This window comes from Procambarus clarkii, unplaced genomic scaffold (genome assembly GCF_040958095.1).
Source record: "Procambarus clarkii isolate CNS0578487 unplaced genomic scaffold, FALCON_Pclarkii_2.0 HiC_scaffold_644, whole genome shotgun sequence".
NCBI classification, from domain to species: Eukaryota; Metazoa; Arthropoda; class Malacostraca; order Decapoda; family Cambaridae; genus Procambarus; species Procambarus clarkii.
The window spans coordinates 1-72089 of record NW_027189677.1 but is presented as its reverse complement, the minus strand read 5'-3'; the positions used below and the strand labels follow the sequence as shown (position 1 = coordinate 72089).

The 72089-nt window shown below is 37.9% G+C and overlaps 1 protein-coding gene across 1 annotated transcript; it reads right to left on the bottom strand.

The window, feature by feature from the left end:
- Positions 1-24897: 24897 nt before the first annotated feature.
- LOC138361708 (trichohyalin-like) lies at positions 24898-54871 on the bottom strand (the record flags this gene model as incomplete). Its single annotated transcript, XM_069320896.1, has 4 exons — positions 24898-25744; positions 26290-26475; positions 53451-54140; positions 54686-54871. Coding segments are annotated over 4 exons (1909 nt in total), but the record flags the coding sequence as incomplete, so codon positions are not given.
- Positions 54872-72089: the final 17218 nt, after the last annotated feature.

Genomic DNA, 72089 nt, shown 5'->3' with positions numbered 1-72089 from the left:
ACAACTGCACGTATAATTGTAGATAATATTGCAAACATGGGCCGTTACTCGATAGATTCAAGCAGTGAGGGGACCAGCAAAAGGAAACGGAGAAATAGGTCTCGGAGTAGCAGCAGTACTAGTTCCAGAAGTCGTCATCGTCACCATAAAAAGTCACGGACACACAGAAGACGTTCCTCTAGTCGGTCATTAAGCCGTTCGCCCAGCCCTCTGTCAGACAGGCGTTCTCGTTGTCCATCGCTCAGCCCTCTGTCAGACAGGCGTTCTCGTTGTCCATCGCCCAGCCCTCTGTCAGACAGGCGTTCTCGTTGTCCATCGCCCAGCCCTCTGTCAAACAGGCGTTCTCGTTGTCCATCGCCCAGCCCTCTGTCAGACAGGTGTTCTCGTTGTCCATCGCCCAGCCCTCTGTCAGACAGGTGTTCTCGTTGTCCATCGCCCAGCCCTCTGTCAGGCGGGCGTTCTCGTTGTCCATCTCCCAGTCCCTGCCACGCAGGCGTTTTCGTTGTCTATCGCCCAGTCCTCTGCCATGCAGGCGTTCTCGTTGTCTATCGCCCAGTCCTCTGCCATGCAGGCGTTCTTGCTGTTCATCACCTAGTCCTCTGTCACGCAGCCGTTCTCGCTGTCCATCACCCAGTCCTCTGGCACGCAGGCGTTCTCGCTGTTCATCACCCAGTCCTCTGTCAAGCAGGCGTTCTCGTTGTCCATCGCCCAGTCCTCTGCCATGCAGGCGTTCTTGCTGTTCATCACCTAGTCCTCTGTCACGCAGCCGTTCTCGCTGTCCATCACCCAGTCCTCTGGCACGCAGGCGTTCTCGCTGTTCATCACCCAGTCCTCTGTCAAGCAGGTGTTCTCGTTGTCCATCGCCCACTCGGAGGTCCCACTCATCAAGTCGAGATCGAGAGCGCCACAGGCGTCATCGCAGTCCTACTTATTCCCGCTCAAGATCTAGGGACAGATTTAGCCGGAAGCATCAGAGATCCAAGCACAGAGAGCGCAGTTCCAGCTCTGATTCAGATCATAGTGAAAAGTACTCAAAATCATGGTCAGCGAGACGCAGCAGTAGAGCATAAAGGATCAAATAGACAAAGAAAGGAATAAGGAAAAAGAAAAAGTTCTCAGAAAGTCGTCTACAAAGAGACAAGAAATGCCAGTCTCTGAGCATAGAGAGTAGGAGCATATTCACGAGCTGTAGAAGAAATTGGAGATGATGATTTGGTTCAGCAAGCCTTAAAATCCAGCCGTAGTGGGAAAGCTCCCAAGAAACAAGCTGATAGTAAAGATGGAGATGAATCCAACTTTGGGACACTGCTAAGTTGGCTGCAAAGGAATTGCTAGGAAATTTATGCCTTCTAGTGAGGATAGTCTTTCAAGTCCTCACCTGTATCCTCGAGGAAGAGTATCTATGCAGGATTTTCTCACTTCGCCAAAAAGCTTTGGTTGGAGAACCAACATAAATTGACATGGGAGGATGAAGTCTTGTTCTTCAGAGTGCACATATAATTTGTAAAACATTAAGTACTTGTGGAAGCAGTGCAGTTTTCTTGTGTTAAAATGCGACTTGTCCTGTAAATATGAGTTTTACATAGCAAAGAATTTTGTAGGAATGTAGAATGTTTTTTCATTCTACATTCATTTAGAATGTTTTATAAAACTATGTTTAGGTCTATAAATCAGGGATTTAATAAATCAAAGATGTGTTATATTGAAAATGTTCCTTATTGACATGTTCTCATTGCTGTGAAATAAAGGTTAGTAAAATATATCAGTTTGTTTTTAATCCTAAGTATTGATGAGTATATAAGAACATGAATCCATGGGAAAGTTATTGATTTTGTGTCCAACCCCCCCCCCCCCCCCGCCCTTAGTCAATGTGGCCTGGTAGTTATAAGATGATTACGAATACAAAGGCTATCAATGATCTATGACAATTGACATGTACATTTCCTCCTAAAATTATTAAACCTTATTCTACAATACATTACACACAGAAATCACAATTGCGTGATGCATCAAATGAACAAATCCACAAGGTCGATGATTCGAACCTGCGTCCGGGAGCATCCCAGACGCTGCCTCAATCGACTGAAGTACGACATGGTCAAGAGTTGAAACCGAAGTTCTACTGAACTTACTGGATCCTGCAGCTACTCCTCTACATACTGTACTGGATGTATAATCTTTTGGCAACATAAAGCACAGTATTTCTTTTATGCATAAACTGTTTACAAAAAAAATGGTTTATGAGCAACATGGAGATCGGCAATTTGACAACTGTCAGTTTGAAGTATTTTAGCACTAAAGTGAAAAATAGTATTCGTGGCTTTAATGAAAATATTGTATCTTTGCTGTTCAGAGCAGCAATTTCAGTCTAAAAATCTTTTAAGGAATAGAAATGAAAGTTAATGTTACCCCCACACAATACAGTATTGTATAAAACAAAATATATAAGCAAACAGTAAATTCGCAATAATCATTAAAAAAGTCTGCATTTTTTGTTTAAAGAATTCATTTTTATAAAATACTCTACTAGAACTGTCATGAATAGGTTGGTACATGCCTAATAATAAAAATCTTTGGCACATATATGCCTATTCCTCTGTAGCTTAGACCCATGACAAAAAATGTTTAGACCTTTGATTCTTGCCACTCTAAATTAGAATTCTTTTCCAATTGATTACCTTTAATTACATATGAGTCAACAGTTTGAAAAGTAAATATCTTACCGATTTATTTCACTCAAATTGAGCGAAACGACTCGTGTTCCAGGTGACAATATTGGAGACGGCAATTTACAGCATTAAGCATGCTTCCAGTTTTACCTTTACTCGTAATGAGCATAAATATTTCTCATACTTCAGATTCAAAATCTTGTTTGAAATGCTTCATACGAAGCAGTCAATTTATACAGCTCTTTGGAAACAAGAGCTATCTAAAAAACTATCTAAAAGGTTTATTCCAAATGATTTCAATTCAGAGCAAAATGTTCTCTACCATACAGCCTTTTAGATTAAATAATAAAAAAATATATAGAAACTCATAAACGCAGTACATCACCGATGTTACTTGCAAGTGCTTTATTCACCTTCAACATCATAATGACAGTTGAGAGCCATGACCAAAAAGCCGAAGCTCAACCCCCGACAAGTACAACTCTGGGAGCGCACACTGAGAAGAGATCTGGTGTTGCAACACTTGAATAACTGGGACATAATAGTCGACTTCCACGGTCTTCAGGATACGAATCGACTTTGCGAGATGTAGGATTTTACTGGAAGGGAAAAAATATCAAACTTTCCATTCCGTAACTTTGTAGCTTAACGAAGATTAACTGTTTTTCCAATTTGGTCCCAAGTGTTTAAAAGCATTTTATACACAACTAATACACAAGAGGCTAAGTTCATTTTAGTTATGTCTTCACAACAAAAATAATTAAGCCTATGCTAGGCTACAAAAAAATTAGTTTACAAATTCGTGATAAATGAAACTTTAAATTCAAAAAAATCATAATTTTAAAATGAAAATAGGTGCAGAACTAAGAACTCGGCTCAAAAATCATGCTCAGTCAAATTTCCGACATTTAAGATATTAATGAAAACTGCAGGGGGGGGGGTAGGTCATGATATGACCCATTGCTGTTTTCAGTAATTGGCATATTTTCGGTAAAAAAAGTGTAAGTTTGAAAGTAAAAACAGGTGCAGAGAGATAGAATTCGGCTCCAAAATCCCGCTTACGAGTCAAATTTCCGACGTTTTAGATATTTTGAAAACTGCAGGGGGGTTTGGGAAAAAATATGACCCATCACCGTTTTCAGTAATTGGAATATTTTCGGTATAAAAAGTCATAATTTGAAAATGTAAATCAGTGTAGAGAGTCAGAATTCGGCACAAAAATCACGCTCAGGAGTCAATTTTCCGACACTTCAGATATTTTGAAAACTGCGGGAAGGAATGTGCAAAGTATGACCAATCGCCGTTTTCTGTAATTGACATATTTTCGATATAAAAATTCGTAATTTGAAACTGAAATTTGGTGCAGAGTCAGAATTCGGCTGAAAAATTACCCTTTAAATTCAAATTTCTGACATTTCACATAATTTGAAAAGTGCAAGGGGGTTTGGGCATAATATGACCCATCGCAGTTTTCAGAAATTTGCATATTTTCAGTATAAAACGTCGTAATTTGAAAATGAAATATGTGCAGAGAGTCAGAATTCGGCTCAAAAATCACGATTAGGAGTCAAATTTTTGACATTTCAGATATTTTGAATACTGCAGGAGGGTTTGGGCAGAATATGACCCATCGTTGTTTTCAGTAATTGACATATTTTCGGTATAAAAAGTAGTAATTTGAAACTGTAATTTGAGGCAGAGTCAGAATTCGGTTCAAGAATCACGCTCAGGATTCCAATTTCCGACATTTCACATATTTTGAAAACTGCAGGGTAGTTTGTGCAAAATATGACCCATCGTTGTTTTCAGTAATTTGCATATTTTCGGTATTAAAAGTCGAAATTTGAAAATTAAAATAGGTGCAGAGGGTCAAAATTCGCCTCAAAAATCACGATTAGGAGTCAAATTTCCGATATTTCAGATATTTTGAAATTTGTTGGGCGGTTTTGGCAAAATATGACCCATCGCCGTTTTTAGTAATTGGCATATTTTCGGTATAAAAATTCATAATTTGAAAATGAAAATAGGTGCAGATCAGAATTCGGCTCAAAAATCAGCTCACGATTCGAATTTCCAACATTTCAGATATTTTGAAAACTGCAGGGAGGTTTGGCCAAAATATGACCCATCGCCATTTCAGTAATTGACATATGTTCGGTATAAATAGTTCTAATTTGAAACTGAAATTTGGTGTAGAGTCAGAATTCGGCTCAAAAATCACCCTTAGTCAAATTTCCGATACTTCAGATATTTTGAAAACTGCTGGGGGGGGGGCAAAATATGACCCTTTGCCGTTTTCAGTAATTGGCACATTTTCGGTATAAAAAGTCATAATATGAAAATGAAATTAGGTGCAGAGAGTCAGAATTTGGCTCAAATATCACACTCAGGAGTCATATTTCCGACATTTCAAAAATTTTGAAAACTGCAGGGGATTTAGGCAAAATATGACCCATAGCCGTTTTCAGTAATTGGCAAACTTTAGGTATAAAAAGTCGTAATTTAAAAATGAAAATAGGTGCAGCGAGTCAGAAATCGGCTCAAAAATCACGCTCAGGAGTCAAATTTCCGACATTTCAGATAATTTGAAAACAACAGAGACCGTTTGGCCAAAACATAACCCATCGCCCATTTCAGTAATTGGCAAACTTTAGATAAAAAAAGTCGTAATTTGAAAATAAAAATAGGTGCATTGAGTCAGAATTCGGCTCAAAAATCACGCTCAGGAGTCAAATTTCCGACATTTCACTGAGGGGGGGGGGGAAATGTGACCCAATGCTGTTTTCAGTAATTGCCATATTTTCGGTATAAAAAATCGTAATTTGAAAAGGAAATTAGGTGCAGAGAGTCAGAATTCGGCTCAAAGATCACGCCCAGGAGTCATACTTTCGACATTTCAATTATTATGAAAATTGCAGGGGATTTGGGCAAAATAGGACTCATCACCGTTTTCAGTAATTGGCATATTTTCGGTATAAAAAGTCGTAATTTTAAAATGAAAACAGGTGCACAGATTCGGAGCTCGGCTCAAAAATCATGCTCAGGTCTCAAACTTCCGACATTTCAGATATTTTGAAAATTGCAGAGGGGTTTGAATAAAATATGACCCATCGCCGTTTTCGGTAATTAGCATATTTTTGGCATAACAAAATCATAATATGAAAATGAAAATAGGTGCAGAGTCAGAATTCGGCTCAAAAATCACGCTGATGAGTCAAATTGCCAACATTTCAGATATTTTGAAAACTGCAGGGAGGTTTTGGCAAAATATGCCTCTTCGCAGTTGTCATTAATTGGTATATTTTTGGTATAAAAAGTCGTAATTTGAAACTGAAATTTGGTGCAGAGTGAGAATTCGGCCCAAAAATCATGCTCAGAAGTCAAATTTACCGACATTTATCGTATTTTGAAAACTGCAGGGGGGTTTGGACAAAATATGACCCATTGCCATTTTCTGTAGTTGGCATATTTTCGGTATAAAAAGTCTAAATTTAAAAGTGAAAATAGGTGCAGAGAGTCAGAATTCGGCTCAAAAAGACGCTCAGGAGTCAAATTTCCGACATTTCAGGTATTTTGATAATTGCAGGAGGGTTTGGGCAAAATATGATCCCATTATTGTTTACAATAATTTGCTTAATTTCGGTATGAAAATTCGAAATTTGAAAATGAAAATAGGCGCAGAGAGTCAGAGTTCGCCTCAGAAATCACGCTTAGGAGTCAAATTTCCGACATTTCAGATATTTTGACATCTGCAGGGATGTTTGGGCAAAATATGACTCATCGCTATTTTCAGTAATTGGAGAATTTTCGGTATAAAAAGTCGTAATTTTAAAATGAAAATAGGTGCAGAGTTAGAATTCGCCTCAAAAATGGCGCTCAGGATTCAAATTTCTGACATATCGCATATTTTGAAAACGGCCGGGGGGTTTGGGCAAAATATGACCCATCGTTGTTTTCAGTAATTTGCATATTTTCGGTATTAAAACTCGAAATTTGAAAATTAATGTAGGTGCAGAGGGTGAGACTTCGGCTCAAAAATTACGCTTAGGAGTCAAATTTCCGATTTTTCAGATATTTGGAAAACTGCAGGGGATTTGTGCAAAATATGACCCATAGCCGTTTTCAGTAATTGGCATATTTTCGGTATAAAAAGTCGTAATTTTAAAATGAAAATATATGCAGAGAGTCAGAACTCGGCTCAAAAATCATGCCCAGGTCTCAAATTTCCGACATTTCAGATATTTTGAAAACTGGGGGGGGGGGGGGTCTGGGCAAAATATGACCCATCGGCCTTTTCAGTAATTGGCGTATTTTCGGTATAAAAAGTCGTAATTTGAAACTGAAATTTGTTGCACAGTCAGAATTCTGCTCAAAAATCACGCTCAGGATTGAAATTTCCGATATTTCTGGAATTTTGATAACTGCAGTGGGATTTGGGCAAAATATGACCGATCGCAGTTTTCAGTAATTTGCATATTTTCGGTATAAAAAGGCGTAATTTGAAAATGAAAATAGATGCAGACAATCAGAATTCGGCTAAAAAAATCACACTCAGGAGCCAAATATCCGACGTTTGAGATAATTTGAAACTTCAGGGAGGTTTGGGCAAAATAGGACCCATCGCTGTTTTCAGTAATTGGCACATTTTCGATATAAACAGTCTTAATATGAAAATGAAAATAGGTGTAGAGAATCAGAATTTGGCTAAAAAATCACGCTCAGCAGTCAAATTTCCGACATTTCAAATATTTTTAAAAATGCAGAGGGGGGGGGGGGAGGGTGTTAGACAAAATATGACCCATCGCAGTTTTCAGTAATTTGCATATTTTCGGTATAAAAAATCGTAATTTGAAAATGAAATTAGGTGCAGAGAGTCAGAATTCAGATGAAATATAACGCTCAGGAATCATATTTCCGACGTTTGAAATATTTTGAAAACTGCAGGGAATTTGGGCAAAATATGACCCATAGCTGTTTTCAGTAATTGGCATATTTTCAGTATAAAAAGTCGTAATTTTAAAATGAAAATAGGTCCAGACAGTCAGAACTATGCTAAAAAATCACGCTCATGATTTAAATTCCCGACATTTCAGATATTTTGAAAACTGTAGAGGGATTTGTGCAAAATATGACCCATCACTGTTTTCAGTAATTGGCGAATTTTCGGTACAAAAATTCGTAATTTGGAAATGAAAATAGGTGCAGGGAGTCAGAATCGGCTCACAAATCACGCTCAGGGGTAATATTTCCGACATTTCAGGTATTTTGAAAGCTGTAGGGCGGTTGGGCAAAATATTACCAATTGCTGTTTTCAGTAATTGGCACATATTCGGTATAAAAAGTCATAATTTGTAAATGAAAAAAGGTGCAGAGTCAGAATTCGGCTCAAAAATCACGCTGAAAATATAAATTTCTGTCATTTAATATAATTTAAAAACTGCAAGGGGGTTTGGTCAAAATATTACTAATCGCCGATATCAGTAATTGGCATATTTTCGGTATAAAATGTTGTAATTTGAAAATGAAAATAGGTGCAGAGTCAGAATTCGGCTGATAAATCACGCTCAGGAGTCAAATTTCCGACATTTCTGATATTCTGAAAACTGCAGGGGGGAGGGGGGAATGGTCAAAATATGACCAACCGCCGTTTACAGTTATTGGCATATTTTTGGTATAAAAAGTCGTTATTTGAAATTGAAAGAATATGCAAAGAGTTTGAATTCGGCTCAAACATCAAGGTCAGGAATCAAATTTCAGACATTTCATGTATTTTGAAAACTGCATGGGGGTTTGGGAAAAAAATGACCCATTGCCGTTTTCAGTAATTGGCGTATTTTCAGTATAAAAAGTCGTAATTTGAAAATGAAAAAAGGTGCAGAGAGTCCGAATTAAGTTCAAAAATCACGCTTAAAATTCAAATTTCCGACCCTTAATATAATTTAGAAACTGCAAGGGTGTTTGGTCAAAATATTACTACTCGTCGATTTCAGTAATTGGCATATTTTCAGTATAAAAAGACGTAATTTGAAAATGAAAATAGGTGCAAAGAGTCAGAATTGGCTCGTAAATCACGCTAAAGAGTTAAATTTCTGTCAATTCAGATATTTTGAGAACTGTAAGGGTGGGGGTCAAAATATGACCAATCGCTGTTTCCAGTAATTGGCATATTTTCGGTATAAAAAGTCGTAATTTGAAAATGAAAATAGATGCAAAGAGTCAGAATTCGGCACAAACATTAAGGTCAGGAGTCAAGTTTTCGACATTTCATATATTTTGAAAACTGCATGGGGGTTTGGGAAAAACCTGACCCATCGCTGTTTTCGGTAATTGGCGTATATTCGGTATAAAAACTCGTATATATAAAAATGAAAATAGGTGCAGAGAGTCAGAATTCAGCTAAAAAATCACGCTAAAATTTTAATTTCTGACAATAATATAATATGAAAACTGCAAGGGGGTTTGGTCAAAATATTACTAATCGCCGATTTGAGTAAAGACATATTTTCGGTATAAAATGTTGTAATTTGAAAATGAAAATAGGTGCAGAAAGACAGAATTCAGCTGAAAAATCACGCTCAGGAGTCAAATTTCCGACATTTCAGATATTCTGAAAACTGCAGGGGAGGGGTCAAAATATGAACTATCGCCGTTTTCAGTAATTGGCATATTTTCGGTATAAAATTCGTAATTTGAAAATGAAAATATATGCTAAGAGTCAGAATTCGGTTCAAACATCAAGGTCAGGAGTCAAATTTCCGACATTTCTTGTATTTTGTAAACTGCATGGGGGTTTGGGAAAAACCTGACCCATCGCCGTTTTCAGTAATTGGCGTATTTTCGGTATAAAAACTCTTAATATGAAAATGAAAATAGGTGCACAGAGAGAGAATTCGGCTCAAAAATCATGCTGAAAATTAAAATTTCTGACATTTAATATAATTTGAAAACTGCAAGGGGGTTTGGTCAAAAAATTACTAATCGCCGATTTCAATATTTGGCATATTTTCGGTATAAAATGTCGTAATTTGAAAATGAAAATAGGTGCAGAGAGTCAGAATTCGTCACAAAAATCACGTTCAGGAGTAAAATTTTCGACTTATCAGATATTTTGAAAACTGTTGAGGGATTCTTCTTTCTAAGTTTTTTGTTTCTAAGTTTCGTTTTTTTCTAAGATTTCGATTTTTTTACTTTTTATTGTATTATTTTGTGTGAAATTGTGTTTGAATGGAACTGTGTTGTTTACCATACCGGTTATTTCGTAGGTATAAGTATAGATGCCACACCTCTGACTGGTAAAAATATGCTTTTCTTGACAAACAGCGCCATCTGTTGCATGCAGGAGCAATGCACATGCTATGCAAAATATGTTACAATTCCATTTCAATGTTTCTGATTGCATTGATAAATTGAATTATCATAGATTTTGGATTTATTTTCATTTTGATATAATTATTTTGTGCCAATTGCGTTGGAATTCAGCTGTGTTGTTTGCCATACATTTTGTCATTTCGTCATTTCGTGAGTTTAGTTTATTTTTTGTCAAATTTTCATTTAATTTTTTAACTGTTTTTCTCATACTTCAGTGATGGGAACATCAGATCTCTTGATGTTCCCAATTTTCTGATGGGATCATCAGACCATTTGGAAAGGCACAAGGCACAAACCATTCCTGGTTTGTGCCTCGGAGAGGCTACGGGATCCAGTAAGTTCAGTAGAACTTCGGTTTCAACCATTTTACCTTGTCGTAGCTCAGTCGATTAAGGCAGTGTCTTGGGATGCTCCCGGGCGCATATTCGAATCCACGTCACGACCCTTGTTGATTTGTTCATTTCGGAAGGCATCGGACGAGGGATGTGTGGAATGTTGGGGATGACGAGGGGACGGAAGTGAGAGATGGTGGGGAGGATGAGGGGACAAGAGAAGGGGGTAATGGTGGGGAAGGACGAAGGGACGGGGGAGTTTGGGATGGTGGGGACGAGGGGATGTGGGAATGGAGAATGGTGGGGAGGACAAAGGGACAGGGGAGTGGGGCATGGTGGGAAGGAAGAAGGGATGGTGGAGTGGGGAGGGGAATTGTGGGGAGGACGAGGGGACGGTAGAATTGAGAATAATTGGGAAGCCGAGGACACCGGTGAGGAGAGAATGGTGGGGAGGACTGGGGAACAAAGAAGGTTGCTGTGGCTCAACAACGCACATACGTTGCTCAGCCAGAGCAACACGTGGCCGGGTAATGCTAGTTTGAAAATAAAAATAGGTGCAAAGACTCAGAATTCGGTTCAAAAATCAAGCTCAGGAGTCAAATTTCGAACATTTCAGATATTTTGAAAATTGCAGGGGGGGGGGGGCAAAACATGAACATAGCCGTTTTAAGTAATTTGCATATTTTCGGTATAAGACTTCGTAATATGAAATTGAAAATAGGTGCAGAGAGCCAGAATTCGCCTCAAAAATCACGCACAGGAGTCAAATTTCCGACATTTAATATATTTTGAAAACTGCTGGGGGGGGGGGGGTTGCTCAAAATATGACTAATCCGAGATATCAGTAATTGACATATTTTCGTTATAAAATGCCGTAATTTGAAAATGAAATAAGGTGTAGAGAGTCAGAATTCGGTTCAAAAGTCACGCTCAGAGTCAAATTTCCGACATTTCAGATATCTTAAAAACTGCAGAGGGGGAAGTGGTGGCAAAACATAAACCATAGTCTTTTTCAGTAATTGGCATATTCTCGGTATAAAAAGTCGTAATATAAAAATTGAAAATAGGTGCAGAGAGTCAGAATTTGGCTAAAAAATTACGCTAAGGAGTCGAATTTCCGACATTCCAGATATTTTTAAAATTGCCAGAGGGTTCGCGCAAAACATGACCCATCGCTGTTTTCAGTAATTGGCAATATTTAGGTATAAAAAGATGTAATTTGAAAATTAAAATAGGTGAAGAGAGTCAGTATTCGGCTCAGAAATCACGTTCAGGAGTTAAATTTTCAACATTTCAGATATTTCGAAAACTACTGGGGGTGTTGGGAAAAACATGATCCATCGGAGTTTTCAATAATAAGCATATTTTCGGTATAGAAAGTCGTTATGTAAAAATGAAAATAGGTTTAGAGAAACAGAATTCGGCTCAAAAATCACGCTCAGGAGTAAAATTTCCGACATTTCATATATTTTGGAAACTGTTAGGGGGCTTGTACCCAATATGACCCATCGCCTTTTTCAGTAATTGGCATATTTTCGTTATAAATAGTCGTAATTAAAAAATGAAAATAGGGGCAGAGATTTAGAATTCGGCTAAAAAATCACGCTCAGGAGTAAAATTTTAGACATTTCAGGTATTTTGAAAACTGTAGGGGAGGGGGGTGGCCAAAACGTGATACATCACCTTTTTCAGTAATTGGGATATTTTTTATATAAAAACTCGTAATTTGAAAATGAAAATAGGTGCAGAGAGTCAAAATTTGGCTCAAATATCAAGCTCAGGAGTCAAATTTACGAAATTTCAGATATTTTGTAAACTACAGTGGGGTGGTTGTTTGGGCAAAATATGACCCATCGCCGTTTTCAGTAACTGGCATATTTTTGGTATAAAAAGTCGTAACTTGAAAATTAAAATAGGTGAACAGAGTCAGAATTCGGCTTAAAAATAACGCTCAGGAGTCGAATTTCCGACATTCCAGATTTTTAAAACTGCAGGGGGGGTTTGGGCAAAATATGACCCATCGCTGTTTTCAGTAATTGGCATATATTAGGTAAAAAAAAGTAGTAATTTGAAAATGAAAATAGGTGCAGAGAGTCAGAATTCAGTTTAAAAATTCACTCTCAGGAGTCAAATTTCCAACATTTCAGATGTTTTGAAAACTGCTGGGTAGGGGGGGGGGGTGCAAAATATGACCCATAGCCTTTTTTAGTAATTGCCAAATTTTCGGTATAAAAAGTCGTAATTTGAAACTGCAAATAGGTGTAGAGAGTCAGAATTCGGCTCAAAAATCACGCTCAGGAATCATATTCCGGACATTTCAGATATTTTGAAAACTGCAGGGGGGGTTTGGGCAAAATATGACCCATCACCGTTTTCAGTAATTGCCATATTTTTGGCATAAAAAGTCGTAATTTGAAAATGAAAGTAGGTCAGTATATTTGGCTCAAAAATCATGCTCAGGATTTAAATTCCGGACGTTTTAGATATTTTTACAATTGCAGGAAGCGTTTGGTCAAAATATGACCTATGAATATTTTCAGTAATTTGCATATTTTCGGTACTAAATATCATAATTTGAAAATGAAAATAGATGCAAAGAGTCAGAATTCGGCTTAAAAATCACGCTCAGGAGTCGAATTTCCAACATTCTAGATATTTTGAAAACTGCCGGGGGGTTTGGGCAAATATGAACCATTGCTGTTTTTAGTAATTGGCATATATTAGGTAAAAAAAATCGTAATTTGAAAAAAATTGGTGCAGAGAGTCAGTATTCAGATCAAAAAACACGCTCAGGAGTCAAATTTCCGACATTTCAGATATTTTGAAAACTGCAGGTGGGTTTGGGCAAAATATGACCTATTCCCGTTTTCAATAATTGGTATATTTTCGGTATAAAAAGTCGTAATTTGAAAACGAAAGTAGGTGCAGAGAGACAGAATTCGGCTGAAAAATCATGTTCAAGAGTCAAATTTCCAACATTTTAAAACTTTTGATAACTGCAGAGGGGTTTGGGAAAAATGTGACTCATCGTTGTTTTCAGTAATTTGAATATTTTCGGTATAGATATTCGTAATTTGAAAATTAAAAATGATGCAGAGAGTCAGAATTGGGCTAAAAAATAACGCTCAGGAGTCATATTTACGACATTTCATTGTATTTAGGAAACTTCAGGGGGGTTTTGGCAAAATATGACACATCGCCGTTTTAGGTAATTGGCATATTTTCGGTATAAAAATTCGTAATTTGAAAAAGAAAACTGTGCAGAGAGTCAGAATTCGGCTCAAAAATCACGCTCGTGAGTCAAATTTCCGACATTCCAGAGATTTTGAAAACTGCAGGGTGGGGGGGGGGGCAAAATCAGACCCACTGTCCTTTTCAGTAATTGCCATATTTTCGTTATAAAAAGTCGTAATTTGAAAATTAAAAAATGGTGTAGAGTCAAAATTGGTCTCAAAAATCACGCTCAGGAGTCAAATTTCCGACATTTCAGATATTTTGAAAACTACAGGGGGATGGGGTGGGTTTAACCAAAAGATGACCCGTCGCCGTTTTCAGTAATTGGCATATTTTCAGAAAAATCGTCGTAATTTGAAAATGAAAATTTGTGCAGAGAGTCAGAATTCAGCTTAAAAAATCACTCTCAGGAGTAAAATTTCCAACATTTCAGATATTTTGAAAACTGTTGAGTAGGGGGGGTGGTGCAAAATATGACCCATAGCCTTTTTTAGTAATTGGCAAATTTTCGGTATAAAAAGTCGTAATTTGAAAATGAAAAAAGGAGCAGAGTCAAAATTCGGCTCAAAATTCACGCAAAGGGGTCAAATTTCCGACATTTTAGATATTTTGAAAACTGCAGAGGGGAGGGGTGGGTTTAAGCATAATATGACTTATCGCCGTTTTCAGTAATTGTATAATCGTATAATTTCGTATAATTCAACACGTTCAAGTGAATTTATATCCATTCTATAATATGGCGACCAAAACTGAACTGCATTATCTAAATGGGGCCTAACCAGAGCAAGATATAGCTTAAGAACCACACCAGGTGTCTTGTTACTAACGCTTCAATTAATAAATCCCAGTGTCCTATTCGCCTTATTACGAACATTCATGCATTGATCCTTTTGTTTTAAATTCTTATTAATCATAACTCCCAGATCCCTTTCGCAATCCGACTTCGCAATCTCAACACCATCTAGCTAGTATCTTGTAACTCTATCATCATTACCTAGCCTCAGAACTTTACATTTATCAGCATTAAACTGCATTTGCCAATCCTTTGACCATTTCAAAACCCTATCTAGATCAACTTGTAGTGATAGTGAGTCCTCCTCCGAATTAATTTCCCTACCGATTTTCGTATCATCGGCAAATTTGCAAATGTTGCTACTCAAACCTGAATCTAAATCATTTATATATATTATAAACAACAGAGGTCCCAGGACAGAGCCCTGAGGTACTCCACTAACAACATTATCCTACTCTGACTTAACCCCATTTATACTAACTCTCTGTTTCCTTTGGAATAGCCATGCCCTAATCCAAGTTAATATAGCACCCCCAATACTATGAGCTTCTTTTTTTTAATTAGTCTTTCATGTGGCACTGTATCAAAAGCTTTGCTAAAGTCAAGGTACTTTATCATCACAATCCTTACCACTATCAACTGCCTCAACTATGCTGGAATAAAAAGTTAGCAAATTTGTTAAACATGAACTGCCATTTATAAAACCATGTTGCGACTCATTTATTAATTTATGTTTTTCAAGATGGAGACGAATTGTATTTGCAATTATTGATTCAAGTAACTTTCCCACAATAGACGTTAGGCTAATTGACCGATAGTTTGACGCAAGTGATCTATCTCCTTTCTTAAAAATTGGTACCACATAAGAAACATAAGAACAAAGGCAACTGCAGAAGGCCTGTTGGCCCATACGAGGCAGCTCCTATTTATAACCACCCAATCCCACTCATATACATGTCCAACCCATGCTTGAAACAATCGAGGGACCCCACCTCCACAATGTTACGCGGCAATTGGTTCCACAAATCAACAACCCTGTTACTGAACCAGTATTTACCCAAGTCTTTCCTAAATCTAAACTTATCCAATTTATACCCATTGTTTCGTGTTCTGTCTAGTGTTGATACTTTTAATACCCTATTAATATCCCCTTTGTTATGTCCATTCACCCACTTGTAAACCTCTATCATGTCACCCCTAACTCTTCGCCTTTCCAGGGAATGTCACTTAAGCTTTGTCAATCTTTCTTCATATGAAAGATTTCTAATTTGGGGAATTAACTTAGTCATCCTACGCTGGACACGTTCAAGTGAATTTATATCCATTCCATTATATGGCGACCAAAACTTAACTGCATAATCTAAATGGGGCCTAACTAGAGCAAGATATAGCTTGAGAACCACACCAGGTGTCTTGTTACTAACGCTTCGATTAATAAATCCAAGTGTCCGATTTGCCTTATTACGAATATTTATGCATTGATCCTTTTGTTTTAAATTCTTACTAATCAACTCCCAGATCCCTTTCGCAATTCGACTTCGCAATCTCAACACCATCTAGCTCGTATCTTGTAACCCTATCATCATTACCTAACCTCAGAACTTTACATTTATCAGCATTAAACTGCATCTGCCAATCCTTCGACCATTTCAAAACCCTATCTAGATCAACTTGAAGTGATAGTGAGTCCTCCTCCGAATTAATTTCCCTACCGATTTTCGTATCATCGGCAAATTTGCAAATGTTGCTACTCAAACCTGAATCTAAATCATTTTATATATTATAAACAACAGAGGTCCCAGGACAGAGCCCTGAGGCACCCCACTTACAACATTTTCCCACTCTGACTTGACTCCATTTATACTAACTCTCTGTTTCCTTTGGTGTAGCCATGCCCTAATCCAGCTTAATATAGCACCCCCAATACCATGAGACTCTAACTTTTTAATCAGTCTTTCATGTGGCACTGTATCAAAAGCTTTGCTAAAGTCAAGGTACACAACATCGCAATCCTTACCACTATCTACTGCCTCAACAATGCTAGAATAAAAAGATACAAATTTGTTAAACATGAACGGCCATTTATAAAACCATGTTGCGACTCAATTATTAATTTATGTTTTTCAAGATGAAGACGAATTTTATTTGCTATTATAGATTCGAGTAACTTTCCCACAATAGACGTTAGGCTAATTGGTCGATAGTTAGACGAAAGTGATCAATCTCCTTTCTTAAAAACTGGTATCACATTAGATACCTTCCATGACTCTGGCGCTCTGCCTGACTCTATTGATTTAATAAATATGGTAGACAGTGGCTCGGAAAGCTCCTCTTTGCATTCTTTAAGCACCCTGGCAAACACTTCATCCAGCCCGGGGGATTTGTTTGATATTAGTTTTTCTAATTGTTTAATTACATCCTCCCTGGTAACTGCTAAACTAGTCAACCTTTCCTCATCCCCACCCACATAGACTTGTTCCGCTGAAGGCATATTGTTAAGTTCTTCTTTAGTAAATACAGATATAAAATATTTGTTAAAAGTACTACTCATCTCCTTGTCATTATCCGTTATTTGACCTGTCTCAGATTTTAATGGACCTATCCTTTCCCTAGTCTCAGTTCGATATAACTAAAAAAAAACTTAAGGATTTGACTTTGCTTGCTCTGCTATGCGAACTTCATAGTTTCTTTTTGCTTTCCTAATCTCTTTTTTAACATTTCTAACCAGTTGTATGAATTCCTGTTCTAACCTGACTTCCCCATTCTTAATCCTTTTGTACCAAGCTCTCTTTTTACCTATAAGATTCTTTAAATTATTTGTTATCCACTTTGAGTCATTAGTATTCGACCTATTCAATTTGTATGGTATACTACGTTCCTGTGCTTTGTTTAGAATATTCTTAAATAAGTTATATATTAAATCCACATCGAAATCCCCTTTTACGTCACCTATCGCTGGGTTCATGTCTCGCTCTAAGACCGGCCCACACCCCATACCCAAGAGTTTCCAATCTATTTGACCCAAAAAATTTCATAGGCTATTAAAATCAGCTTTTCGAAAATCTGGCACTTTAACAGAATTTTCTCCTACAGGTCTATTCCATTCTATGCTAAATCTGATTTCTTTGCGATCACTGTTCCCTAGCTCACTCCCTATTTCGATGTCATTAATTTGTGTTTCCCTGTTAGTTAACACTAAATCTAAAATATTATTTTCCCGCGTTGGTTCCTTAATGTGTTGCTTAAGAAAGCAATCGTCAATTAATTCTAGAAAATCTTCTGCTTCACTATTCCCTGTTTTGTTCACCCAGTTTATTCAACTAAAATTAAAGTCACCCATGACATAAATACTGTTAGATCTAGAGGCTCTAGATATTTCATTCAATAGATGCTTTGCTTCCATTCTGTCTAAATTTGGTGGCCTATATATAACCTCCTATTATAATATTATTTGCTTTTTCGTTTAATTCTATCCAAATAGTTTCTGTGTGTGGCTCAGTTTTGATTCCCTCTTTGAGACTACATTTCAAATTGTCCCTAACATATATGGCTACTCCCCCTCCTCGTCTAATATATCTATCTGTGTGAAATAGTTTAAATCCATTTATCTGATATTCAGCTAATAGTTCTCTATTTTCCACGTTCATCCACGTTTCGGTAAGTGCAATAATATCTATTTTTTCTGTGCAGACAAGAGCATTTAATTCATTAATTTTATTTCTTAGACTTCTACTGTTAGTGTAATATATCCTAAGTGAATTGTTATTTTGAGGCCCTTTTCTTTCCCTGATCATTTTGCCAATTCTTTTCTCCCACGAACACATACTTTTATTACCTCCTTCCTCCAAATCAATTCCCATACCACTATCTACTAACAGTTTAAACCCAAACAAACACCTCTAACCACTGGTTCCAACGAGTTCGCAACAGCAACAACCCCAGCCCTCGATAGATGCACCCCATCACGAGCATACATTTCATTTCTTCCATAGAAGCGTTCCCAGTTGTCTATGAAAGATATTGCATTTGATTTGCAATATCTTTCCAGCCGGCAATTGACACCAAGTGCCCTCGACATCCATTCATTTCCCACTCCCTTTCTTGGAAGAATGCCACATAGTATCAGGATTCCTCCCTTGCTCCTAACTAATTCAATGGCTGTCCTAAATCTCTGTATTAGTTCCTCACTCCTAACTCGCCCAACTTCATTACCCCCTGCACTAATACAAATAATGGGTTTGTTCCCAATTCCCGTCATAATATCATTCATGTTTTCAACAATATCTCCAATTCCAGCTCCTGGATAGCAAACCCTTAATCTGTTCCCCAATCTCTGGCACAAAACGTTCTGTCTAAATACCTAACCTGGGAATCTCCCACAACCAAAATTCGCTTCCGTACCGCCCTAACTTTCTGAGCAGCCTGAGGGGCCTGCGCTCCGCCGTTCCTCGCTGATTTCCTCGCTGCAGGAGCACTACAGCACTCGTCCTCCAACACGGCAAATGAATTTGCCGTCCTTAGGGCGTCTGTAGGCGGCCTTGTCAAGGTCTTCTTAAGACCCCTGTCTTTCACTACTCTCCACGATGAGGTCTCGTCAACACTGGTCTCCTCCTTCGTTTCCTCTCGAAGTCTCAGCTGTCGTACCTCCTCCCGCAGGGAATCCATCTCTGCTCTCAGAGCTCCAACCAAACTCACCAAATCATTTACTAATCCTTCCATTATTGCAATAATAATGTTACTCCAGAGCTCCAGCTAACACAACCTCTCACTGTGACAGCACCTGACTGATTCAAATAGTTTGACGCAAGAGATCTATCTCCTTTCTTAAAAATTGGTACAACATTAGCTACCTTCCATGACTCTGGCACTCTGCCTGACTCTATTGATTTAATAAATACGGTAGACAGTGGCTCGGAAAGCTCCTCTTTGCATTCTTTAAGCACCCTGGCAAACAATTCATCCGGCTCTGGGGCTTTGTTTGGTTTTAGTTTTTCTAATTGTTTAATTACATCCTCCCTGGTAACTGCTAAACTAGTCAACCTGTCCTCATCCCCACCCACATAGACTTGTTTAGCTGAAGGCATATTGTTAAGTTCTTCTTTAGTAAATACAGATATAAAATATTTGTTAAAAATACTACTCATCTCCTTGTCATTATCCGTTATTTGACCTGTCTCAGATTTTAATGGACCTATCCTTTCCCTAGTCTTAGTTCGATATAACTGAACAAAAACCTTTAGGATTTGACTTTGCTTGCTCTGCTATGCGAACTTCATAGTTTCTTTTTGCTTTCCTAATCTTTTTTAACATTTCTATCCAGTTGTATGAATTAAAAACTGAGAGAGGTCAAATAACAGATAGTGATGAAGAGATGAGTAGTATTTTTAATAAATATTTTGTATCTGTATTTACTGAAGAGGAACTTAACAATATGCCTTCAGCTGAACAAGTCTATGTGGGGTGGGGATGAGGACAGGTTGACAAGTTTAGCAGTTACCAGGGAGGATGTTCTTAAACAAATAGAAAAACTCAAACCAAACAAATCCCCAGGGCCGGATGAAGTGATTGCCAGGGTGCTTAAAGAATGCAAAGAGGAGCTTTGTGACCCAATGTCAACCATATTTAATAAATCAATAGAGTCAGGCAGAGTGCCAGAGTTTTGGAAAGTTGCTAATGTGATACCAGTTTTTAAGAAAGGAGATAGATCACTTGCGTCTAACTATCGACCAATTAGCCTAACGTCTATTGTGGGAAAGTTACTCGAATCTATAATAGCAAATAAAATTCGTCTTCATCTTGAAAAACATAAATTAATAATTGAGTCGTAACATGGTTTTATATATGGCCGTTCATGTTTAACAAATTTCTTATCATTTTATTCTAGCATTGTTGAGGCAGTTGATAGTGGTAAGGATTGCGATGTTGTGTACCTTGACTTTAGCAAAGCTTTTGATACAGTGCCACATGAATAAAAGGGAAATGATTCCAAGAAAGGGAGTGGGAAATGAATGGATGTCGAGGGCACTTGGTGTCAATTGCCGGCTGGAAAAGATATTGCAAATCAAATGCAATATCTTTCATAGACAACTGGGAACACTTCTATGGAAGAAATGAAATGTATGCTCGTGATGGGGTGCATCTATCGAGCTGGGGTTGTTGCTGTTGCGAACTCGTTGGAAGAAGTGGTTAGAGGTGTTTGTTTGGGTTTAAACTGTTAGTAGATAGCGGTATGGGAATTTATTTGGAGGAAGGAGGTAATAAAAGTATGTGTTTGTGGGAGAAAGGAATTGGCAAAATGATCAGGGAAAGAGAAAGGCCTCAAAATAACAATTCACTTAGGGTATATTACACTAACAGTAGAAGTCTAAGAAATAAAATTAACGAATTAAATGCTCTTGTCTGCACAGAAAAAATAGATATTATTGCACTTACCGAAACGTGGTTGAATGTAGAAAATAGAGAACTATTAGCTGAATATCAAATAAATGGATTTAAACTATTTCACACGGATAGATATATTAGACGAGGAGGGGGAGTAGCCATATATGTTAGGGACAATTTGAAATGTAGTCTCAAAGAGGGAATCAAAACTGAGCCACACACATAAACTATTTGCATAGAATTATACGAAAAAGCAAATAATATTATAATAGAAGTTATATATAGGCCACCAAATTTAGACAGAATGGAAGCAGAGCATCTATGGGATGAAATATCTAGAGCATCTAGATATAACAGTACTTATGTCATGGGTGACTTTAATTTTAGTGAAATAAACTGGGTGAGCAAAACAGGGAATAGTGAAGCAGAAGATGTTCTAGAATTAATTGACGATTGCTTTCTTACGGAACACATTAAGGAACCAACGCGGGAAAATAATATTTTAGATTTAGTGTTAACTAACAGGGAAGCACAAATTAATGACATCGAAATAGGGAGTGAGCTAGGGAACAGTGATCACAAAGTAATCAGATTTAGCATAGAATGGAATAGACCTGTAGGAGAAAATTCTGTTAAAGTGCCAGATTTTCGAAAAGCTGATTTTAATAGCCTAAGAAATTTTTTGGGTCAAATAGACTGGAAAGTCTTGGGTATGGGGTGTGGGCCGGTCTTAGAGCGAGACATGAACCCAGCGATAGGTGACGTAAAAGGGGATTTCGATGTGGATTTAATATATAACTTATTTAAGAATATTCTAAACAAAGCACAGGAACGTAGTATACCATACAAATTGAATAGATGGAATACAAATGACCCAAAGTGGATAACAAATAATTTAAAGAACCTTATAGGTAAAAAGAGAGCTTGGTACAAAAGGATTAAGAATGGGGAAGTCAGTTTAGAACAGGAATTCATACAACTGGTTAGAAATGTTAAAAAAGAGATTAGGAAAGCAAAAAGAAACTATGAAGTTCGCATAGCAGAGCAAGCAAAGTCAAATCCTAAAGGGTTTTTTCAGTTATATCGAACTAAGACTAGGGAAAGGATAGGTCCATTAAAATCTGAGACAGGTCAAATAACGGATAATGACAAGGAGATGAGTAGTATTTTTACCAAATATTTTATATCTGTATTTACTAAAGAAGAACTTAACAATATGCCTTCAGCGGAACAAGTCTATGTGGGTGGGGATGAGGAAAGGTTGACTAGTTTAGCAGTTACCAGGGAGGATGTAATTAAACAATTAGAAAAACTAACACCAAACAAATCCCCAGGGCCGGATGAAGTGTTTGCCAGGGTGCTTAAAGAATGCAAAGAGGGGCTTTCCGAGCCACTGTCTACCATATTTAATAAATCAATAGAGACAGGCAGAGTGCCAGAGTCATGGAAGGTAGCTAATGTGGTACCAATTTTTAAGAAAGGAGATAGATCACTTGCGTTAAATTATCGGCCAATTAGCCTAACGTCTATTGAGGGAAAGTTACTTGAATCAATAATTGCAAATACAATTCGTCTCCATCTTGAAAAACATAAATTAATAAATGAGCCGCAACATGGTTTTACAAATGGCCGTCCATGTTTAACAAATTTGCTAACTTTTTATTCCAGCATAGTTGAGGCAGTTGATAGTGGTTAGAATTGTGATGTTGTTAATCTTGACTTTAGCAAAGCTTTTGATACAGTGCCACATGAAAGACTAATTAAAAAAATAGAAGCTCATGGTATTGGGGGTGCTATATTAAGTTGGATTAGGGCATGGCTATTCCAAAGGAAACAGAGAGTTAGTATAAATGGGGTTAAGTCAGAGTGGGATAATGTTGTTAGTGGAGTACCTCAGGGCTCTGTCCTGGGACCTCTATTGTTTATAATATATATAAATGATTTAGATTCACGTTTGAGTAGCAACATTTGCAAATTTGCCGATGATACGAAAATCGGTAGGGAAATTATTTCGGAGGAGGACTCATTATCACTTCAAGTTGATCTAGATAGGGTTTTGAAATGGTCAAAGGATTGGCAAATGCAGTTTAACGCTGATAAATGTAAAGTTCTGAGGCTAGGTAATGATGATAGAGTTACAAGATACGAGCTAGATGGTGTTGTTATTGCGAAGTCGGATTGCGAAAGGGATCTGGGAGTTACGATTAGTAGGAATTTAAAACAAAAGGATCAATGCATGAATGTTCGTAATAAGGCGAATAGGACACTGGGATTTATTAATCGAAGCGTTAGTATCAAGACACCTGGTGTGGTTCTTAAGCTATATCTTGCTCTGGTTAGGCCCCATTTAGATTATGCAGTTCAGTTTTGGTCGCCGTATTATAGAATGGATATAAATTCACTTGAACGTGTCCAACATAGGATGACTAAGTTAGTTCCCCAAATTAGAAATCTTTCATATGAAGAAAGATTAACAAAGCTTAAGTTGCATTGACTGAGAAGGCGAAGAGTTAGGGGTGACATGATAGAGGTTTACAAGTGGATATAATAACACAAGGGGATATTATAGGGTAAAATATCAACACAAGACAGAACACGAAACAATGGGTATAAATTGGATAAGTTTAGATTTAATAAAGACTTGGGTAAATACTGGTTCAGTAATAGGGTTGTTGATTTGTGGAACCAACTGCCACGTAACGCGGTGGAGGTGGGGTCCCTCGATTGTTTCAAGCACGGGTTGGACAAGTATATGAGTGGGATTGGGTGGTTATAGATAGGAGCTGCCTCGTATGTTTTTTATGTTTTTCAAGATGAAGACGAATGGTATTTGCGATTATCGATTTAATAATGATAAGAGTTACAGGGTACAAGCTAGATGGTGTTGAGATTACGAAATCGAATTGTGAAAGGGATCTGTGAGTTATGATTAGTAAGAATTTAAAACCAAAGGATCAATGCAAGAATGTTCGTAATAATGCAAATAGAACACTGGGATTTATTTATCGACGAGTTGTGATTCACTTGAACGTATCCAGCGAAGGATGGCAAAGTTCATTCCACAAATTAGAAATCTTTCATATGGAGAGAGATTAACATAGCTTAACGTTCATTCACTGGAAACGCGAAGAGTTAGGGGTGACATGATAGAGGTTTACAAGTGGATGAATGGACATAACAAAGGGGATATTAATAGAGTATTAAAAGTATCAACAAAGGACAGAATACGAAACAATGGGTATATACTGAATAAGTTTAGATTTCGGAAAGACCTGGGTAAATACTGGTTCGGTAATAAGATTGTTGATTTGTGGAACCATTTGCCACATGCGTGGTGGAGGGGGAGTCCCTTGATTTTTTTAAGCGTGGGTTGGACATGTATATAAGTGGTATTGGGTGGTTATAAATAGAAGCTGCCTAGTATGGGCCAATAGGCCTTCTTAAGTTACCTTTATTCATATGTTGTTATGCTTGACCAATGTCATGGATAGAAAATATACCTTTAATACTTATATTCGAAAACATCGATGTTGCACCCGACAACGCTTAAGTAGCCTTTATGATATTACAAAATATATATGTATAATTTTTAGGCTTATCTTAACGCGTCTCAAAAAATCAAAGCACTTCCCGAATAACAGTTTAGAGGTGTGGTGTTACAAACTGCACCAACTATCAAGAGGAAGAAGAATTAGTAGTGAGGTGCTGTTATGGTTTATTTATGCCCAGCCACCTCTTGGATGGCCATACCTTCAATCATCACTGTTGAGCCACTTCCTTAGAGACATTCCTAGACTAAACATCTTCATCTTATTAGCTACACCGGACTGTCTTATTGGTTAACGCATCCACTCGCACTGCTATTGGATGAAGAAAAACTGTTCATTAATTCGAATAACAAAGGTTTCAGCGGCGTGCCGTGTGTACTGCGGGAACTGTATGAAGGAGCCATACAGTACGTAAATTAAGAAGAAATCCCCTACAACTGCACGTATAATTGTAGATAATATTGCAAACATGGGCCGTTACTCGATAGATTCAAGCAGTGAGGGACCAGCAAAAGGAAACGGAGAAATAGGTCTCGGAGTAGCAGCAGTACTAGTTCCAGAAGTCGTCATCGTCACCATAAAAAGTCACGGACACACAGAAGACGTTCCTCTAGTCGGTCATTAAGCCGTTCGCCCAGCCCTCTGTCAGACAGGCGTTCTCGTTGTCCATCGCTCAGCCCTCTGTCAGACAGGCGTTCTCGTTGTCCATCGCCCAGCCCTCTGTCAGACAGGCGTTCTCGTTGTCCATCGCCCAGCCCTCTGTCAAACAGGCGTTCTCGTTGTCCATCGCCCAGCCCTCTGTCAGACAGGTGTTCTCGTTGTCCATCGCCCAGCCCTCTGTCAGACAGGTGTTCTCGTTGTCCATCGCAGCCCTCTGTCAGGCGGGCGTTCTCGTTGTCCATCTCCCAGTCCCTGCCACGCAGGCGTTTTCGTTGTCTATCGCCCAGTCCTCTGCCATGCAGGCGTTCTCGTTGTCTATCGCCCAGTCCTCTGCCATGCAGGCGTTCTTGCTGTTCATCACCCAGTCCTCTGTCACGCAGCCGTTCTCGCTGTCCATCACCCAGTCCTCTGGCATGCAGGCGTTCTCGCTGTTCATCAGCCAGTCCTCTGTCAAGCAGGCGTTCTCGTTGTCCATCGCCCAGTCCTCTGCCATGCAGGCGTTCTTGCTGTTCATCACCTAGTCCTCTGTCACGCAGCCGTTCTCGCTGTCCATCACCCAGTCCTCTGGCACGCAGGCGTTCTCGCTGTTCATCACCCAGTCCTCTGTCAAGCAGGCGTTCTCGTTGTCCATCGCCCAGTCCTCTGCCATGCAGGCGTTCTTGCTGTTCATCACCTAGTCCTCTGTCACGCAGCCGTTCTCGCTGTCCATCACCCAGTCCTCTGGCACGCAGGCGTTCTCGCTGTTCATCACCCAGTCCTCTGTCAAGCAGGTGTTCTCGTTGTCCATCGCCCACTCGGAGGTCCCACTCATCAAGTCGAGATCGAGAGCGCCACAGGCGTCATCGCAGTCCTACTTATTCCCGCTCAAGATCTAGGGACAGATTTAGCCGGAAGCATCAGAGATCCAAGCACAGAGAGCGCAGTTCCAGCTCTGATTCAGATCATAGTGAAAAGTACTCAAAATCATGGTCAGCGAGACGCAGCAGTAGAGCATAAAGGATCAAATAGACAAAGAAAGGAATAAGGAAAAAGAAAAAGTTCTCAGAAAGTCGTCTACAAAGAGACAAGAAATGCCAGTCTCTGAGCATAGAGAGTAGGAGCATATTCACGAGCTGTAGAAGAAATTGGAGATGATGATTTGGTTCAGCAAGCCTTAAAATCCAGCCGTAGTGGGAAAGCTCCCAAGAAACAAGCTGATAGTAAAGATGGAGATGAATCCAACTTTGGGACACTGCTAAGTTGGCTGCAAAGGAATTGCTAGGAAATTTATGCCTTCTAGTGAGGATAGTCTTTCAAGTCCTCACCTGTATCCTCGAGGAAGAGTATCTATGCAGGATTTTCTCACTTCGCCAAAAAGCTTTGGTTGGAGAACCAACATAAATTGACATGGGAGGATGAAGTCTTGTTCTTCAGAGTGCACATATAATTTGTAAAACATTAAGTACTTGTGGAATGCAGTGCAGTTTTCTTGTGTTAAAATGCGACTTGTCCTGTAAATATGAGTTTTACATAGCAAAGAATTTTGTAGGAATGTAGAATGTTTTTTCATTCTACATTCATTTAGAATGTTTTTTCATTCTACATTCATTTAGAATGTTTTATAAAACTATGTTTAGTCTATAAATCAGGGATTTAATAAATCAAAGATGTGTTATATTGAAAATGTTCCTTATTGACATGTTCTCATTGCTGTGAAATAAAGGTTAGTAAAATATATCAGTTTGTTTTTAATCCTAAGTATTGATGAGTATATAAGAACATGAATCCATGGGAAAGTTATTGATTTTGTGTCCAACCCCCCCCCCCGCCCTTAGTCAATGTGGCCTGGTAGTTATAAGATGATTACGAATACAAAGGCTATTAATGATCTATGACAATTGACATGTACATTTCCTCCTAAAATTATTAAACCTTATTCTACAATACATTACACACAGCAATCACAATTGCGTGATGCATCAAATGAACAAATCCACAAGGTCGATGATTCGAACCTGCGTCCGGGAGCATCCCAGACGCTGCCTCAATCGACTGAAGTACGACATGGTCAAGAGTTGAAACCGAAGTTCTACTGAACTTACTGGATCCTGCAGCTACTCCTCTACATACTGTACTGGATGTATAATCTTTTGGCAACATAAAGCACAGTATTTCTTTTATGCATAAACTGTTTACAAAAAAAATGGTTTATGAGCAACATGGAGATCGGCAATTTGACAACTGTCAGTTTGAAGTATTTTAGCACTAAAGTGAAAAATAGTATTCGTGGCTTTAATGAAAATATTGTATCTTTGCTGTTCAGAGCAGCAATTTCAGTCTAAAAATCTTTTAAGGAATAGAAATGAAAGTTTAATGTTACCCCCACACAATACAGTATTGTATAAAACAAAATATATAAGCAAACAGTAAATTCGCAATAATCATTAAAAAAGTCTGCATTTTTTGTTTAAAGAATTCATTTTTATAAAATACTCTACTAGAACTGTCATGAATAGGTTGGTACATGCCTAATAATAAAAATCTTTGGCACATATATGCCTATTCCTCTGTAGCTTAGACCCATGACAAAAAATGTTTAGACCTTTGATTCTTGCCACTCTAAATTAGAATTCTTTTCCAATTGATTACCTTTAATTACATATGAGTCAACAGTTTGAAAAGTAAATATCTCACCGATTTATTTCACTCAAATTGAGCGAAACGACTCGTGTTCCAGGTGACAATATTGGAGACGGCAATTTACAACATTAAGCATGCTTCCAGTTTTACCTTTACTCGTAATGAGCATAAATATTTCTCATACTTCAGATTCAAAATCTTGTTTGAAATGCTTCATACGAAGCAGTCAATTTATACAGCTCTTTGGAAACAAGAGCTATCTAAAAAACTATCTAAAAGGTTTATTCCAAATGATTTCAATTCAGAGCAAAATGTTCTCTACCATACAGCCTTTTAGATTAAATAATAAAAAAATATATAGAAACTCATAAACGCAGTACATCTCCGATGTTACTTGCAAGTGCTTTATTCACCTTCAACATCATAATGACAGTTGAGAGCCATGACCAAAAAGCCGAAGCTCAACCCCCGACAAGTACAACTCTGGGAGCGCACACTGAGAAGAGATCTGGTGATGCAACACTTGAATAACTGGGACATAATAGTCGACTTCCACGGTCTTCAGGATACGAATCGACTTTGCGAGATGTAGGATTTTACTGGAAGGGAAAAAATATCAAACTTTCCATTCCGTAACCTTGTAGCTTAACGAAGATTAACTGTTTTTCCAATTTGGTCCCAAGTGTTTAAAAGCATTTTATACACAACTAATACACAAGAGGCTAAGTTCATTTTAGTTATGTCTTCACAACAAAAATAATTAAGCCTATGCTAGGCTACAAAAAATTAGTTTACAAATTCGTGATAAATGAAACTTTAAATTCAAAAAAATCATAATTTTAAAATGAAAATAGGTGCAGAACTAAGAACTCGGCTCAAAATCATGCTCAGTCAAATTTCCGACATTTAAGATATTAATGAAAACTGCAGGGGGGGGGGGGTAGGTCATGATATGACCCATTGCTGTTTTCAGTAATTGGCATATTTTCGGTAAAAAAAGTGTAAGTTTGAAAGTAAAAACAGGTGCAGAGAGATAGAATTCGGCTCCAAAATCCCGCTTACGAGTCAAATTTCCGACGTTTTAGATATTTTGAAAACTGCAGGGGGGTTTGGGAAAAAATATGACCCATCACCGTTTTCAGTAATTGGAATATTTTCGGTATAAAAAGTCATAATTTGAAAATGTAAATCAGTGTAGAATTCAGTGTAAATCAGTGTAAATCAGAGTCAGAATTCGGCTGAAAAATTACCCTTTAAATTCAAATTTCTGACATTTCACATAATTTGAAAAGTGCAAGGGGGTTTGGGCATAATATGACCCATCGCAGTTTTCAGAAATTTGCATATTTTCAGTATAAAACTTCGTAATTTGAAAATGAAATATGTGCAGAGAGTCAGAATTCGGCTCAAAAATCACGATTAGGAGTCAAATTTTTGACATTTCAGATATTTTGAATACTGCAGGAGGGTTTGGGCAGAATATGACCCATCGGTGTTTTCAGTAATTGACATATTTTCGGTATAAAAAGTAGTAATTTGAAACTGTAATTTGAGGCAGAGTCAGAATTCGGTTCAAGAATCACGCTCAGGATTCCAATTTCCGACATTTCACATATTTTGAAAACTGCAGGGTAGTTTGTGCAAAATATGACCCATCGTTGTTTTCAGTAATTTGCATATTTTCGGTATTAAAAGTCGAAATTTGAAAATTAAAATAGGTGCAGAGGGTCAAAATTCGCCTCAAAAATCACGATTAGGAGTCAAATTTCTGATATTTCAGATATTTTGAAATTTGTTGGGCGGTTTTGGCAAAATATGACCCATCGCCGTTTTTAGTAATTGGCATATTTTCGGTATAAAAATTCATAATTTGAAAATGAAAATAGGTGCAGATCAGAATTCAGCTCAAAAATCACGCTCACGATTCGAATTTCCAACATTTTAGATATTTTGAAAACTGCATGGAGGTTTGGCCAAAATATGACCCATCGCCATTTCAGTAATTGACATATGTTCGGTATAAATAGTTCTAATTTGAAACTGAAATTTGGTGTAGAGTCAGAATTCGGCTCAAAAATCACCCTTAGTCAAATTTCCGATACTTCAGATATTTTGAAAACTGCTGGGGGGGGGCAAAATATGACCCTTTGCCGTTTTCAGTAATTGGCACATTTTCGGTATAAAAAGTCATAATATGAAAATGAAATTAGGTGCAGAGAGTCAGAATTTGGCTCAAATATCACACTCAGGAGTCATATTTCCGACATTTCAAAAATTTTGAAAACTGCAGGGGATTTAGGCAAAATATGACCCATAGCCGTTTTCAGTAATTGGCAAACTTTAGGTATAAAAAGTCGTAATTTAAAAATGAAAATAGGTGCAGCGAGTCAGAAATCGGCTCAAAAATCACGCTCAGGAGTCAAATTTCCGACATTTCAGATAATTTGAAAAACAACAGAGACCGTTTGGCCAAAACATAACCCATCGCCCATTTCAGTAATTGGCAAACTTTAGATAAAAAAGTCGTAATTTGAAAATAAAAATAGGTGCATTGAGTCAGAATTCGGCTCAAAAATCACGCTCAGGAGTCAAATTTCCGACATTTCACTGAGGGGGGGGGGGGGGGCAAAATGTGACCCAATGCTGTTTTCAGTAATTGCCATATTTTCGGTATAAAAAATCGTAATTTGAAAAGGAAATTAGGTGCAGAGAGTCAGAATTCGGCTCAAAGATTACGCCCAGGAGTCATACTTTCGACATTTCAATTATTATGAAATTGCAGGGGATTTGGGCAAAATAGTACTCATCACCGTTTTCAGTAATTGGCATATTTCGGTATAAAAAGTCGTAATTTTAAAATGAAAACAGGTGCACAGATTCGGAGCTCGGCTCAAAAATCATGCTCAGGTCTCAAACTTCCGACATTTCAGATATTTTGAAAATTGCAGAGGGGTTTGAATAAAATATGACCCATCGCCGTTTTGGTAATTAGCATATTTTTGGCATAACAAAATCATAATATGAAAATGAAAATAGGTGCAGTCAGAATTCGGCTCAAAAATCACGCTGATGAGTCAAATTGCCAACATTTCAGATATTTTGAAAACTGCAGGGAGGTTTTGGCAAAATATGCCTCTTCGCAGTTGTCATTAATTGGTATATTTTTTGGTATAAAAAGTCGTAATTTGAAACTGAAATTTGGTGCAGAGTGAGAATTCGGCCCAAAAATCATGCTCAGAAGTCAAATTTACCGACATTTATCGTATTTTGAAAACTGCAGGGGGGTTTGGACAAAATATGACCCATTGCCATTTTCTGTAGTTGGCATATTTTCGGTATAAAAAGTCTAAATTTAAAGTGAAAATAGGTGCAGAGAGTCAGAATTCGGCTCAAAAATGACGCTCAGGAGTCAAATTTCCGACACTTCAGGTATTTTGATAATTGCAGGAGGGTTTGGGCAAAATATGATCCCCTTATTGTTTACAATAATTGCTTAATTTCGGTATGAAAATTCGAAATTTGAAAATGAAAATAGGCGCAGAGAGTCAGAGTTCGCCTCAGAAATCACGCTTAGGAGTCAAATTTCCGACATTTCAGATATTTTGACATCTGCAGGGATGTTTGGGCAAAATATGACTCATCGCTATTTTCAGTAATTGGAGAATTTTCGGTATAAAAAGTCGTAATTTTAAAATGAAAATAGGTGCAGAGTTAGAATTCGCCTCAAAAATGGCGCTCCAGGATTCAAATTTCTGACATATCGCATATTTTGAAAACGGCCGGGGGGTTTGGGCAAAATATGACCCATCGTTGTTTCCAGTAATTTGCATATTTTCGGTATTAAAACTCGAAATTTGAAAATTAATGTAGGTGCAGAGGGTGAGACTTCGGCTCAAAAATTACGCTTAGGAGTCAAATATCTGATTTTTCAGATATTTGGAAAACTGCAGGGGATTTGTGCAAAATATGACCCATAGCCGTTTTCAGTAATTGGCATATTTTCGGTATAAAAAGTCGTAATTTTAAAATGAAAATCAGAAAATCAGCAGAGAGTCAGAACTCGGCTCAAAAATCATGCCCAGGTCTCAAATTTCCGACATTTCAGATATTTTGAAAACTGCAGGGGGGGGGGGGGGGTCTGGGCAAAATATGACCCATCGGCCTTTTCAGTAATTGGCGTATTTTCGGTATAAAAAGTCGTAATTTGAAACTGAAATTTGTTGCACAGTCAGAATTCTGCTCAAAAATCACGCTCAGGATTGAAATTTCCGATATTTCTGGAATTTTGATAACTGCAGTGGGGATTTGGGCAAAATATATTATCATTGCAATATGGAAGTTGTAGTTAAGGACCTGGTGACTCTAGTGGGAGCCCTGAGGACAGAGTTGGACTTTCTGCGGGAGGAGGTGCGTCAGCTGAAAGAACAACGAGAAGTAACGAAGGAGGAGACCAGCAGAAAAGGGACCTCGTCTTGGAGAGTTGTGAAAGACAGGGGCCTTAAGAAGACTTTGATAAAGCCGCCTTCAAACGCCATAGCAACTTCTAATTCATTTGACGTTTTGGAGGACGAGTGCTGTGGAGAGACTGTGGATCGCGCAAAAGGGAAAGCAACGAAGAGAAAGGAAGCGCAGGCCCCTCAGAAAGTAAAGGAAGTACCTAAGCAAACATTAGTTGTGGGAGATTCCCAGATAAGGTATTTGGATAGAACGTTTTGTGCTAGAGATAGGGGGAACAGGTTAAGGGTTTGCTATCCCGGAGCTGGCATTGGTGATATTATAAACAACATGAATGATATTATGGCTGGTAATGGGAACAATCCCATTATTTGCATTAGCGTGGGAGGAAATGATGTTGGTCGAGTTAGGAGTGAGGAACTGATTCAGAGGTATAAAACAGCCATAGAGTTAGTTAGGAGCAAGGGAGGAATCCCGATCATATGTGGCATTCTTCCAAGAAAGGGAGTGGGAAATGAATGGATATCGAGGGCACTTGGTGTCAATTGTCGGCTGGAAAGATATTGCAAATCAAATGCAATATCTTTCATAGACAACTGGGAACACTTCTATGGAAGAAATGAAATGTATGCTCGTGATGGGGTGCATCTATCGAGAGCTGGGGTTGTTGCTGTTGCGAACTCGTTAGAAGAAGTGGTTAGAGGTGTTTGTTTGGGTTTAAACTGTTAGTAGATAGAGGTATGGGAATTGATTTGGAGGAAGGAGGTAATAAAAGTATGTGTTTGTGGGAGAAAGGAATTGGCAAAACGATCAGGGAAAGAGAAGGTCCGCAAAATAACAATTCACTTAGGGTATATTACACTAACAGTAGAAGTCTAAGAAATAAAATTAACGAATTAAATGCTCTTGTCTGCACAGAAAAAATAGATATTATTGCACTTACCGAAACGTGGATGAATGTAGAAAATAGAGAACTATTAGCTGAATATCAAATATATGGATTTTAAACTATTTCACACAGATAGATATATTAGACGAGGAGGTGGAGTAGCCATATATGTTAGGGACAATTTGAAATGTAGTCTCAAAGAGGGAATCAAAACAGAGCCACACACAGAAACTATTTGGATTGAATTAAACGAAAAAGCTAATAATATTATAATAGGAGTAATATATAGGCCACCAAATTTAGACAGAATGGAAGCAAAGCATCTATGGGATGAAATATCTAGAGCATCTAGATCTAACAGTATTTATGTCATGGGTGACTTTAATTTTAGCGGAATAAACTGGTTGAACAAAACAGGGAATAGTGAAGCAGAAGATTTTCTAGAATTAATTGACGATTGCTTTCTTACGCAACACATTAAGGAACCAACACGGGAAAATAATATTTTAGATTTAGTGTTAACAAACAGGGAAACGCAAATTAATGACATCGAAATAGGGAGTGAGCTAGGGAGCAGTGATCACAAAGAAATCAGATTTAGCATAGAATGGAATAGACCAGTAGGAGAAAATTCTGTTAAAGTGCCAGATTTTTCGAAAAGCTGATTTTAATAGCCTAAGAAATTTTTTGGGTCAAATTGATTGGAAAGTCTTGGGTATGGGGTGTGGGCCGGTCTTGGAGCGAGACATGAACCCAGCGATAGGTGACTTAAATGGGGATTTCGATGTGGATTCAATATATAACTTATTTAAGAATATTCTAAACAAAGCACAGGAACGTAGTATACCATACAAATTGAATAGATCGAATACTAATGACCCAAAGTGGATAACAAAGAATTTGAAGAACCTTATAGGTAAAAAGAGAGCTTGGTACAAAAGGATTAAAAATGGGGAGGTCACTTTAGAACAGGAATTCGTACAACTGGTTAGAAATGTTAAAAAAGAGATAAGGAAAGCAAAAAGAAACTATGAAGTTCGCATAGCAGGGCAAGCAAAGACAAATCCTAAAGGGTTTTTTTCAGTTATATCGTACTAAGACTAGGGAAAGGATAGGTCCATTAAAAACTGAGACAGGTCAAATAACAGATAGTGATGAAGAGATGAGTAGTATTTTTAATAAATATTTTGTATCTGTATTTACTAAAGAGGAACTTAACAATATGCATTCAGCCGAACAAGTCTATGTGGGTGGGGACGAGGACAGGTTGACGAGTTTAGCAGTTACCAGGGAGGATGTTCTTAAACAAATAGTAAAACTCAAACCAAACAAATCCCCAGGGCCGGATGAAGTGTTTGCCAGGGTGCTTAAAGAATGCAAAGAGGAGCTTTGTGACCCACTGTCAACCATATTTAATAAATCAATAGAGTCAGGCAGAGTGCCAGAGTTTTGGAAAGTTGCTAATGTGATACCAGTTTTTAAGAAAGGAGATAGATCACTTGCGTCTAACTATCGACCAATTAGCCTAACGTCTATTGTGGGAAAGTTGCTCGAATCTATAATAAGAACATAAGAACATAAGAACAAAGGTAACTGCAGAAGGCCTATTGGCCCATACGAGGCAGCTCCTATTCTATAACCACCCAATCCCACTCATATACTTGTCCAACCCGTGCTTGAAACAATCGAGGGACCCCACCTCCACAATGTTACGCGGCAATTGGTTCCACAAATCAACAACCCTGTTACTGAACCAGTATTTACCCAAGTCTTTCCTAAATCTAAACTTATCCAATTTATATCCATTGTTTCGTGTTCTGTCCTGTGTTGATACTTTTAATACCCTATTAATATCCCCCCGGTTATGTCCATTCATCCACTTGTAAACCTCTATCATGTCACCCCTAACTCTTCGCCTTTCCAGTGAATGCAACTTAAGCTTTGTTAATCTTTCTTCATATGAAAGATTTCTAATTTGGGGAATTAACTTAGTCATCCTACGCTGGACACGTTCAAGTGAATTTATATCCATTCTATAATATGGCGACCAAAACTGAACTGCATAATCTAAATGGGGCCTAACTAGAGCAAGATATAGCTTGAGAACCACACCAGGTGTCTTGTTACTAACGCTGCGATTAATAAATCCAAGTGTCCGATTTGCCTTATTACGAACATTTATGCATTGATCCTTTTGTTTTAAATTCTTACTAATCATAACTCCCAGATCCCTTTCGCAATCCGACTTCGCAATCACAACACCATCTAGCTCGTATCTTGTAACTCTATCATCATTACCTAACCTCAGAACTTTACATTTATCAGCATTAAACTGCATCTGCCAATCCTTTGACCATTTCAAAACCCTATCTAGATCAACTTGAAGTGATAGTGAGTCCTCCTCCGAATTAATTTCCCTACCGATTTTCGTATCATCGGCAAATTTGCAAATGTTGCTACTCAAACCTGAATCTAAATCATTTATATATATTATAAACAACAGAGGTCCCAGGACAGAGCCTTGAGGCACTCCACTTACAACATTTTCCCACTCTGACTTGATTCCATTTATACTAACTCTCTGTTTCCTTTGGTATAGCCATGCCCTAATCCAGCTTAATATAGCACCCCCAATACCATGAGACTCTATTTTTTTAATCAGTCTTTCATGTGGCACTGTATCAAAAGCTTTGCTAAAGTCAAGGTATACAACATCGCAATCCTTACCACTATCAACTGCCTCAACAATGCTAGAATAAAAAGATAACAAATTTGTTAAACATGAATGGCCATTTATAAAACCATGTTGCGACTCAATTATTAATTTATGTTTTTCAAGATGAAGACGAATTTTATTTGCTATTATAGATTCGAGTAACTTTCCCACAATAGACGTTAGGCTAATTGGTCGATAGTTAGACGCAAGTGATCTATCTCCTTTCTTAAAAACTGGTATCACATTAGCAACTTTCCAAAACTCTGGCACTCTGCCTGACTCTATTGATTTATTAAATATGGTTGACAGTGGGTCACAAAGCTCCTCTTTGCATTCTTTAAGCACCCTAGCAAACACTTCATCCGGCCCTGGGGATTTGTTTGGTTTGAGTTTTACTATTTGTTTAAGAACATCCTCCCTGGTAACTGCTAAACTCGTCAACCTGTCCTCGTCCCCACCCACATAGACTTGTTCGGCTGAAGGCATATTGTTAAGTTCCTCTTTAGTAAATACAGATACAAAATATTTATTAAAAATACTACTCATCTCTTCATCACTATCTGTTATTTGACCTGTCTCAGTTTTTAATGGACCTATCCTTTCCCTAGTCTTAGTACGATATAACTGAAAAAACCCTTTAGGATTTGTCTTTGCTTGCCCTGCTATGCGAACTTCATAGTTTCTTTTTGCTTTCCTTATCTCTTTTTTAACATTTCTAACCAGTTGTACGAATTCCTGTTCTAAAGTGACCTCCCCATTTTTAATCCTTTTGTACCAAGCTCTCTTTTTACCTATAAGGTTCTTCAAATTCTTTGTTATCCACTTTGGGTCATTAGTATACGATCTATTCAATTTGTATGGTATACTACGTTCCTGTGCTTTGTTTAGAATATTCTTAAATAAGTTATATATTGAATCCACATCGAAATCCCCATTTAAGTCACCTATCGCTGGGTTCATGTCTCGCTCCAAGACCGGCCCACACCCCATACCCAAGCCTTTCCAATCAATTTGACCCAAAAAATTTCTTAGGCTATTAAAATCAGCTTTTCGAAAATCTGGCACTTTAACAGAATTTTCTCCTACTGGTCTATTCCATTCTATGCTAAATCTGATTTCTTTGTGATCACTGCTCCCTAGCTCACTCCCTATTTCGATGTCATTAATTTGCGTTTCCCTGTTAGTTAACACTAAATCTAAAATATTATTTTCCCGTGTTGGTTCCTTAATGTGTTGCGTAAGAAAGCAATCGTCAATTAATTCTAGAAAATCTTCTGCTTCACTATTCCCTGTTTTGTTCAACCAGTTTATTCCGCTAAAATTAAAGTCACCCATGACATAAATACTGTTAGATCTAGATGCTCTAGATATTTCATTCCATAGATGCTTTGCTTCCATTCTGTCTAAATTTGGTGGCCTATATATTACTCCTATTATAATATTATTAGCTTTTTCGTTTAATTCAATCCAAATAGTTTCTGTGTGTGGCTCTGTTTTGATTCCCTCTTTGAGACTACATTTCAAATTGTCCCTAACATATATGGCTACTCCACCTCCTCGTCTAATATATCTATCTGTGTGAAATAGTTTAAATCCATATATTTGATATTCAGCTAATAGTTCTCTATTTTCTACATTCATCCACGTTTCGGTAAGTGCAATAATATCTATTTTTTCTGTGCAGACAAGAGCATTTAATTCGTTAATTTTATTTCTTAGACTTCTACTGTTAGTGTAATATACCCTAAGTGAATTGTTATTTTGCGGACCTTCTCTTTCCCTGATCGTTTTGCCAATTCCTTTCTCCCACAAACACATACTTTTATTACCTCCTTCCTCCAAATCAATTCCCATACCTCTATCTACTAACAGTTTAAACCCAAACAAACACCTCTAACCACTTCTTCTAGCGAGTTCGCAACAGCAACAACCCCAGCTCTCGATAGATGCACCCCATCACGAGCATACATTTCATTTCTTCCATAGAAGTGTTCCCAGTTGTCTATGAAAGATATTGCATTTGATTTGCAATATCTTTCCAGCCGGCAATTGACACCAAGTGCCCTCGATATCCATTCATTTCAGGCAGGTATAATGGCAGGTAGGATTCGTCTTCATCTTGAAAAACATAGATTAATGGTTGAGTCGCGGCATGGTTTTATAGGTGGCCGTTCGTGTTTGACAAATTTGTTATCTTTTTGTTCTAGCATTGTTGAGGCGGTTGATGGTGGTAAGGATTGCGATGTTGTATACCTTGGCTTTGGCAGGGCTTTTGGTGCGGTGCCGCATGGGAGACTGGTTGGAGGGATGGAGTCTCATGGTATTGGGGGTGCTATATTAAGCTGGATTGGGGCATGGCTGTACCAGGGGAAGCTGAGAGTTGGTGTAGGTGGAGTCGAGTCAGAGTGGGAGGGTGTTGTGGGTGGGGTGCCTCGGGGCTCTGTCCTGGGACCTCTGTTGTTTATAGTATATGTGGGTGATTTGGATTCAGGTTTGAGTGGCAACATTTGCAAGTTTGCCGATGATACGAAGATCGGTAGGGAAATTGATTCGGAGGAGGACTCACTATCACTTCAGGTTGATCTGGATAGGGTTTTGAGGTGGTCAGGGGATTGGCAGATGCAGTTTGGTGCTGATGGGTGTGGAGTTCTGAGGTTAGGTAGTGATGATGGAGTTGCAAGATGCGAGCTGGATGGTGTTGTGGTTGCGGGGTCGAGTTGCGAGGGGGATCTGGGAGTTGTGATTGGTGGGAATTTGAAACAAAAGGATCAATGCATAAATGTTCGTAATAAGGCAAATCGGACACTTGGATTTATTAATCGCAGCGTTAGTAACAAGACACCTGGTGTGGTTCTCAAGCTATATCTTGCTCTAGTTAGGCCCCATTTAGATTATGCAGTTCAGTTTTGGTCGCCATATTATAGAATGGATATAAATTCACTTGAACGTGTCCAGCGTAGGATGACTAAGTTAATTCCCCAAATTAGAAATCTTTCATATGAAGAAAGATTAACAAAGCTTAAGTTGCATTCACTGGAAAGGCGAAGAGTTAGGGGTGACATGATAGAGGTTTACAAGTGGATGAATGGACATAACCGGGGGGATATTAATAGGGTATTAAAAGTATCAACACAGGACAGAACACGAAACAATGGGTATAAATTGGATAAGTTTAGATTTAGGAAAGACTTGGGTAAATACTGGTTCAGGAGCAGGGTTGTTGATTTGTGGAACCAATTGCCGCGTAACATTGTGGAGGTGGGGTCCCTCGATTGTTTCAAGCACGGGTTGGACAAGTATATGAGTGGGATTGGGTGGTTATAGAATAGGAGCTGCCTCGTATGGGCCAATAGGCCTTCTGCAGTTACCTTTGTTCTTATGTTCTTATGTTCTTAAAATATGACCGATCGCAGTTTTCAGTAATTTGCATATTTTCGGTATAAAAAGGCGTAATTTGAAAATGAAAATAGATGCAGACAATCAGAATTCGGCTAAAAAAATCACACTCAGGAGCCAAATATCCGACGTTTGAGATAATTAGAAACTTCAGGGAGGTTTGGGCAAAATAGGACCCATCGCTGTTTTCAGTAATTGGCACATTTTCGATATAAACAGTCTTAATATGAAAATGAAAATAGGTGTAGAGAATCAGAATTTGGCTAAAAAATCACGCTCAGCAGTCAAATTTCCGACATTTCAAATATTTTGAAAACATCATGGTAAAGGGGGGAGGGGGGAAAAATATGAACCATCTCCTTTCTAAGTAATTGGCAAATTTTCTGTATGAAAATTTATAATTCAAAAATGAAAATAGGTGCAGAGAGTCAGGATTCGTTTCAAAATTTACGCTCAGGAGTCAAATTTCCGACATTTCTGATATTTTGAAAGCTGCGGGAGGGGGGGGGGGGGGGTTTGGTCTAACCATGACCCATCGCCGTTTTCTGCAATTGGCATATTTTCGGTATAAAAAGAATATTTTGAAAATGAAAATATGAGCAAAGAGTCAGAATTTGTTTCAAAATTCACGCACAGGGGTCAAATTTCCGACAATTCAGATATTTTGAAAACTGCAGGGGGGAGGGGGGTGTGGGCAAAATATGACCCATCGCCGTTTTCAATAATAGACATATTTTCGGAATAAAAATCATAATTTGAAAACGAAAATAGGTGCAGAATCAGAAATCAGCTCAAAAATCACGCTCAGGAGATAAATTTCAGACATTTCAAAGACTCTAAAGAACTGCAGGGAGGTTTGGGCAAATTATGACCTATCGCTGTTTTAAGTAATTTGCATATTTTCAGTATAAAAAGTCGTAATTAGAACCTGAAATTTGGTGCCGAGTCAGAATTCGGCTCATAAATTACGCTCAGGAGTCAAGTTTCCGACATTTCAGATATTTTGAAAACTGCAGGGGAGTTTGATCAAAATATGACCAATCGCAGTTTTCAGTAATTGGCATATTTTCGGTATAAATAGTCGTAATTTGAAAATGAAGATATGAGCAGAAAGCCAGAATTCGGCACAAAAATCACGCTCAGGATTCAAACTTTCGACATTTCAGATATTTTAAAAACTGCAGGCAGTTTTTGGCAATATATGACCCATCGCTGTTTTCTTGAAAATGGGTTCAGAGAGCCAGTATTCGACTCAAAAATTACACTCAGGAGTCAAATTTTGACGTTTCAGATATTTTAAAAACTGCAAAGTATGGGGGGTGGGGCAAAATATGACACATAGCCTTTTTCAGTTATTGGCTAATTTTCAGTATAAAAAGTCGAAATTTGAAAATGAAAAAAGGTGCAGAGAGTCAAAATTCGTCTCAAAAATCACGCTCAGGAGTCAAATTTCCGACATTTCAGATATTTTGAAAACTACAGGGGGATGGGGTGGGTTTAACCAAAAGATGACCCGTCGCCGTTTTCAGTAATTGGCATATTTTCAGAAAAATCGTCGTAATTTGAAAATGAAAATTTGTGCAGAGAGTCAGAATTCAGCTTAAAAAATCACTCAGGAGTAAAATTTCAACATTTCAGATATTTTGAAAACTGTTGAGTAGGGGGGGTGGTACAAAATATGACCCATAGCCTTTTTTAGTAATTGGCAAATTTTCGGTAAAAAAAGTCGTAATTTGAAAATGAAAAAAGGAGCAGAGTCAAAATTCGGCTCAAAATTCACGCAAAGGGGTCAAATTTCCGACATTTTAGATATTTTGAAAACTGCAGAGGGGAGGGGTGGGTTTAAGCATAATATGACTTATCGCCGTTTTCAGTAATTGTATAATCGTATAATTTCGTATAATTCAACACGTTCAAGTGAATTTATATCCATTCTATAATATGGCGACCAAAACTGAACTGCATTATCTAAATGGGGCCTAACCAGAGCAAGATATAGCTTAAGAACCACACCAGGTGTCTTGTTACTAACGCTTCAATTAATAAATCCCAGTGTCCTATTCGCCTTATTACGAACATTCATGCATTGATCCTTTTGTTTTAAATTCTTATTAATCATAACTCCCAGATCCCTTTCGCAATCCGACTTCGCAATCTCAACCCAATCTAGCTAGTATCTTGTAACTCTATCATCATTACCTAGCCTCAGAACTTTACATTTATCAGCATTAAACTGCATTTGCCAATCCTTTGACCATTTCAAAACCCTATCTAGATCAACTTGTAGTGATAGTGAGTCCTCCTCCGAATTAATTTCCCTACCGATTTTCGTATCATCGGCAAATTTGCAAATGTTGCTACTCAAACCTGAATCTAAATCATTTATATATATTATAAACAACAGAGGTCCCAGGACAGAGCCCTGAGGTACTCCACTAACAACATTATCCTACTCTGACTTAACCCCATTTATACTAACTCTCTGTTTCCTTTGGAATAGCCATGCCCTAATCCAAGTTAATATAGCACCCCCAATACTATGAGCTTCTATTTTTTTAATTAGTCTTTCATGTGGCACTGTATCAAAAGCTTTGCTAAAGTCAAGGTACTTTATCATCACAATCCTTACCACTATCAACTGCCTCAACTATGCTGGAATAAAAAGTTAGCAAATTTGTTAAACATGAACTGCCATTTATAAAACCATGTTGGGACTCATTTATTAATTTATGTTTTTCAAGATGGAGACGAATTGTATTTGCAATTATTGATTCAAGTAACTTTCCCACAATAGACGTTAGGCTAATTGACCGATAGTTTGACGCAAGTGATCTATCTCCTTTCTTAAAAATTGGTACCACATAAGAACATAAGAACAAAGGCAACTGCAGAAGGCCTGTTGGCCCATACGAGGCAGCTCCTATTTATAACCACCCAATCCCACTCATATGCATGTCCAACCCATGCTTGAAACAATCGAGGGACCCCACCTCCACAATGTTACGCGGCAATTGGTTCCACAAATCAACAACCCTGTTACTGAACCAGTATTTACCCAAGTCTTTCCTAAATCTAAACTTATCCAATTTATACCCATTGTTTCGTGTTCTGTCTAGTGTTGATACTTTTAATACCCTATTAATATCCCCTTTGTTATGTCCATTCACCCACTTGTAAACCTCTATCATGTCACCCCTAACTCTTCGCCTTTCCAGGGAATGTCACTTAAGCTTTGTCAATCTTTCTTCATATGAAAGATTTCTAATTTGGGGAATTAACTTAGTCATCCTACGCTGGACACGTTCAAGTGAATTTATATCCATTCCATTATATGGCGACCAAAACTTAACTGCATAATCTAAATGGGGCCTAACTAGAGCAAGATATAGCTTGAGAACCACACCAGGTGTCTTGTTACTAACGCTTCGATTAATAAATCCAAGTGTCCGATTTGCCTTATTACGAATATTTATGCATTGATCCTTTTGTTTTAAATTCTTACTAATCATAACTCCCAGATCCCTTTCGCAATTCGAGTTCGCAATCTCAACACCATCTAGCTCGTATCATGTAACCCTATCATCATTACCTAACCTCAGAACTTTACATTTATCAGCATTAAACTGCATCTGCCAATCCTTCGACCATTTCAAAACCCTATCTAGATCAACTTGAAGTGATATTGAGTCCTCCTCCGAATTAATTTCCCTACCGATTTTCGTATCATCGGCAAATTTGCAAATGTTGCTACTCAAACCTGAATCTAAATCATTTATATATATTATAAACAACAGAGGTCCCAGGACAGAGCCCTGAGGCACCCCACTTACAACATTTTCCCACTCTGACTTGACTCCATTTATACTAACTCTCTGTTTCCTTTGGTGTAGCCATGCCCTAATCCAGCTTAATATAGCACCCCCAATACCATGAGACTCTAACTTTTTAATCAGTCTTTCATGTGGCACTGTATCAAAAGCTTTGCTAAAGTCAAGGTACACAACATCGCAATCCTTACCAGTATCTACTGCCTCAACAATGCTAGAATAAAAATATAACAAATTTGTTAAACATGAACGGCCATTTATAAAACCATGTTGCGACTCAATTATTAATTTATGTTTTTCAAGATGAAGACGAATTTTATTTGCTATTATAGATTCGAGTAACTTTCCCACAATAGACGTTAGGCTAATTGGTCGATAGTTAGACGAAAGTGATCAATCTCCTTTCTTAAAAACTGGTATCACATTAGATACCTTCCATGACTCTGGCGCTCTGCCTGACTCTATTGATTTAATAAATATGGTAGACAGTGGCTCGGAAAGCTCCTCTTTGCATTCTTTAAGCACCCTGGCAAACACTTCATCCAGCCCGGGGGATTTGTTTGATATTAGTTTTTCTAATTGTTTAATTACATCCTCCCTGGTAACTGCTAAACTAGTCAACCTTTCCTCATCCCCACCCACATAGACTTGTTCCGCTGAAGGCATATTGTTAAGTTCTTCTTTAGTAAATACAGATATAAAATATTTGTTAAAAGTACTACTCATCTCCTTGTCATTATCCGTTATTTGACCTGTCTCAGATTTTAATGGACCTATCCTTTCCCTAGTCTCAGTTCGATATAACTAAAAAAAAACTTAAGGATTTGACTTTGCTTGCTCTGCTATGCGAACTTCATAGTTTCTTTTTGCTTTCCTAATCTCTTTTTTAACATTTCTAACCAGTTGTATGAATTCCTGTTCTAACCTGACTTCCCCATTCTTAATCCTTTTGTACCAAGCTCTCTTTTTACCTATAAGATTCTTTAAATTATTTGTTATCCACTTTGAGTCATTAGTATTCGACCTATTCAATTTGTATGGTATACTACGTTCCTGTGCTTTGTTTAGAATATTCTTAAATAAGTTATATATTAAATCCACATCGAAATCCCCTTTTACGTCACCTATCCCTGGGTTCATGTCTCGCTCTAAGACCGGCCCACACCCCATACCCAAGAGTTTCCAATCTATTTGACCCAAAAAATTTCATAGGCTATTAAAATCAGCTTTTCGAAAATCTGGCACTTTAACAGAATTTTCTCCTACAGGTCTATTCCATTCTATGCTAAATCTGATTTCTTTGCGATCACTGTTCCCTAGCTCACTCCCTATTTCGATGTCATTAATTTGTGTTTCCCTGTTAGTTAACACTAAATCTAAAATATTATTTTCCCGCGTTGGTTCCTTAATGTGTTGCTTAAGAAAGCAATCGTCAATTAATTCTAGAAAATCTTCTGCTTCACTATTCCCTGTTTTGTTCACCCAGTTTATTCAACTAAAATTAAAGTCACCCATGACATAAATACTGTTAGATCTAGAGGCTCTAGATATTTCATTCAATAGATGCTTTGCTTCCATTCTGTCTAAATTTGGTGGCCTATATATAACCTCCTATTATAATATTATTTGCTTTTTCGTTTAATTCTATCCAAATAGTTTCTGTGTGTGGCTCAGTTTTGATTCCTTCTTTGAGACTACATTTCAAATTGTCCCTAACATATATGGCTACTCCCCCTCCTCGTCTAATATATCTATCTGTGTGAAATAGTTTAAATCCATTTATCTGATATTCAGCTAATAGTTCTCTATTTTCCACGTTCATCCACGTTTCGGTAAGTGCAATAATATCTATTTTTTCTGTGCAGACAAGAGCATTTAATTCATTAATTTTATTTCTTAGACTTCTACTGTTAGTGTAATATATCCTAAGTGAATTGTTATTTTGAGGCCCTTTTCTTTCCCTGATCATTTTGCCAATTCTTTTCTCCCACGAACACATACTTTTATTACCTCCTTCAAATCAATTCCCATACCACTATCTACTAACAGTTTAAACCCAAACAAACACCTCTAACCACTGGTTCCAACGAGTTCGCAACAGCAACAACCCCAGCCCTCGATAGATGCACCCCATCACGAGCATACATTTCATTTCTTCCATAGAAGCGTTCCCAGTTGTCTATGAAAGATATTGCATTTGATTTGCAATATCTTTCCAGCCGGCAATTGACACCAAGTGCCCTCGACATCCATTCTTTTCCCACTCCCTTTCTTGGAAGAATGCCACATAGTATCAGGATTCCTCCCTTGCTCCTAACTAATTCAATGGCTGTCCTAAATCTCTGTATTAGTTCCTCACTCCTAACTCGCCCAACTTCATTACCCCCTGCACTAATACAAATAATGGGTTTGTTCCCAATTCCCGTCATAATATCATTCATGTTTTCAACAATATCTCCAATTCCAGCTCCTGGATAGCAAACCCTTAATCTGTTCCCCCAATCTCTGGCACAAAACGTTCTGTCTAAATACCTAACCTGGGAATCTCCCACAACCAAAATTCGCTTCCGTACCGCCCTAACTTTCTGAGCAGCCTGAGGGGCCTGCGCTCCGCCGTTCCTCGCTGATTTCCTCGCTGCAGGAGCACTACAGCACTCGTCCTCCAACACGGCAAATGAATTTGCCGTCCTTAGGGCGTCTGTAGGCGGCCTTGTCAAGGTCTTCTTAAGACCCCTGTCTTTCACTACTCTCCACGATGAGGTCTCGTCAACACTGGTCTCCTCCTTCGTTTCCTCTCGAAGTCTCAGCTGTCGTACCTCCTCCCGCAGGGAATCCATCTCTGCTCTCAGAGCTCCAACCAAACTCACCAAATCATTTACTAATCCTTCCATTATTGCAATAATAATGTTACTCCAGAGCTCCAGCTAACACAACCTCTCACTGTGACAGCACCTGACTGATTCAAATAGTTTGACGCAAGAGATCTATCTCCTTTCTTAAAAATTGGTACAACATTAGCTACCTTCCATGACTCTGGCACTCTGCCTGACTCTATTGATTTAATAAATACGGTAGACAGTGGCTCGGAAAGCTCCTCTTTGCATTCTTTAAGCACCCTGGCAAACAATTCATCCGGCTCTGGGGCTTTGTTTGGTTTTAGTTTTTCTAATTGTTTAATTACATCCTCCCTGGTAACTGCTAAACTAGTCAACCTGTCCTCATCCCCACCCACATAGACTTGTTTAGCTGAAGGCATTTTGTTAATTTCTTCTTTAGTAAATACAGATATAAAATATTTGTTAAAAATACTACTCATCTCCTTGTCATTATCCGTTATTTGACCTGTCTCAGAATTTAATGGACCTATCCTTTCCCTAGTCTTAGTTCGATATAACTGAACAAAAACCTTTAGGATTTGACTTTGCTTGCTCTGCTATGCGAACTTCATAGTTTCTTTTTGCTTTCCTAATCTCTTTTTTAACATTTCTATCCAGTTGTATGAATTAAAAACTGAGAGAGGTCAAATAACAGATAGTGATGAAGAGATGAGTAGTATTTTTAATAAATATTTTGTATCTGTATTTACTGAAGAGGAACTTAACAATATGCCTTCAGCTGAACAAGTCTATGTGGGGTGGGGATGAGGACAGGTTGACAAGTTTAGCAGTTACCAGGGAGGATGTTCTTAAACAAATAGAAAAACTCAAACCAAACAAATCCCCAGGGCCGGATGAAGTGATTGCCAGGGTGCTTAAAGAATGCAAAGAGGAGCTTTGTGACCCAATGTCAACCATATTTAATAAATCAATAGAGTCAGGCAGAGTGCCAGAGTTTTGGAAAGTTGCTAATGTGATACCAGTTTTTAAGAAAGGAGATAGATCACTTGCGTCTAACTATCGACCAATTAGCCTAACGTCTATTGTGGGAAAGTTACTTGAATCTATAATAGCAAATAAAATTCGTCTTCATCTTGAAAAACATAAATTAATAATTGAGTCGTAACATGGTTTTATATATGGCCGTTCATGTTTAACAAATTTCTTATCATTTTATTCTAGCATTGTTGAGGCAGTTGATAGTGGTAAGGATTGCGATGTTGTGTACCTTGACTTTAGCAAAGCTTTTGATACAGTGCCACATGAATAAAAGGGAAATGATTCCAAGAAAGGGAGTGGGAAATGAATGGATGTCGAGGGCACTTGGTGTCAATTGCCGGCTGGAAAAGATATTGCAAATCAAATGCAATATCTTTCATAGACAACTGGGAACACTTCTATGGAAGAAATGAAATGTATGCTCGTGATGGGGTGCATCTATCGAGAGCTGGGGTTGTTGCTGTTGCGAACTCGTTGGAAGAAGTGGTTAGAGGTGTTTGTTTGGGTTTAAACTGTTAGTAAATAGCGGTATGGGAATTTATTTGGAGGAAGGAGGTAATAAAAGTATGTGTTTGTGGGAGAAAGGAATTGGCAAAATGATCAGGGAAAGAGAAAGGCCTCAAAATAACAATTCACTTAGGGTATATTACACTAACAGTAGAAGTCTAAGAAATAAAATTAACGAATTAAATGCTCTTGTCTGCACAGAAAAAATAGATATTATTGCACTTACCGAAACGTGGTTGAATGTAGAAAATAGAGAACTATTAGCTGAATATCAAATAAATGGATTTAAACTATTTCACACGGATAGATATATTAGACGAGGAGGGGGAGTAGCCATATATGTTAGGGACAATTTGAAATGTAGTCTCAAAGAGGGAATCAAAACTGAGCCACACACATAAACTATTTGCATAGAATTATACGAAAAAGCAAATAATATTATAATAGAAGTTATATATAGGCCACCAAATTTAGACAGAATGGAAGCAGAGCATCTATGGGATGAAATATATAGAGCATCTAGATATAACAGTACTTATGTCATGGGTGACTTTAATTTTAGTGAAATAAACTGGGTGAGCAAAACAGGGAATAGTAAAGCAGAAGATGTTCTAGAATTAATTGACGATTGCTTTCTTACGGAACACATTAAGGAACCAACGCGGGAAAATAATATTTTAGATTTAGTGTTAACTAACAGGGAAGCACAAATTAATGACATCGAAATAGGGAGTGAGCTAGGGAACAGTGATCACAAAGTAATCAGATTTAGCATAGAATGGAATAGACCTGTAGGAGAAAATTCTGTTAAAGTGCAAGATTTTCGAAAAGCTGATTTTAATAGCCTAAGAAATTTTTTGGGTCAAATAGACTGGAAAGTCTTGGGTATGGGGTGTGGGCCGGTCTTAGAGCGAGACATGAACCCAGCGATAGGTGACGTAAAAGGGGATTTCGATGTGGATTTAATATATAACTTATTTATGAATATTCTAAACAAAGCACAGGAACGTAGTATACCATACAAATTGAATAGATGGAATACAAATGACCCAAAGTGGATAACAAATAATTTAAAGAACCTTATAGGTAAAAAGAGAGCTTGGTACAAAAGGATTAAGAATGGGGAAGTCAGTTTAGAACAGGAATTCATACAACTGGTTAGAAATGTTAAAAAAGAGATTAGGAAAGCAAAAAGAAACTATGAAGTTCGCATAGCAGAGCAAGCAAAGTCAAATCCTAAAGGGTTTTTTTCAGTTATATCGAACTAAGACTAGGGAAAGGATAGGTCCATTAAAATCTGAGACAGGTCAAATAACGGATAATGACAAGGAGATGAGTAGTATTTTTACCAAATATTTTATATCTGTATTTACTAAAGAAGAACTTAACAGTATGCCTTCAGCGGAACAAGTCTATGTGGGTGGGGATGAGGAAATTAATTCCCCAAATTAGAAATCTTTCATATGAAGAAAGATTAACAATGCTTAAGTTGCATTCACTGGAAAGGCGAAGAGTTAGGGGTGACATGATAGAGGTTTACAAGTGGATGAATGGACATAACCGGGGGGATATTAACAGGGTATTAAAAGTATCAACACAGGACAGAACACGAAACAATGGGTATAAATTGGATAAGTTTAGATTTAGGAAAGACTTGGGTAAATACTGATTCAGTAACAGGGTTGTTGATTTGTGGAACCAATTGCCGCGTAACATTGTGGAGGTGGGGTCCCTCGATTGTTTCAAGCACGGGTTGGACAAGTATATGAGTGGGATTGGGTGGTTATAGAATAGGAGCTGCCTCGTATGGGCCAATAGGCCTTCTGCAGTTACCTTTGTTCTTATGTTCTTATGTTCTTATGAAAGGTTGACTAGTTTAGCAGTTACCAGGGAGGATGTAATTAAACAATTAGAAAAACTAACACCAAACAAATCCCCAGGGCCGGATGAAGTGTTTGCCAGGGTGCTTAAAGAATGCAAAGAGGGGCTTTCCGAGCCACTGTCTACCATATTGAATAAATCAATAGAGACAGGCAGAGTGCCAGAGTCATGGAAGGTAGCTAATGTGGTACCAATTTTTAAGAAAGGAGATTGATCACTTGCGTTAAATTATCGGCCAATTAGCCTAACGTCTATTGAGGGAAAGTTACTTGAATCAATAATTGCAAATACAATTCGTCTCCATCTTGAAAAACATAAATTAATAAATGAGCCGCAACATGGTTTTACAAATGGCCGTCCATGTTTAACAAATTTGCTAACTTTTTATTCTAGCATAGTTGAGGCAGTTGATAGTGGTTAGAATTGTGATGTTGTTAATCTTGACTTTAGCAAAGCTTTTGATACAGTGCCACATGAAAGACTAATTAAAAAAATAGAAGCTCGTGGTATTGGGGGTGCTATATTAAGTTGGATTAGGGCATGGCTATTCCAAAGGAAACAGAGAGTTAGTATAAATGAGGTTAAGTCAGAGTGGGATAATGTTGTTAGTGGAGTACCTCAGGGCTCTGTCCTGGGACCTCTATTGTTTATAATATATATAAATGATTTAGATTCACGTTTGAGTAGCAACATTTGCAAATTTGCCGATGATACGAAAATCGGTAGGGAAATTATTTCGGAGGAGGACTCATTATCACTTCAAGTTGATCTAGATAGGGTTTTGAAATGGTCAAAGGATTGGCAAATGCAGTTTAACGCTGATAAATGTAAAGTTCTGAGGCTAGGTAATGATGATAGAGTTACAAGATACGAGCTAGATGGTGTTGTTATTGCGAAGTCGGATTGCGAAACGGATCTGGGAGTTACGATTAGTAGGAATTTAAAACAAAAGGATCAATGCATGAATGTTCGTAATAAGGCGAATAGGACACTGGGATTTATTAATCGAAGCGTTAGTATCAAGACACCTGGTGTGGTTCTTAAGCTATATCTTGCTCTGGTTAGGCCCCATTTAGATTATGCAGTTCAGTTTTGGTCGCCGTATTATAGAATGGATATAAATTCACTTGAACGTGTCCAACATAGGATGACTAAGTTAGTTCCCCAAATTAGAAATCTTTCATATGAAGAAAGATTAACAAAGCTTAAGTTGCATTGACTGGAAAGGCGAAGAGTTAGGGGTGACATGATAGAGGTTTACAAGTGGATGAATAGACATAACAAGGGGGATATTAATAGGGTATTAAAAATATCAACACAAGACAGAACACGAAACAATGGGTATAAATTGGATAAGTTTAGATTTAATAAAGACTTGGGTAAATACTGGTTCAGTAACAGGGTTGTTGATTTGTGGAACCAACTGCCACGTAACGCGGTGGAGGTGGGGTCCCTCGATTGTTTCAAGCGCGGGTTGGACAAGTATATGAGTGGGATTGGGTGGTTATAGACAGGAGCTGCCTCGTATGGGCCAATAGGCCTTCTGCAGTTACCTTTGTTCTTATGTTCTTTGGTTTGTTCGTTTGTTCGCAAACCTTACCACTATCAACTGCCTCAACTATGCAGGAATAAAATGATAGCAAATTTGTTAAACATGAACGGCCATTTGTAAATCCATGTTGTGACTCGTTTATTAATTTATGTTTTTCAAGATGAAGACGAATGGTATTTGCGATTATCGATTTAATAATGATAAGAGTTACAGGGTACAAGCTAGATGGTGTTGAGATTACGAAATCGAATTGTGAAAGGGATCTGTGAGTTATGATTAGTAAGAATTTAAAACCAAAGGATCAATGCAAGAATGTTCGTAATAATGCAAATAGAACACTGGGATGTATTTATCGACGAGTTGTGATTCACTTGAACGTATCCAGCGAAGGATGGCAAAGTTCATTCCACAAATTAGAAATCTTTCATATGGAGAGAGATTAACATAGCTTAACGTTCATTCACTGGAAACGCGAAGAGTTAGGGGTGACATGATAGAGGTTTACAAGTGGATGAATGGACATAACAAAGGGGATATTAATAGAGTATTAAAAGTATCAACAAAGGACAGAATACGAAACAATGGGTATATACTGAATAAGTTTAGATTTCGGAAAGACCTGGGTAAATACTGGTTCGGTAATAAGATTGTTGATTTGTGGAACCATTTGCCACATGGCGTGGTGGAGGTGGGAGTCCCTTGATTTTTTTAAGCGTGGGTTGGACATGTATATAAGTGGTATTGGGTGGTTATAAATAGAAGCTGCCTAGTATGGGCCAATAGGCCTTCTTAAGTTACCTTTATTCATATGTTGTTATGCTTACATACATACATAAACTAATAATTGAGTCGCAACATGGTTTTATAAATGGCCGTTCATGTTTAACAAATTTGTTATCTTTTTATTCTAGCATTGTTGAGGCAGTTGATAGTGGTAAGGATTGCGATGTTGTATACCTTGACTTTAGCAAAGCTTTTGATACAGTGCCACATGAAAGACTGATTAAAAAAATAGAGTCTCATGGTATTGGGGGTGCTATATTAAGCTGGATTAGGGCATGGCTATACCAAAGGAAACAGAGAGTTAGTATAAATGGAATCAAGTCAGAGTGGGAAAATGTTGTAAGTGGAGTGCCTCAGGGCTCTGTCCTGGGACCTCTGTTGTTTATAATATATATAAATGATTTAGATTCAGGTTTGAGTAGCAACATTTGCAAATTTGCCGATGATACGAAAATCAGTAGGGAAATTAATTCGGAGGAGGACTCACTATCACTTCAAGTTGATCTAGATAGGGTTTTGAAATGGTCAAAGGATTGGCAGATGCAGTTTAATGCTGATAAATGTAAAGTTCTGAGGTTAGGTAATGATGATAGAGTTACAAGATACGAGCTAGATGGTGTTGTGATTGCGAAGTCGGATTGCGAAAGGGATCTGGGAGTTATGATTAGTAAGAATTTAAAACAAAAGGATCAATGCATAAATGTTCGTAATAAGGCAAATCGGACACTTGGATTTATTAATCGCAGCGTTAGTAACAAGACACCTGGTGTGGTTCTCAAGCTATATCTTGCTCTAGTTAGGCCCCATTTAGATTATGCAGTTCAGTTTTGGTCGCCATATTATAGAATGGATATAAATTCACTTGAACGTGTCCAGCGTAGGATGACTAAGTTAATTCCCCAAATTAGAAATCTTTCATATGAAGAAAGATTAACAAAGCTTAAGTTGCATTCACTGGAAAGGCGAAGAGTTAGGGGTGACATGATAGACGTTTACAAGTGGATGAATGGACATAACCGGGGGGATATTAATAGGGTATTAAAAGTATCAACACAGGACAGAACACGAAACAATGGATATAAATTGGATAAGTTTAGATTTAGGAAAGACTTGGGTAAATACTGGTTCAGTAACAGGGTTGTTGATTTGTGGAACCAATTGCCGCGTAACATTGTGGAGGTGGGGTCCCTCGATTGTTTCAAGCACGGGTTGGACAAGTATATGAGTGGGATTGGGTGGTTATAGAATAGGAGCTGCCTCGTATGGGCCAATAGGCCTTCTGCAGTTACCTTTGTTCTTATGTTCTTATGCTTGACCAATGGCATGGATAGAAAATATACCTTTAATACTTATATTCGAAAACATCGATGTTGCACCCGACAACGCTTAAGTAGCCTTTATGATATTACAAAAATATATATGTATAATTTTTAGGTTTATCTTAACGCGTCTCAAAAAATCAAAGCACTTCCCGAATAACAGTTTAGAGGTGTGGTGTTACAAACTGCACCAACTATCAAGAGGAAGAAGAATTAGTAGTGAGGTGCTGTTATGGTTTATTTATGCCCATGCCATCTCTTGGATGGCCATACCTTCAATCATCACTGTTGAGCCACTTCCTTAGAGACATTCCTAGACTAAACATCTTCATCTTATTAGCAACACCGGACTGTCTTATTGGTTAACGCATCCACTCGCACTGCTATTGGATGAAGAAAAACTGTTCATTAATTCGAATAACAAAGGTTTCAGCGGCGTGTCGTGTACTGCGGGAACTGTATGAAGGAGCCATACAGTACGTAAATTAAGAAGAAATCCCCTACAACTGCACGTATAATTGTAGATAATATTGCAAACATGGGCCGTTACTCGATAGATTCAAGCAGTGAGAGGACCAGCAAAAGGAAACGAAGAAATAGGTCTCGGAGTAGCAGCAGTACTAGTTCCAGAAGTCGTCATCGTCACCATAAAAAGTCACGGGCACACAGAAGACGTTCCTCTAGTCGGTCATTAAGCCGTTCGCCCAGCCCTCTGTCAGACAGGCGTTCTCGTTGTCCATCGCTCAGCCCTCTGTCAGACAGGCGTTCTCGTTGTCCATCGCCCAGCCCTCTGTCAGACAGGCGTTCTCGTTGTCCATCGCCCAGCCCTCTGTCAAACAGGCGTTCTCGTTGTCCATCGCCCAGCCCTCTGTCAGACAGGTGTTCTCGTTGTCCATCGCCCAGCCCTCTGTCAGACAGGTGTTCTCGTTGTCCATCGCCCAGCCCTCTGTCAGGCGGGCGTTCTCGTTGTCCATCTCCCAGTCCCCTGCCACGCAGGCGTTTTCGTTGTCTATCGCCCAGTCCTCTGCCATGCAGGCGTTCTCGTTGTCTATCGCCCAGTCCTCTGCCATGCAGGCGTTCTTGCTGTTCATCACCCAGTCCTCTGTCACGCAGCCGTTCTCGCTGTCCATCACCCAGTCCTCTGTCACGCAGCCGTTCTCGCTGTCCATCACCCAGTCCTCTGTCAAGCAGGCGTTCTCGTTGTCCATCGCCCAGTCCTCTGCCATGCAGGCGTTCTTGCTGTTCATCACCTAGTCCTCTGTCACGCAGCCGTTCTCGCTGTCCATCACCCAGTCCTCTGGCACGCAGGCGTTCTCGCTGTTCATCACCCAGTCCTCTGTCAAGCAGGTGTTCTCGTTGTCCATCGCCCACTCGGAGGTCCCACTCATCAAGTCGAGATCGAGAGCGCCACAGGCGTCATCGCAGTCCTACTTATTCCCGCTCAAGATCTAGGGACAGATTTAGCCGGAAGCATCAGAGATCCAAGCACAGAGAGCGCAGTTCCAGCTCTGATTCAGATCATAGTGAAAAGTACTCAAAATCATGGTCAGCGAGACGCAGCAGTAGAGCATAAAGGATCAAATAGACAAAGAAAGGAATAAGGAAAAAGAAAAAGTTCTCAGAAAGTCGTCTACAAAGAGACAAGAAATGCCAGTCTCTGAGCATAGAGAGTATGAGCATATTCACGAGCTGTAGAAGAAATTGGAGATGATGATTTGGTTCAGCAAGCCTTAAAATCCAGCCGTAGTGGGAAAGCTCCCAAGAAACAAGCTGATAGTAAAGATGGAGATGAATCCAACTTTGGGACACTGCTAAGTTGGCTGCAAAGGAATTGCTAGGAAATTTATGCCTTCTAGTGAGGATAGTCTTTCAAGTCCTCACCTGTATCCTCGAGGAAGAGTATCTATGCAGGATTTTCTCACTTCGCCAAAAAGCTTTGGTTGGAGAACCAACATAAATTGACATGGGAGGATGAAGTCTTGTTCTTCAGAGTGCACATATAATTTGTAAAACATTAAGTACTTGTGGAATGCAGTGCAGTTTTCTTGTGTTAAAATGCGACTTGTCCTGTAAATATGAGTTTTACATAGAATTTTGTAGGAATGTAGAATGTTTTTTCATTCTACATTCATTTAGAATGTTTTATAAAACTATGTTTAGGACTATAAATCAGGGATTTAATAAATCAAAGATGTGTTATATTGAAAATGTTCCTTATTGACATGTTCTCATTGCTGTGAAATAAAGGTTAGTAAAATATATCAGTTTGTTTTTAATCCTAAGTATTGATGAGTATATAAGAACATGAATCCATGGGAAAGTTATTGATTTTGTGTCCAACCCCCCCCCCCCCGCCCTTAGTCAATGTGGCCTGGTAGTTATAAGATGATTACGAATACGAAGGCTATCAATGATCTATGACAATTGACATGTACATTTCCTCCTAAAATTATTAAACCTTATTCTACAATACATTACACACAGAAATCACAATTGCGTGATGCATCAAATGAACAAATCCACAAGGTCGAAGATTCGAACCTGCGTCCGGGAGCATCCCAGACGCTGCCTCAATCGACTGAAGTACGACATGGTCAAGAGTTGAAACCGAAGTTCTACTGAACTTACTGGATCCTGCAGCTACTCCTCTACATACTGTACTAGATGTATAATCTTTTGGCAACATAAAGCACAGTATTTCTTTTATGCATAAACTGTTTACAAAAAAAATGGTTTATGAGCAACATGGAGATCGGCAATTTGACAACTGTCAGTTTGAAGTATTTTAGCACTAAAGTGAAAAATAGTATTCGTGGCTTTAATGAAAATATTGTATCTGCTGTTCAGAGCAGCAATTTCAGTCTAAAAATCTTTTAAGGAATAGAAATGAAAGTTTAATGTTACCCCCCCACACAATACAGTATTGTATAAAACAAAATATATAAGCAAACAGTAAATTCGCAATAATCATTAAAAAAGTCTACATTTTTTGTTTAAAGAATTCATTTTTATAAAATACTCTACTAGAACTGTCATGAATAGGTTGGTACATGCCTAATAATAAAAATCTTTGGCACATATATGCCTATTCCTCTGTAGCTTAGACCCATGACAAAAAATGTTTAGACCTTTGATTCTTGCCACTCTAAATTAGAATTCTTTTTCAATTGATTACCTTTAATTACATATGAGTCAACAGTTTGAAAAGTAAATATCTCACCGATTTATTTCACTCAAATTGAGCGAAACGACTCGTGTTCCAGGTGACAATATTGGAGACGGCAATTTACAACATTAAGCATGCTTCCAGTTTTACCTTTACTCGTAATGAGCATAAATATTTCTCATACTTCAGATTCAAAATCTTGTTTGAAATGCTTCATACGAAGCAGTCAATTTATACAGCTCTTTGGAAACAAGAGCTATCTAAAAAACTATCTAAAAGGTTTATTCCAAATGATTTCAATTCAGAGCAAAATGTTCTCTACCATACAGCCTTTTAGATTAAATAATAAAAAAATATATAGAAACTCATAAACGCAGTACATCACCGATGTTACTTGCAAGTGCTTTATTCACCTTCAACATCATAATGACAGTTGAGAGCCATGACCAAAAAGCCGAAGCTCAACCCCCGACAAGTACAACTCTGGGAGCGCACACTGAGAAGAGATCTGGTGTTGCAACACTTGAATAACTGGGACATAATAGTCGACTTCCACGGTCTTCAGGATACGAATCGACTTTGCGAGATGTAGGATTTTACTGGAAGGGAAAAAATATCAAACTTTCCATTCCGTAACTTTGTAGCTTAACGAAGATTAACTGTTTTTCCAATTTGGTCCCAAGTGTTTAAAAGCATTTTATACACAACTAATACACAAGAGGCTAAGTTCATTTTAGTTATGTCTTCACAACAAAAATAATTAAGCCTATGCTAGGCTACAAAAAATTAGTTTACAAATTCGTGATAAATGAAACTTTAAATTAAAAAAAATCATAATTTTAAAATGAAAATAGGTGCAGTACTAAGAACTCGGCTCAAAAATCATGCTCAGTCAAATTTCCGACATTTAAGATATTAATGAAAACTGCAGGGGGGGGGGGGTAGGTCATGATATGACCCATTGCTGTTTTCAGTAATTGGCATATTTTCGGTAAAAAAAGTGTACGTTTGAAAGTAAAAACAGGTGCAGAGAGATAGAATTCGGCTCCAAAATCCCGCTTACGAGTCAAATTTCCGACGTTTTAGATATTTTGAAAACTGCAGGGGGGTTTGGGAAAAAATATGACCCATCACCGTTTTCAGTAATTGGAATATTTTCGGTATAAAAAGTCATAATTTGAAAATGTAAATCAGTGTAGAGAGTCAGAAATCGGCACAAAAATCACGCTCAGGAGTCAATTTTCCGACACTTCAGATATTTTGAAAACTGCGGGGAGGAATGTGCAAAGTATGACCAATCGCCGTTTTCTGTAATTGACATATTTTCGATATAAAAATTCGTAATTTGAAACTGAAATTTGGTGCAGTCAGAATTCGGCTGAAAAATTACCCTTTAAATTCAAATTTCTGACATTTCACATAATTTGAAAAGTGCAAGGGGGTTTGGGCATAATATGACCCATCGCAGTTTTCAGAAATTTGCATATTTTCAGTATAAAACGTCGTAATTTGAAAATGAAATATGTGCAGAGAGTCAGAATTCGGCTCAAAAATCACGATTAGGAGTCAAATTTTTGACATTTCAGATATTTTGAATACTGCAGGAGGGTTTGGGCAGAATATGACCCATCGTTGTTTTCAGTAATTGACATATTTTCGGTATAAAAAGTAGTAATTTGAAACTGTAATTTGAGGCAGAGTCAGAATTCGGTTCAAGAATCACGCTCAGGATTCCAATTTCCGACATTTCACATATTTTGAAAACTGCAGGGTAGTTTGTGCAAAATATGACCCATCGTTGTTTTCAGTAATTTGCATATTTTCGGTATTAAAAGTCGAAATTTGAAAATTAAAATAGGTGCAGAGGGTCAAAATTCGCCTCAAAAATCACGATTAGGAGTCAAACTTCCGATATTTCAGATATTTTGAAATTTGTTGGGCGGTTTTGGCAAAATATGACCCATCGCCGTTTTTAGTAATTGGCATATTTTCAGTATAAAAATTCATAATTTGAAAATGAAAATAGGTGCAGATCAGAATTCGGCTCAAAAATCACGCTCACGATTCGAATTTCCAACATTTCAGATATTTTGAAAACTGCATGGAGGTTTGGCCAAAATATGACCCATCGCCATTTCAGTAATTGACATATGTTCGGTATAAATAGTTCTAATTTGAAACTGAAATTTGGTGTAGAGTCAGAATTCGGCTCAAAAATCACCCTTAGTCAAATTTCCGATACTTCAGATATTTTGAAAACTGCTGGGGGGGGCAAAATATGACCCTTTGCCGTTTTCAGTAATTGGCACATTTTCGGTATAAAAAGTCATAATATGAAAATGAAATTAGGTGCAGAGAGTCAGAATTTGGCTCAAATATCACACTCAGGAGTCATATTTCCGACATTTCAAAAATTTTGAAAACTGCAGGGGATTTAGGCAAAATATGACCTATAGCCGTTTTCAGTAATTGGCAAACTTTAGGTATAAAAAGTCGTAATTTAAAAATGAAAATAGGTGCAGCGAGTCAGAATTCGGCTCAAAAATCACGCTGATGAGTCAAATTGCCAACATTTCAGATATTTTGAAAACTGCAGGGAGGTTTTGGCAAAATATGCCTCTTCGCAGTTGTCATTAATTGGTATATTTTTGGTATAAAAAGTCGTAATTTGAAACTGAAATTTGGTGCAGAGTGAGAATTCGGCCCCAAAATCATGCTCAGAAGTCAAATTTACCGACATTTATCGTATTTTGAAAACTGCAGGGGGGTTGGTCAAAATATGACCCATTGCCATTTTCTGTAGTTGGCATATTTTGATAATTGCAGGAGGGTTTGGGCAAAATATGATCCCATTATTGTTTACAATAATTTGCTTAATTTCGGTATGAAAATTCGAAATTTGAAAATGAAAATAGGCGCAGAGAGTCAGACTCCGCCTCAGAAATCACGCTTAGGAGTCAAATTTCCGACATTTCAGATATTTTGACATCGGCAGGGATGTTTGGGCAAAATATGACTCATCGCTATTTTCAGTAATTGGAGAATTTTCGGTATAAAAAGTCGTAATTTTAAAATGAAAATAGGTGCAGAGTTAGAATTCGCCTCAAAAATGGCGCTCAGGATTCAAATTTCTGACATCGCATATTTTGAAAACGGCCGGGGGGTTTGGGCAAAATATGACCCATCGTTGTTTTCAGTAATTTGCATATTTTCGGTATTAAAACTCGAAATTTGAAAATTAATGTAGGTGCAGAGGGTGAGACTTCGGCTCAAAAATTACGCTTAGGAGTCAAATTTCCGATTTTTCAGATATTTGGAAAACTGCAGGGGATTTGTGCAAAATATGACCCATAGCCGTTTTCAGTAATTGGCATATTTTCGGTATAAAAAGTCGTAATTTTAAAATGAAAATATATGCAGAGAGTCAGAACTCGGCTCAAAAATCATGCCCAGGTCTCAAATTTCCGACATTTCAGATATTTTGAAAACTGGAGGGGGGGGGGGGGTTTGGGCAAAATATGACCCATCGGCCTTTTCAGTAATTGGCGTATTTTCGGTATAAAAAGTCGTAATTTGAAACTGAAATTTGTTGCACACTCAGAATTCTGCTCAAAAATCACGCTCAGGATTGAAATTTCCGATATTTCTGGAATTTTGATAACTGCAGTGGGGATTTGGGCAAAATATGACCGATCGCAGTTTTCAGTAATTTGCATATTTTCGGTATAAAAAGGCGTAATTTGAAAATGAAAATAGATGCAGACAATCAGAATTCGGCTAAAAAAATCACACTCAGGAGCCAAATATCCGACGTTTGAGATAATTAGAAACTTCAGGGAGGTTTGGGCAAAATAGGACCCATCGCTGTTTTCAGTAATTGGCACATTTTCGATATAAACAGTCTTAATATGAAAATGAAAATAGGTGTAGAGAATCAGAATTTGGCTAAAAAATCACGCTCAGCAGTCAAATTTCCGACATTTCAAATATTTTGAAAACATCATGGTAAAGGGGGGAGGGGGGAAAAATATGAACCATCTCCTTTCTAAGTAATTGGCAAATTTTCTGTATGAAAATTTATAATTCGAAAATGAAAATAGGTGCAGAGAGTCAGGATTCGTTTCAAAATTCACGCTCAGGAGTCAAATTTCCGACATTTCTGATATTTTGAAAGCTGCGGGAGGGGGGGGGGGGGGGGGTTTGGTCTAACCATAACCCATCGCCGTTTTCTGCAATTGGCATATTTTCGGTATAAAAAGAATATTTTGAAAATGAAAATATGAGCAAAGAGTCAGAATTTGTTTCAAAATTCACGCACAGGGGTCAAATTTCCGACAATTCAGATATTTTGAAAACTGCAGGGGGGAGGGGGGTGTGGGCAAAATATGACCCATCGCCGTTTTCAATAATAGACATATTTTCGGAATAAAAATCATAATTTGAAAACGAAAATAGGTGCAGAATCAGAAATCAGCTCAAAAATCACGCTCAGGAGATAAATTTCAGACATTTCAAAGACTCTAAAGAACTGCAGGGAGGTTTGGGCAAATTATGACCTATCGCTGTTTTAAGTAATTTGCATATTTTCAGTATAAAAAGTCGTAATTAGAACCTGAAATTTTATGCCGAGTCAGAATTCGGCTCATAAATTACGCTCAGGAGTCAAGTTTCCGACATTTCAGATATTTTGAAAACTGCAGGGGAGTTTGATCAAAATATGACCAATCGCAGTTTTCAGTAATTGGCATATTTTCGGTATAAATAGTCGTAATTTGAAAATGAAGATATGAGCAGAAAGCCAGAATTCGGCACAAAAATCACGCTCAGGATTCAAACTTTCGACATCTCAGATATTTTAAAAACTGCAGGCAGTTTTTGGCAATATATGACCCATCGCTGTTTTCTTGAAAATGGGTTCAGAGAGCCAGTATTAGACTCAAAAATTACACTCAGGAGTCAAATTTTGACGTTTCAGATATTTTAAAGACTGCAAAGTATGGGGGGTGGGGCAAAATATGACACATAGCCTTTTTCAGTTATTGGCTAATTTTCAGTATAAAAAGTCGAAATTTGAAAATGAAAAAAGGTGCAGAGAGTCAAAATTCGTCTCAAAAATCACGCTTAGGAGTCAAATTTCCGACATTTCAGATATTTTGAAAACTACAGGGGGATGGGGTGGGTTTAACCAAAAGATGACCCGTCGCCGTTTTCAGTAATTGGCATATTTTCAGAAAAATCGTCGTAATTTGAAAATGAAAATTTGTGCAGAGAGTCAGAATTCAGCTTAAAAAATCACTCTCAGGAGTAAAATTTCCAACATTTCAGATATTTTGAAAACTGTTGAGTAGGGGGGGTGGTGCAAAATATGACCCATAGCCTTTTTTAGTAATTGGCAAATTTTCGGTATAAAAAGTCGTAATTTGAAAATGAAAAAAGGAGCAGAGTCAAAATTCGGCTCAAAATTCACGCAAAGGGGTCAAATTTCCGACATTTTAGATATTTTGAAAACTGCAGAGGGGAGGGGTGGGTTTAAGCATAATATGACTTATCGCCGTTTTCAGTAATTGTATAATCGTATAATTTCGTATAATTCAACACGTTCAAGTGAATTTATATCCATTCTATAATATGGCGACCAAAACTGAACTGCATTATCTAAATGGGGCCTAACCAGAGCAAGATATAGCTTAAGAACCACACCAGGTGTCTTGTTACTAACGCTTCAATTAATAAATCCCAGTGTCCTATTCGCCTTATTACGAACATTCATGCATTGATCCTTTTGTTTTAAATTCTTATTAATCATAACTCCCAGATCCCTTTCGCAATCCAACTTCGCAATCTCAACACCATCTAGCTAGTATCTTGTAACTCTATCATCATTACCTAGCCTCAGAACTTTACATTTATCAGCATTAAACTGCATTTGCCAATCCTTTGACCATTTCAAAACCCTATTTAGATCAACTTGTAGTGATAGTGAGTCCTCCTCCGAATTAATTTCCCTACCGATTTTCGTATCATCGGCAAATTTGCAAATGTTGCTACTCAAACCTGAATCTAAATCATTTATATATATTATAAACAACAGAGGTCCCAGGACAGAGCCCTGAGGTACTCCACTAACAACATTATCCTACTCTGACTTAACCCCATTTATACTAACTCTCTGTTTCCTTTGGAATAGCCATGCCCTAATCCAAGTTAATATAGCACCCCCAATACTATGAGCTTCTATTTTTTTAATTAGTCTTTCATGTGGCACTGTATCAAAAGCTTACATAAGAACATAAGAACAAAGGCAACTGCAGAAGGCCTGTTGGCCCATACGAGGCAGCTCCTATTCTATAACCACCCAATCCCACTCATATACTTGTCCAACCCGTGCTTGAAACAATCGAGGGACCCCACCTCCACAATGTTACGCGGCAATTGGTTCCACAAATCAACAACCCTGTTACTGAACCAGTATTTACCCAAGTCTTTCCTAAATCTAAACTTATCCAATTTATACCCATTGTTTCGTGTTCTGTCCTGTGTTGATACTTTTAATACCCTATTAATATCCCCCCGGTTATGTCCATTCATCCACTTGTAAACCTCTATCATGTCACCCCTAACTCTTCGCCTTTCCAGTGAATGCAACTTAAGCTTTGTTAATCTTTCTTCATATGAAAGATTTCTAATTTGGGGAATTAACTTAGTCATCCTACGCTGGACACGTTCAAGTGAATTTATATCCATTCTATAATATGGCGACCAAAACTGAACTGCATAATCTAAATGGGGCCTAACTAGAGCAAGATATAGCTGAAGAACCACACCAGGTGTCTTGTTACTAACGCTGCGATTAATAAATCCAAGTGTCCGATTTGCCTTATTACGAACATTTATGCATTGATCCTTTTGTTTTAAATTCTTACTAATCATAACTCCCAGATCCCTTTCGCAATCCGACTTCGCAATCCGACTTTAGCTTTGCTAAAGTCAATGTACTTTATCATCACAATCCTTACCACTATCAACTGCCTCAACTATGCTGGAATAAAAAGTTAGCAAATTTGTTAAACATGAACTGCCATTTATAAAACCATGTTGGGACTCATTTATTAATTTATGTTTTTCAAGATGGAGACGAATTGTATTTGCAATTATTGATTCAAGTAACTTTCCCACAATAGACGTTAGGCTAATTGACCGATAGTTTGACGCAAGTGATCTATCTCCTTTCTTAAAAATTGGTACCACATAAGAACATAAGAACATAAGAACAAAGGCAACTGCAGAAGGCCTGTTGGCCCATACGAGGCAGCTCCTATTTATAACCACCCAATCCCACTCATATACATGTCCAACCCATGCTTGAAACAATCGAGGGACCCCACCTCCACAATGTTACGCTGCAATTGGTTCCACAAATCAACAACCCTGTTACTGAACCAGTATTTACCCAAGTCTTTCCTAAATCTAAACTTATCCAATTTATACCCATTGTTTCGTGTTCTGTCTAGTGTTGATACTTTTAATACCCTATTAATATCCCCTTTGTTATGTCCATTCACCCACTTGTAAACCTCTATCATGTCACCCCTAACTCTTCGCCTTTCCAGGGAATGTCACTTAAGCTTTGTCAATCTTTCTTCATATGAAAGATTTCTAATTTGGGGAATTAACTTAGTCATCCTACGCTGGACATGTTCAAGTGAATTTATATCCATTCCATTATATGGCGACCAAAACTTAACTGCATAATCTAAATGGGGCCTAACTAGAGCAAGATATAGCTTGAGAACCACACCAGGTGTCTTGTTACTAACGCTTCGATTAATAAATCCAAGTGTCCGATTTGCCTTATTACGAATATTTATGCATTGATTCTTTTGTTTTAAATTCTTACTAATCATAACTCCCAGATCCCTTTCGCAATTCGACTTCGCAATCTCAACACCATCTAGCTCGTATCTTGTAACCCTATCATCATTACCTAACCTCAGAACTTTACATTTATCAGCATTAAACTGCATCTGCCAATCCTTCGACCATTTCAAAACCCTATCTAGATCAACTTGAAGTGATAGTGAGTCCTCCTCCGAATTAATTTCCCTACCGATTTTCGTATCATCGGCAAATTTGCAAATGTTGCTACTCAAACCTGAATCTAAATCATTTATATATATTATAAACAACAGAGGTCCCAGGACAGAGCCCTGAGGCACCCCACTTACAACATTTTCCCACTCTGACTTGACTCCATTTATACTAACTCTCTGTTTCCTTTGGTGTAGTCATGCCCTAATCCAGCTTAATATAGCACCCCCAATACCATGAGACTCTAACTTTTTAATCAGTCTTTCACGTGGCACTGTATCAAAAGCTTTGCTAAAGTCAAGGTACACAACATCGCAGTCCTTACCACTATCTACTGCCTCAACAATGCTAGAATAAAAAGATAGCAAATTTGTTAAACATGAACGGCCATTTATAAAACCATGTTGCGACTCAATTAATAATTTATGTTTTTCAAGATGAAGACGAATTTTATTTGCTATTATAGATTCGAGTAACTTTCCCACAATAGACGTTAGGCTAATTGGTCGATAGTTAGACGAAAGTGATCAATCTCCTTTCTTAAAAACTGGTATCACATTAGATACCTTCCATGACTCTGGCGCTCTGCCTGACTCTATTGATTTAATAAATATGGTAGACAGTGGCTCGGAAAGCTCCTCTTTGCATTCTTTAAGCACCCTGGCAAACACTTCATCCAGCCCGGGGGATTTGTTTGATATTAGTTTTTCTAATTGTTTAATTACATCCTCCCTGGTAACTGCTAAACTAGTCAACCTTTCCTCATCCCCACCCACATAGACTTGTTCCGCTGAAGGCATATTGTTAAGTTCTTCTTTAGTAAATACAGATATAAAATATTTGTTAAAAGTACTACTCATCTCCTTGTCATTATCCGTTATTTGACCTGTCTCAGATTTTAATGGACCTATCCTTTCCCTTGTCTCAGTTCGATATAACTAAAAAAAAACTTAAGGATTTGACTTTGCTTGCTCTGCTATGCGAACTTCATAGTTTCTTTTTGCTTTCCTAATCTCTTTTTTAACATTTCTAACCAGTTGTATGAATTCCTGTTCTAACCTGACTTCCCCATTCTTAATCCTTTTGTACCAAGCTCTCTTTTTACCTATAAGATTCTTTAAATTATTTGTTATCCACTTTGAGTCATTAGTATTCGACCTATTCAATTTGTATGGTATACTACGTTCCTGTGCTTTGTTTAGAATATTCTTAAATAAGTTATATATTAAATCCACATCGAAATCCCCTTTTACGTCACCTATCGCTGGGTTCATGTCTCGCTCTAAGACCGGCCCACACCCCATACCCAAGAGTTTCCAATCTATTTGACCCAAAAAATTTCATAGGCTATTAAAATCAGCTTTTCGAAAATCTGGCACTTTAACAGAATTTTCTCCTACAGGTCTATTCCATTCTATGCTAAATCTGATTTCTTTGCGATCACTGTTCCCTAGCTCACTCCCTATTTCGATGTCATTAATTTGTGTTTCCCTGTTAGTTAACACTAAATCTAAAATATTATTTTCCCGCGTTGGTTCCTTAATGTGTTGCTTAAGAAAGCAATCGTCAATTAATTCTAGAAAATCTTCTGCTTCACTATTCCCTGTTTTGTTCACCCAGTTTATTCAACTAAAATTAAAGTCACCCATGACATAAATACTGTTAGATCTAGAGGCTCTAGATATTTCATTCAATAGATGCTTTGCTTCCATTCTGTCTAAATTTGGTGGCCTATATATAACCTCCTATTATAATATTATTTGCTTTTTCGTTTAATTCTATCCAAATAGTTTCTGTGTGTGGCTCAGTTTTGATTCCCTCTTTGAGACTACATTTCAAATTGTCCCTAACATATATGGCTACTCCCCCTCCTCGTCTAATATATCTATTTGTGTGAAATAGTTTAAATCCATTTATCTGATATTCAGCTAATAGTTCTCTATTTTCCACGTTCATCCACGTTTCGGTAAGTGCAATAATATCTATTTTTTCTGTGCAGACAAGAGCATTTAATTCATTAATTTTATTTCTTAGACTTCTACTGTTAGTGTAATATATCCTAAGTGAATTGTTATTTTGAGGCCCTTTTCTTTCCCTGATCATTTTGCCAATTCTTTTCTCCCACGAACACATACTTTTATTACCTCCTTCCTCCAAATCAATTCCCATACCACTATCTACTAACAGTTTAAACCCAAACAAACACCTCTAACCACTGGTTCCAACGAGTTCGCAACAGCAACAACCCCAGCCCTCGATAGATGCACCCCATCACGAGCATACATTTCATTTCTTCCATAGAAGCGTTCCCAGTTGTCTATGAAAGATATTGCATTTGATTTGCAATATCTTTCCAGCCGGCAATTGACACCAAGTGCCCTCGACATCCATTCATTTCCCACTCCCTTTCTTGGAAGAATGCCACATAGTATCAGGATTCCTCCCTTGCTCCTAACTAATTCAATGGCTGTCCTAAATCTCTGTATTAGTTCCTCACTCCTAACTCGCCCAACTTCATTACCCCCTGCACTAATACAAATAATGGGTTTGTTCCCAATTCCCGTCATAATATCATTCATGTTTTCAACAATATCTCCAATTCCAGCTCCTGGATAGCAAACCCTTAATCTGTTCCCCCAATCTCTGGCACAAAACGTTCTGTCTAAATACCTAACCTGGGAATCTCCCACAACCAAAATTCGCTTCCGTACCGCCCTAACTTTCTGAGCAGCCTGAGGGGCCTGCGCTCCGCCGTTCCTCGCTGATTTCCTCGCTGCAGGAGCACTACAGCACTCGTCCTCCAACACGGCAAATGAATTTGCCGTCCTTAGGGCGTCTGTAGGCGGCCTTGTCAAGGTCTTCTTAAAACCCCTGTCTTTCACTACTCTCCACGATGAGGTCTCGTCAACACTGGTCTCCTCCTTCGTTTCCTCTCGAAGTCTCAGCTGTCGTACCTCCTCCCGCAGGGAATCCATCTCTGCTCTCAGAGCTCCAACCAAACTCACCAAATCATTTACTAATCCTTCCATTATTGCAATAATAATGTTACTCCAGAGCTCCAGCTAACACAACCTCTCACTGTGACAGCACCTGACTGATTCAAATAGTTTGACGCAAGAGATCTATCTCCTTTCTTAAAAATTGGTACAACATTAGCTACCTTCCATGACTCTGGCACTCTGCCTGACTCTATTGATTTAATAAATACGGTAGACAGTGGCTCGGAAAGCTCCTCTTTGCATTCTTTAAGCACCCTGGCAAACAATTCATCCGGCTCTGGGGCTTTGTTTGGTTTTAGTTTTTCTAATTGTTTAATTACATCCTCCCTGGTAACTGCTAAACTAGTCAACCTGTCCTCATCCCCACCCACATAGACTTGTTTAGCTGAAGGCATATTGTTAAGTTCTTCTTTAGTAAATACAGATATAAAATATTTGTTAAAAATACTACTCATCTCCTTGTCATTATCCGTTATTTGACCTGTCTCAGATTTTAATGGACCTATCCTTTCCCTAGTCTTAGTTCGATATAACTGAACAAAAACCTTTAGGATTTGACTTTGCTTGCTCTGCTATGCGAACTTCATAGTTTCTTTTTGCTTTCCTAATCTCTTTTTTAACATTTCTATCCAGTTGTATGAATTAAAAACTGAGAGAGGTCAAATAACAGACAGTGATGAAGAGATGAGTAGTATTTTTAATAAATATTTTGTATCTGTATTTACTGAAGAGGAACTTAACAATATGCCTTCAGCTGAACAAGTCTATGTGGGGTGGGGATGAGGACAGGTTGACAAGTTTAGCAGTTACCAGGGAGGATGTTCTTAAACAAATAGAAAAACTCAAACCAAACAAATCCCCAGGGCCGGATGAAGTGATTGCCAGGGTGCTTAAAGAATGCAAAGAGGAGCTTTGTGACCCAATGTCAACCATATTTAATAAATCAATAGAGTCAGGCAGAGTGCCAGAGTTTTGGAAAGTTGCTAATGTGATACCAGTTTTTAAGAAAGGAGATAGATCACTTGCGTCTAACTATCGACCAATTAGCCTAACGTCTATTGTGGGAAAGTTACTCGAATCTATAATAGCAAATAAAATTCGTCTTCATCTTGAAAAACATAAATTAATAATTGAGTCGTAACATGGTTTTATATATGGCCGTTCATGTTTAACAAATTTCTTATCATTTTATTCTAGCATTGTTGAGGCAGTTGATAGTGGTAAGGATTGCGATGTTGTGTACCTTGACTTTAGCAAAGCTTTTGATACAGTGCCACATGAATAAAAGGGAAATGATTCCAAGAAAGGGAGTGGGAAATGAATGGATGTCGAGGGCACTTGGTGTCAATTGCCGGCTGGAAAAGATATTGCAAATCAAATGCAATATCTTTCATAGACAACTGGGAACACTTCTATGGAAGAAATGAAATGTATGCTCGTGATGGGGTGCATCTATCGAGAGCTGGGGTTGTTGCTGTTGCGAACTCGTTGGAAGAAGTGGTTAGAGGTGTTTGTTTGGGTTTAAACTGTTAGTAGATAGCGGTATGGGAATTTATTTGGAGGAAGGAGGTAATAAAAGTATGTGTTTGTGGGAGAAAGGAATTGGCAAAATGATCAGGGAAAGAGAAAGGCCTCAAAATAACAATTCACTTAGGGTATATTACACTAACAGTAGAAGTCTAAGAAATAAAATTAACGAATTAAATGCTCTTGTCTGCACAGAAAAAATAGATATTATTGCACTTACCGAAACGTGGTTGAATGTAGAAAATAGAGAACTATTAGCTGAATATCAAATAAATGGATTTAAACTATTTCACACGGATAGATATATTAGACGAGGAGGGGGAGTAGCCATATATGTTAGGGACAATTTGAAATGTAGTCTCAAAGAGGGAATCAAAACTGAGCCACACACATAAACTATTTGCATAGAATTATACGAAAAAGCAAATAATATTATAATAGAAGTTATATATAGGCCACCAAATTTAGACAGAATGGAAGCAGAGCATCTATGGGATGAAATATCTAGAGCATCTAGATATAACAGTACTTATGTCATGGGTGACTTTAATTTTAGTGAAATAAACTGGGTGAGCAAAACAGGGAATAGTGAAGCAGAAGATGTTCTAGAATTAATTGACGATTGCTTTCTTACGGAACACATTAAGGAACCAACGCGGGAAAATAATATTTTAGATTTAGTGTTAACTAACAGGGAAGCACAAATTAATGACATCGAAATAGGGAGTGAGCTAGGGAACAGTGATCACAAAGTAATCAGATTTAGCATAGAATGGAATAGACCTGTAGGAGAAAATTCTGTTAAAGTGCCAGATTTTCGAAAAGCTGATTTTAATAGCCTAAGAAATTTTTTGGGTCAAATAGACTGGAAAGTCTTGGGTATGGGGTGTGGGCCGGTCTAAGAGCGAGACATGAACCCAGCGATAGGTGACGTAAAAGGGGATTTCGATGTGGATTTAATATATAACTTATTTAAGAATATTCTAAACAAAGCACAGGAACGTAGTATACCATACAAATTGAATTGATGGAATACAAATGACCCAAAGTGGATAACAAATAATTTAAAGAACCTTATAGGTAAAAAGAGAGCTTGGTACAAAAGGATTAAGAATGGGGAAGTCAGTTTAGAACAGGAATTCATACAACTGGTTAGAAATGTTAAAAAAGAGATTAGGAAAGCAAAAAGAAACTATGAAGTTCGCATAGCAGAGCAAGCAAAGTCAAATCCTAAAGGGTTTTTTCAGTTATATCGAACTAAGACTAGGGAAAGGATAGGTCCATTAAAATCTGAGACAGGTCAAATAACGGATAATGACAAGGAGATGAGTAGTATTTTTACCAAATATTTTATATCTGTATTTACTAAAGAAGAACTTAACAATATGCCTTCAGCGGAACAAGTCTATGTGGGTGGGGATGAGGAAAGGTTGACTAGTTTAGCAGTTACCAGGGAGGATGTAATTAAACAATTAGAAAAACTAACACCAAACAAATCCCCAGGGCCGGATGAAGTGTTTGCCAGGGTGCTTAAAGAATGCAAAGAGGGGCTTTCCGAGCCTCTGTCTACCATATTTAATAAATCAATAGAGACAGGCAAAGTGCCAGAGTCATAGAAGGTAGCTAATGTGGTACCAATTTTTAAGAAAGGAGATAGATCACTTGCGTTAAATTATCGGCCAATTAGTCTAACGTCTATTGAGGGAAAGTTACTTGAATCAATAATTGCAAATACAATTCGTCTCCATCTTGAAAAACATAAATTAATAAATGAGCCGCAACATGGTTTTACAAATGGCCGTCCATGTTTAACAAATTTGCTAACTTTTTATTCCAGCATAGTTGAGGCAGTTGATAGTGGTTAGAATTGTGATGTTGTTAATCTTGACTTTAGCAAAGCTTTTGATACAGTGCCACATGAAAGACTAATTAAAAAATAGAAGCTCGTGGTATTGGGGGTGCTATATTAAGTTGGATTAGGGCATGGCTATTCCAAAGGAAACAGAGAGTTAGTATAAATGGGGTTAAGTCAGAGTGGGATAATGTTGTTAGTGGAGTACCTCAGGGCTCTGTCCTGGGACCTCTATTGTTTATAATATATATAAATGATTTAGATTCACGTTTGAGTAGCAACATTTGCAAATTTGCCGATGATACGAAAATCGTTAGGGAAATTATTTCGGAGGAGGACTCATTATCACTTCAAGTTGATCTAGATAGGGTTTTGAAATGGTCAAAGGATTGGCAAATGCAGTTTAACGCTGATAAATGTAAAGTTCTGAGGCTAGGTAATGATGATAGAGTTACAAGATACGAGCTAGATGGTGTTGTTATTGCGAAGTCGGATTGCGAAAGGGATCTGGGAGTTACGATTAGTAGGAATTTAAAACAAAAGGATCAATGCATGAATGTTCGTAATAAGGCGAATAGGACACTGGGATTTATTAATCGAAGCGTTAGTATCAAGACACCTGGTGTGGTTCTTAAGCTATATCTTGCTCTGGTTAGGCCCCATTTAGATTATGCAGTTCAGTTTTGGTCGCCGTATTATAGAATGGATATAAATTCACTTGAACGTGTCCAACATAGGATGACTAAGTTAGTTCCCCAAATTAGAAATCTTTCATATGAAGAAAGATTAACAAAGCTTAAGTTGCATTGACTGGAAAGGCGAAGAGTTAGGGGTGACATGATAGAGGTTTACAAGTGGATGAATAGACATAACAAGGGGGATATTAATAGGGTATTAAAAATATCAACACAAGACAGAACACGAAACAATGGGTATAAATTGGATAAGTTTAGATTTAATAAAGACTTGGGTAAATACTGGTTCAGTAACAGGGTTGTTGATTTGTGGAACCAACTGCCACGTAACGCGGTGGAGGTGGGGTCCCTCGATTGTTTCAAGCGCGGGTTGGACAAGTATATGAGTGGGATTGGGTAGTTATAGATAGGAGCTGCCTCGTATGGGCCAATAGGCCTTCTGCAGTTACCTTTGTTCTTATGTTCTTTGGTTTGTTCGTTTGTTCGCAAACCTTACCACTATCAACTGCCTCAACTATGCAGGAATAAAATGATAGCAAATTTGTTAAACATGAACGGCCATTTGTAAATCCATGTTGTGACTCGTTTATTAATTTATGTTTTTCAAGATGAAGACGAATGGTATTTGCGATTATCGATTTAATAATGATAAGAGTTACAGGGTACAAGCTAGATGGTGTTGAGATTACGAAATCGAATTGTGAAAGGGATCTGTGAGTTATGATTAGTAAGAATTTAAAACCAAAGGATCAATGCAAGAATGTTCGTAATAATGCAAATAGAACACTGGGATTTATTTATCGACGAGTTGTGATTCACTTGAACGTATCCAGCGAAGGATGGCAAAGTTCATTCCACAAATTAGAAATCTTTCATATTGAGAGAGATTAACATAGCTTAACGTTCATTCACTGGAAACGCGAAGAGTTAGGGGTGACATGATAGAGGTTTACAAGTG